At 40.2% G+C, this 72,089-nt stretch overlaps 2 protein-coding genes across 5 annotated transcripts in view; one reads left to right on the top strand and one right to left on the bottom strand.

The window, feature by feature from the left end:
* SNX20 (sorting nexin 20) overlaps nt 1-273 on the bottom strand; it is a 3,971-nt gene extending 3,698 nt beyond the window's left edge. The window contains exon 1 of the mRNA XM_070760196.1: nt 79-273. Within this exon, the coding sequence (XP_070616297.1) occupies nt 79-241 (163 nt within the window). The 5' untranslated portion in view covers nt 242-273. The remainder of the gene's footprint in view (nt 1-78) is intronic.
* Nucleotides 274-17,118: 16,845 nt separating this feature from the next.
* CYLD (CYLD lysine 63 deubiquitinase) lies at nt 17,119-46,550 on the top strand. 4 transcript variants are annotated; one of them, XM_070760190.1, is made up of 17 exons: nt 17,119-17,393; nt 22,691-23,364; nt 24,252-24,419; nt 25,603-25,708; nt 28,267-28,362; nt 31,702-31,818; nt 33,696-34,078; nt 34,928-35,093; nt 36,000-36,141; nt 37,817-37,939; nt 39,401-39,492; nt 39,888-39,954; nt 40,757-40,889; nt 42,367-42,475; nt 43,240-43,358; nt 43,698-43,914; nt 46,067-46,550. In XM_070760190.1, exons 2-17 carry the CDS (start codon nt 22,855-22,857, stop codon nt 46,249-46,251), a joined length of 2,733 nt encoding a protein of 910 aa, XP_070616291.1. In that variant the 5' UTR covers nt 17,119-17,393; nt 22,691-22,854; the 3' UTR covers nt 46,252-46,550. The 4 variants fall into 4 exon arrangements, with proteins under 4 accessions (XP_070616291.1, XP_070616292.1, XP_070616289.1 ...); XM_070760191.1 differs by having other exon boundaries at nt 17,120-17,393; nt 33,699-34,078; XM_070760188.1 differs by having other exon boundaries at nt 17,288-17,393; nt 24,252-24,554.
* Nucleotides 46,551-72,089: the final 25,539 nt, after the last annotated feature.

Below are 72,089 nucleotides of genomic sequence, written 5' to 3'. Positions count from 1 at the left end.
CCGATGGTGGGGCTGATAGGATTTGGGATGCAAAAGATCTGGAGAACAGCAGATCACCTATCCTATAAAATGGCTTACCTGGTTGGTTGGTGGTCTCTTTTGCTTCCTGGGTGGCTTGACATGAATTTATGTTTTCATAATCGTCCTCTTCACCGGAATGGAGGACTCTAGGCGATTTGGATGTCTCTGGATGGTCTTCCTGCCTTTCTTCTGCTCCTGGGTAGAACTGGTTTTCATCCATTGTACAGCTTTCAGCAAAAAATGTAATCGGTTTATATACTGCTCAAAAAAAAGAAAAAAGAAAAAAGGGAACACTTAAACAATACAATATAACTCCAAGTAAATCAAACTTCTGTGAAATCAAACTGTCCACTTAGGAAGCAACACTGATAGACCGTTAATTTTGCATGGTGTTATTGTTGTATCCTGGAATGGCTACCTTGTAACGCTGTAAATAGTTTGTTCCTCTTTTCCAGCGCTGTCTGAGCCCAAGCAGGAAGTCGCTCCTGATTGGCTCAGACGCGGCCGGCTCTAGCTTTGGCGGGAACCGCAAAAGTATAAAAGAAGCGGTTTCTCCCTGCAGAGCCAGTCGGTACTCGCTGAATTGTCACTTTACCTTGCTGAGCTGTCACTTGTTCTCTGAGCTGAATAAAAGTACCGATTGCTCAAAACCCTGTCTCTGGGTCTACTTCACTGGCGACGAACGAACGGAAGAAACTTCGCGTGCAACATGGACAAAATCCAGATCGGCCAGGCTCCAGAACTCTTCGATTCCGAGAAAATGACATGGGACGAGTACATGGCCACCTTCGAGATATTCCTCGAGGCGGCGGGAATGCAGGACGCCGGAGCCGATCGCAGACGGGCTATTTTTCTCAACTACTGCGGCGCAGAGATCCGTAGACTTGCCCAAACTCTCACCGAACCAGAACAAGCAAGAGCCACAGCGTGGGACGTCCTTCAACAGAAACTAGCGAGCCATTTCAAACCAACCAGACCAGCCATGGTTTACCGGCATCAATTTCACATGATGGCTCAGAGAGAAACCGAGTCGATAAGCCAATTCACAACGCGGCTTCGAACGGTACTTGCTCAATGCAAGTTTCAAGACCCAGAAGCTCGCCTCACCGACGCCTTGGTTTTCGGCATGAAGAGCAACACAGTGAGAAATAAACTCCTCACCGAAGAAGAGCCGACTCTACAAACCGTGATCAAATTAGCGCAAACCGCGGAAGCAGCCGACGCAGCGGCAAGAGAATTAAAAGAGCACGGAAGGCGAGAAATCATTGCCAAAATCGACGCCGAGTCTCCCAGCGCCATGGGAACAGACGACCGCAGCCAGCCAACTAGCAACGGGGACAACTGCCTCCTCCTGCAAGACCAGCCGAGACACCCTAGAGCTACTCACCCAGCCCCCTGCGCGGGCTGCCGGGGAAATCACCAGCGCCATCGATGCCCTTTCCGAGACGCTACTTGCCACCGTTGCAACCGGAGAGGCCACATCGCCATCGCATGCAGGGCAACGGCACCAGAAGAAACTTTTGCCACACAACAATACCAGCGACCTCAAAACCACCACCCCCAATCGCGAGAAAGGAGACCGTTCCGCAACTCGGGTCAAAGGAATTACCCCACCGCTAACCGAGACTACAATAGAGGTAACTCTCAATTTTCCGTGAATAACACGGCAACCAAAAAGGGGGCTAAAATCGTTATCTCATTGTTACTAAATAACCAGCCTTGCTCAATGGAGCTGGATACGGGCTCGAGATATACCATCATGCCCTGGGAAAAATTTAAGCTATATATGCCTAATGTGTCTAAGGCTGACCTAATTCAAACCTCTTTGGTGATCAGAGACTTCCAAGGGGGGGTAATCTCGGTCCTGGGAACTGCAAATGTACCTATTGCATTTAAGAATGTTAAATGTACCCTTCCCATGCTTATTGTGACGGGGGCCAAACACTCCCTGCTAGGGCTAGCGTGGATGGAACCGTTGGGGATCGAAATTTCGGGTGTGTGTAATGTAAACTGTGATATTATGCCTAACTTTGTGAAAGAGTTCCCTGAAGTGTTCAGCCCCACCTTAGGATTGTATAAGGGACCCCCTATATCTTTCTCTATTGACCCCAAGGTCCCACCGGTTAGACTGAAACCTCGCAGGGTTCCCCTTCCGCTTCTCCCCAAGCTAGACATACAGCTGGACAAACTCATTAGTCAAGGTATCTTGGTCCCTGTGGAACAGGGGCCATGGGAAACTCCCATAGTGACACCCCTGAAGCCAGATGGCTCCTTAAGAGTTTGCGCTGATTACAAATCAACCCTGAATAAGGCACTCCAACACCACCCCTACCCCATTCCGGTTGTGCAACAACTCTTACACTCCCTGGGGGAGGGGAAAAGGTTCGCAAAGATCGACCTGGCGCAGGCTTACCAGCAACTTCCGGTCGATGAACAAACAGCAAACGCTCAAACGATTGTAACACACAGGGGGGCTTTCAAATGCACGAGGTTACAGTTTGGGGTAAGCATAGCCCCAGGAATATTCCAGAGCATCATGGAACGCCTATTGTCAGGGGTAAATGGGGCAATTCCATATTTTGATGACATCTTAATTGCAGGGGAAAACCAGGAACAAGTGAACAAAAGAATAAGGGAAGTACTTAAGAGGCTACAGGACAAAGGGTTACGAATCAAGCCTGATAAATGTGTCTGGGGAACTGACAGTATTGAATTCCTTGGGTATAAGATAGATAAAGAAGGTATCCACCCCACAACAGAGAAGCTGAGAGCAATTAGAGAAGCCCCAGAGCCACGAGATAAGAGTGAGTTGCAGGCATTTTTGGGCCTCCTTAATTTTTATTCCATTTTTTTAAAGCAGAAGGCAACAGTAGCAGAGCCTCTCCATCGTTTACTCCAGAAGGAAGCCCGCTGGACATGGGGGAAAACTGAACGTGAAGCTTTTTGTCAAATAAAAAATTTATTAACGTCTAAGAGTGTAGTAGTCCAATATAGTGCTTCACTACCCATTAGGCTCACGTGCGACGCTTCGCCGTACGGCATAGGAGGAGTTTTAGCTCACGTTCTACCCAATAAGACAGAGGCCCCAATAGCATTTTTTTCAAGAACCATGACCAGCACGGAGAGGAATTATAGTCAATTAGACAAGGAGGCTCTAGCATTAGTGGCAGGGGTAAAGAAGTTTCACAATTACATTTTTGGAAGAAGCTTTGAGCTAGTCACTGACCACAAACCCCTACTAGGCCTGCTAGCCCCCAACAAGCCCACTCCACCTTTTATGTCTCCAAGACTAATCAGATGGGCCCTTTTCCTCTCAGGGTATCAGTATGAGCTCACCCACAAGGGGGGGAAGGAAATCAATCATGCAGACGGCCTCAGCAGATGCCCCATAGCAGACTTGGTAGAAGACCCTGTTCCTGCCACAGATGTGCTAATGATAGAACTCGAGGAAAACCCACTAACCACAGCAAAAGAGGTAGCTGCACACACGCAGCAAGACCAAATCCTTAAACAAGTGGTGAACTGTGTTCTAAAGGGATGGCAAAATGATATTGTTAAACCTGAATTGTGTGATTTTAAAAACAAAAGGCTTGAATTATCATATGTAAAAGGTTGTTTGCTGTGGGGGGATAGAGTGATCATCCCCAAACGCCTAAGGGAAAAGGTACTCAGAATGTTACACGTGGGCCATCCTGGGATTGTCAGGATGAAGAGCCTAGCAAGGGGGCATTTATGGTGGCCAGGGCTAGATGCTGATATTGGAAGTTGGGTTTCAAAGTGTGACCCGTGCCAAGAGTCAAGGCCCAGTCCCCCCAAAACAACTCCGGCTGAGTGGGAACAGCCTGCTGGCCCTTGGTCTAGGATCCACATTGATTTTGCTGGCCCAGTGGGGTCTCAGTACTTCCTAATAGTGGTTGATGCTTTCTCCAAATGGTTGGAAATAATAGCAATGAACAACATAACCACAAGTGCCACTATCAAGGTATTGAGCAGACTGTTTGCATCCCATGGTTGCCCTGATCTATTAGTGTCTGACAATGGGCCACAGCTAACAGCCAGGCAATTCGAATTATTCCTAGATGGCCTAGGGGTCAGGCATGCCCTCATCTCGCCTTACTCGCCCTGGGCTAACGGGTTGGCAGAACGTTACGTAAGGGTGGCAAAGGAGGCATTGCACAGGTCAGGCCCTGGGGATGTGCAACAGAACTTGGACCAATTCTTATTAACCCAGCACATTACCCCTAACTCGCACACACATGTAAGCCCTGCAGAGTTATTGATGGGGAGAAAGTTGAGGTCACCATTAGACAGGTTAAATCCAAGGTTCTGTGTGAATAATAACCAAATGTGCATGAAACCAGAAAGAGAAATGTATTTGGGTCAAAATGTATATGTAAAATGTTTTGATGGAAATGTAAACTGGATGAAGGGAATTATTGTTAAGCAAAACGCACCCAAGACTTATATTGTTAAACTGGAGGATGGTCGTTTGTGGAAACGACACATAGACCACATTCGGAAACGAACTGAAAACCAATTGCAACAACCCGCTGACTTGGACTCTCCCCCTTCAACAGACTTTAGTACATTGCCCGAACTAAGAAACACGCAAAGAGACTTATCGGGCCAGGGGGAACCATCCAGCGACGCCGAGCCATCCTCGTCCTCCGAGGCCTTCGTTGGGCCCGCCAGGCCAAGTCCGCCGCACCGGGAGAGCAGCGGCGAGCCATCCTCCACAGTCAGTGGCGAAGGAGAAATTGGACTGCGCAGGTCAGCGCGAGAGCCTCGGAGGCCTCACCGATTGGACGACTTCGTCACATGGCTTTCTTGATGGATGAGTCCAACTATGAGGGGAGGGGTGTTGTATCCTGGAATGGCTACCTTGTAACGCTGTAAATAGTTTGTTCCTCTTTTCCAGCGCTGTCTGAGCCCAAGCAGGAAGTCGCTCCTGATTGGCTCAGACGCGGCCGGCTCTAGCTTTGGCGGGAACCGCAAAAGTATAAAAGAAGCGGTTTCTCCCTGCAGAGCCAGTCGGTACTCGCTGAATTGTCACTTTACCTTGCTGAGCTGTCACTTGTTCTCTGAGCTGAATAAAAGTACCGATTGCTCAAAACCCTGTCTCTGGGTCTACTTCAGTTATGCACATTCAACTTTGTACAGAACGAAGTATTGAATGAGAATATTTCATTCATTCAGATCTAGGATGTGTTCTTTGAGTGTTCCCTTTATTTTTTTGAGCAGTGTATAACAGTAGATGAGAATGACCTTTTTTTTTAAAAAAAAAGAAGGTTTTTTTACTTTTTAACTTGAATATATCATCATCCATTAAACAGTGTGTCACCTGGGGACAAATGTCTCTCTGCTTTTACAATCAAAATTTACAGTATTGTTAGTATTTTTCTAATTTTACAGTAGTAATAATCAGCATTATAAATTAACTGCACATAAAAAAAATTAGCATCAAATGTTTTATGCAGGGCGCCTAGCACCGGTGAAGCTGGCAAAAATGTTTTAAAGATAAATCATCTCAATGTTGGAAATGCCACCTGATGCCTGGATCATATTATCATATGTGGTGGGCATGTGTAGAGGCAAAAAAACCTATTGGATAAAAATACAATTGTGGTTGGAAAAGGTGATAAAGCAGCAGACTGATTTAAAACCAGAAATATTTTTGCCTGAAACTTATAGTAAAGGGAATGCACATTTAATTATACATGTATTAACTGCAGCTAGAATTGCATTTGCACAAAATTGGGAAAGTGATGAGATCCCTCTGGATAAGAACATGATTGGGAAAGCTGTTCCACTGATTAATTGTTCTGTCAGGAAATTTATCCTTAGTTCTAAGTTGCTTCTCTCTATGTTTAGTTTCTACCCATTGCTTCTTTTTCTCTCCTCATGTGCTTTGGAAAAGAGCTTGACTCCCTCTTCTTTGTGACACTGCTATTATGTCTCCTCTGGTCCTTTTTTTCATTAAACTAGACATACCCAGTTCCTGCAACCATTCTTCACATGTTTTAGTCTCCAGTCCCCTAATTATCTTTGTTGCTCTTCTCTGCACTCTTTCTAGAGTCTCAACATACTTTTTACATCGTAGCGACCAAAACTGAATGCAGTATTCTAAGTGTAGCCTTCCAATAAGGTAGAATTAGCTCATCTGGACATGTTTCCTGTTTGCTGTACCTGAGAAAGCTTACAATATACCACAGGTAGCTTTTCAGACATATTTTGTTTTCGCCATATTTTGTTGGAAAAGGTGCAGTTCTCGCAAAATACAGAAAGGATGAAACTATCTTACAACCATCTAGCCCCCCGTTCTTTCTAACAGGACAAAACAATTAGGAGTAAACATAGTCCTAAGCAAAAATCACAACCAAGTACTGTAGTATATCCCACCCGTTTGAAACTTACCTACTCTTAATTAAGACAGACAAAATCCTGATCTGGTGGAATTCTGGAAATGATTTGATATGTTGTGAAGCTCTTGCCTCTAAAACACGGCGATAGCAACTCTTCCGGCTTCCTTTTGAAATTCAGTTTCAGTTTAGGTATCTTGGTCAACTTCTGTATTTTATTCTACGGAAGGAAGTTTAGCTGAACTTCCTCATTTTTAATCTCATCTGTGCTGTTTTAAGAAGGTGATTGCACAAAAAGTTATGAATTCTCTGAATTTTTTTTTTGGAAATATGTTACCTGGTGGTCCCTTTTATATGAGGACAGGTTCTTGGCACACTCCCCATAATAGCAACTGAGAATAGCAATCTTAAAATGTCTAAATGTAACAGCGAAGCTGGAATACACTGTATATTGGTCGTACCAATTAATTATTTTCTTCCTTTCACCCCCTAAATTGCCTCCAGAAATGTCTAGATTTATTGAGCTAATAACCAGGACTCCAGCAATTGATAAAGGGCACATGGATTTTTGAAAACTTTTAAGATTGGGGGATTGATATCGCTTTATCTCACGTTTTAGTTTCTTTGCTCTTAGGGATTGTGCCTACCAGTCTTTGAAAATAAAAAAATTGTATAAGCAGCTTCAAAACTCAGCAATAGGGTCAAATGGAAATACTTGACATTCATCATAGTTAGATGATGATGACTGTTCTGCCCGCATGTCCCAACCGCTTGTAATTACAGGGTAATTAGTCCAAAAAGACACACATCACACGATAGAAGGAAAGCAAAAAGTCTTTATTAACAGAAAAGCAGAAACAACTCCCTTTTTACATGTCAAAGGGATTTTCTGGTACACACAAGGCACAGGTTAAATGCAATCCAATTTCTCACCCAGTATCTGGGAAATTGAGTCCAATTCCAAAAGTCCAGAAAGTCCACACAAGTCTTGAGCAGCACAAAAACCATGATCTTGACGAAACAATGAATCAGATAAACTGCCATGAGGCTAAAACACCAGGCTACAGCACAGAATGCAGAGATATTGCAGAGCGATAACAGAGTGAGTGACAGAGACAGAGAGAACAAGCTATGATCTCTAGCTCCCTCTTATGGAAGTCTGCAATACTATCAGCCAATCAGACATAACTCAGTTAAAGCTATATACATTAACACAGTGATTTGCAACCTTTTTTGAGCCGCGGCACATTTTTTACATTTATGAAACCCTGGGGCACATTGAGCGGGGCGGGGGGGGAGAGGGCTAAAAAAACTTTGGACAAAAAATTCTCTCTCTTCCTCCCTTTCGCTCTATTTCTCTCTCCCTCTTTCTCTCCCTTCCTTCCTCTTTCTTTCTCTCTCTCCATTCCTCTTTCTTTCTCTTCCTTCCTTCCTCTCTCTTTTTGCTCTCTTTCTCTCTCCCTCCCTACCTCCCTCTATGTCTTTTTCTCTCTCTCCTTCCCTCCCTCTCTTTCTCTCTCTCTCTTACTTTCTTTCTCTCTCTTTCTCTCTCTTGCTTTCTTTCTCTTGTTCTCTCTCTCTCTCTTGCTTTCTTTCTCTCTCTTTTGTTCTCTTTCTCTCTCTCTCGCTCTTGTTCTCTTTCTCTCCCTTTCTCTTTCTTTCTTTCTCTCTCTTGCTTTCTTTCTCTCTTTCTCTCTTTCTCTCTCTTGTTCTCTTTCTCTCCCTTTCTCTTTCTCTCTCTCTCTTGCTTTCTTTCTCTCTCTTGCTTTCTTTCTCTTGTTCTTTCTCTCTCTCTTGCTTTCTTTTTCTCTCTTTTGTTCTCTTTCTCTCTCTCGCTCTTTCTCTCTCTTGCTTTCTTTCTCTCTCTCTCTTGCTTTCTTTCTCTTTCTTTCTCTCTCTGCTTTCTTTTTCTCTCTTTTGTTCTCTCTCTCTCTCTTGCTCTTTCTCTCTCTTGCTTTCTTTCTCTTTCTTTCTCTCTTTCTTTCTTTCTCTCTCTCTCTTTCTCTCTTGCTTTCTTTCTCTCTCTTTTGTTCTCTTTCTCTCTCTCTTGCTCTTTCTCTCTCTTGCTTTCTTTCTCTTTCTTTCTCTCTTTCTTTCTTTCTCTCTCTCTCTTGCTTTCTTTCACTCTCTCTCTCTTTCTTTCTCTTGCTTTCTTTCTCTCTCTGAGCTTTGCGGCACACCTGACCATGTCTCATGGCACACTAGTGTGCCACGGCACACTGGTTGAAAAACACTGCATTAACACACATTGTTGGTTTATATATTGCCCACCCAACCGTTAGACAGAGCCTTAATAAGACCTTTTACGTCCCTTCCAAGTTCATTATTCTTTATTTTATATTTTTCTGGATTGCCTTACATCTTTTGTTTGATCATCTGCCTCTTACTGAGGACTCAACAATGTCTGACTTCTCCTAAATCTGTCCATGGAGATGTTACCAACGAGAGATATTTCTAGGCTACAATTACCCAGATGCCTCAGGTCCCCTTGAGCTTGTTAAAGTAAATGGAAATGAAGGCAATAATCTCCATCCAGTCTCTTGCATTTTTAAAGGATTAATATTTATCATTTATTGCCTTTCAAGCAAGCCGTGGTTGAAATAAGCTTTACTGTTTTATGCGAGCAGCCAGCCTTTCTGACTATAAATATGTTCAAACTGTTTCCTGTCAAAACTAATAAAAAAAACCAGTAGCCAGGAACTTTCTGACTTATCAGACTCTAATCCAATCTATCAGTAAAAGATAACATGGCTTAAAATAGCTGCTGCCATCTGTTCTGTCGGGCTCTCTGGTAGAATCCTCCCAAAAATTCAAAGGTACAAATTTCAGACACACACACATTTGAACATTCAAAACAATGTTCTTTATAATGAAAAGTCACTTAAACTAAGCCCTCTTTTGGTATAGCAAAGAACACTCGTCTCCAAACAAACTGGTAATTTATACAAGTCCCTTATCAGTTCTGTGATACTTAGCTTGCAGCTGTGAGGCAATTCACAGTCCTTCTTTCAAAAAGTGACACACACTTTGCTCTGGTTTAGTTTCAAAGCGGGGAAAAATCAGCACACAAAAGGTCAAAGTCAGTAAAGCAGTCATGAAACACAACGATCAGATAATCCTCCACAATGGCCAAACTCACAGGCTTCTATTTATAGCAGCCTCACTAATTACCACAGCCCCACCCAACCACAGGTGGCCTCATTTTCTTTGATAATAATCTCTCAGTTGTTGCTGCCTATGCATCGCTCTCCACATGCGTGGCTGTATCATTAACTCTTGTTCTGAATCCAAGGAGGAGCTAGATAATTGATCTCCTTCTGAGCTGTCTGCCCCACTCTCCTCCTCCCTGTCACTCATGTCTTCTTGGTCAGAGGAGCCTTCATCATCAGATTCCACTGGGGGCAAAAGAGGCCTGCAGCATGTGGATGTCTCCCCCACATCCACAGTCCTTGGAGCAGGAGCTGGGCCAGAGCTAACCACAACACCATCTAATAATAGAATTGTGCTACCAGAATTATCTCCCTGTTGTTTAAATTTCGGATAATTTCTTATTCTGGCAGATAATTTCCATTCCAACACAATTTCTTTTTCAGCCGTGGTAATTTACAGGATCTTGAAATAGCTTATTTGGTGTTTGGATGAGGTATTTATTTTTGAAAGAAGAGATTTGGGGAAATAGAGGATTCGCCCCCCCCCCCAAAAAAAAATGATTGCAGGAAACGTTCTCAATTTTGAGGAATCCAGAATTATTGACACCCTTAAAAATGGAGTGAGCAGGTCATTTCTCCAAGTCACAGCGCGAAACTTTTCAAAGAAAAGGGATCTGAAATTAGTTCTTCAAACTTTCAACTAAAAGGCAAGATCTCTCTCTCCCACTCACTCACACCCACACACAACCTCAGCATCTGAGGTCACAGATTATTATCCTTTCGGTTTAGTTTGGGATTTGAATTCATAGAATAGAATAGAATAGAATAGAATGGAATGGAATGGAATAGAATAGAATTTTTTATTGGCCAAGTGCGATTGGACACACAAGGAATTTGTCTTGGTTCAGATGCTCTCAGCCTACATAAAAGAATCATGTGGTACATTTGTCAAGAATCATGTGGTACAACACTTAATGATTGTCATAGGGATCAAATAAGCAATGAAGAAACTATCAATATTAATAAAAATCTTAGGATACAAGCAACAAGTTACAGTCGTATAGTCCTAGGTGGGAGGAAAAGGATGGTAGGAATGATGAGAAAAACTAGTAGAATAGAAGTGCAGATTTAGTAAAAAGTGTGACAGTGTTGTGGGAAATATTTGTTTAGTAGAGTGATGGCATTCGGGAAAAAAAGGATGCAAGGGGTCAGTAAATATTTTCCCTGCCCTCTTTTTGACTCGTGCAGTATACAGGTCCTCAATGGAAGGCAGGTTGGCAGCCATTGTTTTTTCTGCAGTTCTGATTCTCCTCTGAAGTCTGTGTCGGTTCTGTTGGGTCACAGCACCAAACCAGACAGTTATAGAGGTGCAGATGACAGACTCAATGATTCCTCTGAAAAATACGGTAACATTTTGTAAATAATGTCTAATAACACACCCCTCCCACCCCAAACCTCAGTTGGGAAACAGATTGACATTTTAAAAGATGCTTGAATTTTTTATGTACTGCTCAAAAAAAATAATAAAGGGAACACTTAAACAATGTAGCTCCAACTAAATCAAACTTCTGTAAAATCAAACTGTCCAGTTAGGAAGCAACACTGATTGACCATCAATTTCACATGCTGTTGTACACATTCAACTTTGTACAAAACAAAGTATTCAATGAGAATATTTCATTCATTCAGATCTAGGATGTGTTCTTTGAGTGTTCCCTTTATTTTTTTTGAGCAGTATATATGCAGTGAGAGCTGAGATGAACATCCATTCAGGTTTAAAGAATACAGTTTCAAATCTTCTGATCAAATGGAAGCCCGTTGTCTGTATCAATATTTTATATGAGGACAATGGAGCATTGTATGGTCTCCTTTCTTTTGTTATGGAATTCTTTAGCATTGACTTACCTCCCTTGCATTTTTTTTTAATTTTTATTTTACAAATGTGACATACAAGAGAAAAGAAAAAACATACATAAAAACATATATATACAACATTTGGGAAATGAAAGTTTCCCCACTTTTTTTGGGGGGGGATATTTGATCAGAGAATTACACTTCTTTTACATAATATTAATTTTTGAATTCTTTTATTTGAAGTGTTGGTTTGCATAAATTTTTCTTTCTTTCTTTCTTTTAGCCAATCATAAAATTTTGCCCATGTTTTATAGTAATCTGATTCTTCTTTTGGATAGACTGTCCATCTCCGCACAGTCTAGTATTTTTCTAATTATTATATTTTCTTCCGGTAGTTTATCTATTTTCCACTGTTGGGCATATACTATTCTGGCAGCTGTTAGTATATGTATAACTAGGTATCTTACCTCTTTTTCTATTTTTTTATTAAAAATACCCAATAAATATAATTCTGGGTTTTTTTCGATTTCTTCATTTGCTATTTCTTTTAACCAATTTGTTATTTTATTCCAAAACTTTTTTGCCTGTGTGCATATCCACCCTTGCATTTTAAAGGACTAAACAGATTCGAGGGTTTTAAAAATGTTTATAAATAAAGAGAGTAGAAATGCAGTACAACACAATCATCAGTCAAACGTGGTTTTGTGAAACTGAAGAAATCCAGAATCGGCAAAGAATACGTATATTTTAAGGATGCAAAACCTGGACTCAGAGAAGCACCCGTTTCCAAAGCTGTCAACAAATCAAAGTTTAAACTTCTGAAGAGAGTGAGCCATACTAGTCTGCTTCGAAAAAAACACATGTCGTAAAGATAGGAAAGTGATTGACCTGAAACCAGATTTTGGGAGATAGAATGAGTTGAAGCAAGAATAATTCTACTAGAAAGTGGGAGAAATTTTCAGATAACAAAGGCAATACTACCTAAGTTTCAAATTGCTATGTGAAAAATAGGGAGTTGAAAACAATGGTTTGGTGGAAGTAAAACATTTATCAAGGGGGGAAAATATAGGAAAGAGACCATAGTTAATTTCATCCACTGATTAAGATCTAGCTACTACTTCTGCAGAAAAAGTCACCCATACTTGCTCTAGCTTAAAAAAAAGTATGTTAAAAATGATATGGAAAAATGCCTTGCTGGTATAATCAAATAAATAATTTGTTGGGATTTGCTCTAGGTTGAAGATCTGAAGACTTTCCCAATCTTAACCAACCGGGCTTTCGAAACCTGAAGTAACACTTGTTTATAAGCCAAGATCCCTTCTTCTCGGAATGAAAGGAGATAGCTTGCATAAGAATCTTCTTGTTAATATTCATGGCCAAATATTTCATGCAGATTTGTCCTTCGCCCCCTAATTTTTTATTCTTCTCCCGGTGGTCCAGAACAGCTTCTAGTTTCTTCTCCTAATTCTTTAGATTTTTCTTGCATAATCTGATCCATTGGGCTCACTATTGTCTCATAGGCTTCATGGTCCACAAATGTACTTTGTCCTTTCCATTCTTCCAGGTAGTCTTGGAGATCGATGGGCATGTTGCCCAAATCGGAGTCATCTTCTAGATTTAGGTCAGAAGTGCTGTTCAATAGATCACCGTCTTCTTTCATTCCATGCATCATCGCGGTAATTTCCATGCTATCGCTGTCCCTGATGTCTGGAATGCTGTCCGATAAGATGTCGTGGACTATCACTGGTTCCAGACCTGGCGTGTACCATTTGGCTCTGGAAAACTCCAGGATTTTTTCCACTGAACTGCAGGGAAAAGCAAATAATTTCATCAGGTGGAGAGCTGATCTTCAGATTGCCCAACACTAATTGGCCAAAGGACCCACAAGCCAAAGAACAGAAAGAAGAACGGGTACCTTCTCCTCGTCCTAAAACAGCAAAGGCAACATAAAATAGCCCCATGGAAGCATCTCCAGCACTTCGCTGAGCTCATTTGTTTGAGCTTTTTGAGGTGACACTAAGACCTCTTGGAAAAGTCACCTGAGAATAAGACCTTGCGGTCGAGTCAACTAGGTTCTAACACTAGACCCCCCAAAGTTCCCTCTTGGCTTGGATGGAGATACCTGGATGAATGCCCCCACCTCTATGATACTGGACTACCTGGTGTTGCCTTTGTGACATCTTCCAGCTCATGATTTCTGTGTGCATTGTTCCAAATAATTTGCATACTGGCATCACACTGGTGCAGAAGTGCCAGCAAAGTAACATCTTTCTAAAGCTGGGATTGACAATGGTGAAGCTTTGTCAAGGAAGGAGCTCTGAGAGGATGGAAACCCCTTAACCCCATGGTAGAAACATAGAAACATAGAAGACTGATGGCAGAAAAAGACCTCATAGTCCATCTAGTCTGCAACTATACTATTTCCTGTGTTTTATCTTAGGATGGAACTATGTTTATCCCAGGCATGTTTAAATTCAGTTACTGTGGATTTACCAACCACGTCAGCTGGAAGTTTGTTCCAAGGATCTACTACTCTTTCAGTAAAATAATATTTTCTCACGTTGCTTCTGATCTTTCCCCCGAACTAACCTCAGATTGTGCCCCCTTGTTCTTGTGTTCACTTTCCTATTAAAAACACTTCCCTCCTGAACCTTATTTAACCCTTTAACATATTTTACTGAAAGAGTAGTAGATCCTTGGAACAAACTTCCAGCTGACGTGGTTGGTAAATCCACAGTAACTGAATTTAAACATGCCTGGGATAAACATAGTTCCATCCTAAGATAAAATACATGAAATAGTATAATTGCAGACTAGATGGACTATGAGGTCTTTTTCTGCCATCAATCTTCTATGTTTCTATGTTTCGATCATGTTCCCCCCTTTTCCTTCTGTCCTCCAGACTATGCAGATGGAGTTCATGAAGTCTTTCCTGATAGGTTTTATGCTTAAGACCTCCCACCATTCTTGTAGCCCGTCTTTGGACCCGTTCAATTTTGTCAATATCTTTTTGAAGGTGAGGTCTCCAAACTGCACACAACATTATTCCAAATGGGGTCTCACCAGCGCTCTATACAGCGGGATCCCAATCTCCCTCTTCCTGCTTGTTATACCTCTAGCTATGCAGCCAAGCATTCTGCTTGCTTTTCCTACCACCTGACTGCACTGTTCACCCATTTTGAGACTGAACAGTGTGGTCAGGCGGTAGGAAAAGTGAGTAGAATGCTTGGCTGCCTAGCTAGAGGTATAACAAGCAGGAAGAGGAAGATTGTGATCCTGTTGTATAGAGTGCTGGTGAGACCCCATTTGGAATACTGTGGTCACCATCTTCATCATCGAATGACCCCATAATCCCACGTGAAGTGGAGTCCGAGCAACAGAATGGAGCTAATGGCCGGATGTGCTCCCTGTCATCAATGCAGTTTTATTCAGCCGATTATCTACCTCTACCTATTATCTACCTCTACCTAGGATTGAACTCACAGCCTCCTGATTGTGAGGCGAGAGCTCCACCTCTAGGCCACTGCACCACTCTCCCTTAACCACATTTTGGGTTACTCAATTTTGTAAAAGGAGGCTTGCTGTGGAGTTTTATTTGTTTATTTGAGTGATTGATTGATTTCTATGCTACCCTTCTCCTCAGATTCAAATCATTCTGCCGGAAACATTTTCCTCTGGGGATGAATACCAACATGGACTTCTACTCCCAGAGGTCCACAGGCTGTTTTATTGGGTTTATACTTTTTTTTTTAACTTGCTCTTATATTTGTATTGGGAGTATTTTAAATTTTTATCATATTGTTACAATTATAGATGCATAGATTGATAGATATGGATTGATATAGATGATAGATTAGATAGATAGATAGATAGATAGATAGATAGATAGATGGATGGATGGATGGATGGATGGATGGATGGATGGATGGATGGGGTGGGTGGGTGGGTGGGTGGGTGGGTATATAGATAGAAAGATAGATAGATAGATAGATAGATAGATAGATAGATAGATAGATAGATAGATAGATAGATAGAAAGATAGATAGATAGAAAGATAGATAGATAGATAGATAGATAGATAGAAAGATAGATAGATAGATAGAAAGATGGATAGATAGATAGATAGATAGAAAGAAAGATAGAAAGATAGATAGATAGAAAGAAAGATGGATAGATAGATAGATAGAAAGATAGATAGATAGAAAGATAAATAGAAAGATGGATAGATAGACAGATAGATAAATAAATAAATAGATAGATAGATAGATAGATAGAAAGAAAGAAAGAAAGAAAGACAGACAGACAGACAGACAGATGATAGGTAGGTAGGTAGGTAGGCAGGTAGGCAGGCAGGCAGGCAGGCAGGCAGGCAGATAGATAGATAGAGGATAGACAGATGATAGACAGACAGACAGACAGACAGACAGACATACTTCTGTCTGTCTGTACTGGTTGTGTTTTTTTGTAATTTAAATTATTAGGCACTCAGAGCCATGCGTATGAGATAGGTAGCCATCTATACCTGTCAAATAAATACACGAGCAAACCATTGGTTTTTTAAAAAATCCAATTGAAGACAGAAATGTCGGCATACAAATCCAATAAATAAATAAAATAAATAAATGAGTATATCGGAGGTGTAGATTCTTTGAGAGCTGCATGCAACAAAATATCATTTTACTGTATGCCCAATTAGTGTACAATAAAAGCGATAAGTTATTCAATGTCTAACTCTAAGACGTACATGACATCTATTTTCATCATCTCTATCCATCCATTCACACACACAATTTTATATCCATTTGATTATATTTTATAATACTGTACACTGCTCAAGAAATAAATAAAGGCAACACTTAAAGAACACACCCTAGATCTGAATGAATGAAATATTCTAATTGAATCCTTTGTTCTGTACAAAGTTGAATGTGCACAACAGCAGGTGAAATTGACTGTCGATCAGTGTTGCTTCCTAAGTGGACAGTTTGATTTCACAGAAATTTGATTTACTTGAGTTATATTGTGTTGTTTAAGTGTTCCCTTTATTTTTTTTGAGCAGTGCATATAGATATAAAATTAATTCTTTTTGTCTGTCAGCGTTTAAATATAGTGCACATATTCCTATGCAGAGATTTTATTACATTTTAAGAGAATCTGTAGGAAAACAATCCTAAAGGTCTGCATAGATTTAAAAGGAAATCACCCAGTTTAAATCGAATTTATCTCCCCTTGTGCATTCATACGCAATTGCACTCACACACTCTCAACAGGTGTTCCTCCATTTTTATTCTTTGCTTTTCAACTGCATCTTATTTTTATTATTGTTTTTGGGGAGAAACAATGGAAATCAAAGAATCACCAACAGTAAATAATTATAAACGCCGATTATGAATTAATATGTACTAGCAACAGACACATGGCTCCGCCCTCCTCTGAATGACGTCATCAAAACGGGAGGGGGCAAGAGAAGGTGGAGAAATGATTAAAAAAAAGTTTTACCTTTTAGACCCCCCGCCCACTTTTCCCCTCCGCCCTTTCGGCTTTTTATCCAATAGAAAGCAAGGTAGGCAAGTCCTGGAAAATCCTGTCCAATGAAACCCACCAATCTCGGCGCGTGCGGGAGGGCCTTTCTTCCTTTTCTAGCCACTCCTCGAACAAGGAACGAACCGGGCCAGCTACGATTCAACCTAACGTGCTGGTAAGGGAAATAAAAATAAGATGGAAATTCCCTCCGTCTGACAGAAAACGAGAGCGAAAGCGACGGAGAACTAATCACGAGGTGCGACGCCTGCTGCCGCGTGTTCTGATTGGCGGAGCGCGGCGACGAGGCGGGACGGAGCGGGCGCTGGCAAGCCAGCAGCGGATTTTAGGGTGCGCTCGGCGAAGCGGCTCGGCGAAGCTGCTGAGGGGATGGGGATGGTGTCGTTCGTCGCTGTAGCCGTCGCTCCCCTCGGACCGCCGGGAGGTGAAGAAGCGCCGTTACGGCCGCCGGCGAAGGGAGGAGAGAACGGTAATGGCGGGAATCGCAGCCGGTCGGGAGCGGGGATGCGCCGGCCGTGGCGCTGAGGGGGGGGAAACGCGTCGCGGCCAGCTCGGTCCCTTCGCCCTCTTTCCTTCGGGGGGTCTTACGTGGGTCACGTTTCCCTCCCCCCCCCCAAAAAAAAAGACCGCGGCGGCTGGCCAAGCGCTCCTTCGAGGTCGCTGCACAACAGCCCTGCGAGGTAGGCTGGCCTGGGAGGAAAAGCGGCCGGCCTAGACTCGCTCGCCTGAGGGGGGATTGAAAAGGAGCCTTTGGGGGCACTGCTGCTATTATTGTTATTTTTATTATTATTATTATTATTATTATTATTATTATTATTATTTATTATTATTAATTATTATCATTATTATTAACATCATCATTATTATTATCATTATCATTATTATTGTCTTGACACTGGTGGGAATTTAGACATTCAAGTTCTAACCAAGGACCTAAGAATGGTTAAGATTTGAGGATAGGGGCAGTTTCCAAGCAGGGTTTGGGGTGTGTGTGTTAAAATTAGTGTGTGATGAATTTATGAATGACTTTGGGTCAGTCCTCTCTCCCTCCCTCCCTCTCTCTCCCTCTCTCTCCCTCTTTCTCTCTGTGTGTATGTATGCGTCTGTCTCTCTGTCTCTCTCTTTCTGCCTCTTATCATTTATTTATCTGTCTATCTATGTCTCTCTCTCTCTCTCTCTCTCTCTCTCTCTCTCTCCCTCTATCATCCATCTGCCTGTCTGTCTGTCTCTCTCTCTCTCTCTCCCTACCTACCTCTATACATAATCATCTCTCTTCCTCTATCTATCTATCTATCTATCTATCTATCTATCTATCTATCTATCTATCTATCTATCTATCTCCTATCATTTTCCTATCTATCCATCCAACCATCCATCCAATCTTACTATCTATATCTATATAGATATCTATATCTATATAGATGTCTATATCTCACTTATCATTCAACATACTAGGAAGTCCTTTAAGTATCACTCCAAGGGCTCCAATCATAACTGATATAATGACAAATTTCTTTTCCCATAAGCATTCAACTTTGAGCTGCAGATTTTGTAAGTTTTTTTTCCCAATTGTTTTTCCTCAGTCCCACCATGACCCAGAATAGCAACATCAACAAACCAGGCTTTCTTCTTGTCACTAATATGTTCTGTTAGACATGTGATGAAGAAAGATGCTTGTCACACCTGTTGTTTCTCCAAAATCTTATTGAAGTTGGTTTTTTTACATTCAAATTCAGACTTTTAGCAAAGTTTCCAATGAATAATTCTGCAACTTGGTCCTGTTGAGGTTGTGTGAGGTGAATTTGTGAAATTTTGCTGCAGCCTCTGATTAAACAGTCAATTGTTTTATCCTTTTCACTACAAAGGCAACTGTTTGCTGTTGTTTGTTTCCTGTTGAATTTTTACCTTCTTGCAATTAGTTGGCAAAGTTACTCTTCAAATTGTTAGGATGGTGCTGGCAGCTGCTCCCCATCCTCATTGACTCTTAGCTTGGCTTCTCCATTATATAAACACACACAAACCTCTTTCTGTGCTTGAAACACAGAGGGAGCTCCTTAAAATATTTGGGATGTACGTTGTGTACAATTTCAAAGGAAGTTTTCTTCCCCCCTCCCCTTGTCTTCACTTTCTGATTTCAGTTTCTCATTTAAGGAGCTGCCTTTTTTGCTGGCCTGAAGTTTGTGTGTATGAGAGTATACTGTATCTGTATATCTGCCAGTGTGCCAATATCTATCCATATGTTTGCCATAATATGCATAAATGTATGTATGCATGTAAGACTACGGTATCATGCTCTGGATACCATGGTCTTTCAAGATTGAAGGATGCCAATGTAATGTATGTATGTATGTATGTATGTAAAACATGTATATATGTGTATATGTGTTTCTGCGTGTATCTATATATATGTATTTCTATCAGACAAACCCACATCATTTTTCATTTGATTTGCTTCCTTCAGGGTGATGAAACAAAAAAGGGGTCTTGTTTACTTCTAGCCAGGATCTTAAGATTGTTCACTAAGAAAGTTGCTAACTTTTCTATGGGTTAGTTATAGTTTAGTTTATTAGATTTGTGTGCCGCCCCTCTCCGAAGACTCAGGTGGCTCACACCGTAACAGTGATACAATACATTACAAATCCAATAGTAAAAAATTAAATCAATTAAAAAAACATTAATAACATGGTAAAATCCCTAACTATGCAATTTTATTTTATGCTTAAAAACGAACAAAGGTTCTGTGATTTCAAAATGTTTACTCTGGAGAACAGTGGGGTTTTTTTTTGTGTGTGTGCATGTGTATACCCTGTTTCCCCCAAAATAAGACATCCCCTGATAATAAGCCCAATCGGGTTTTTGAGTGAATGGCAGTAAGGCCAAGCGCTTATTTCAGGGTTCAAAAAATATAACACAGGATCTTATTTTCGGGAAAACATGGTATTATAACAATATTTCTTCTTATAGTACTTCAGTAGAGTTCTTGGGTTTGTGTTTTGCAACCGGAAAACAAACACTGAGGTCCCAATATCACATAAGAGAAAGAGATTTATAGGGGAATCACAATCATGTTTTGTAATAAAGCCTATTAGGTTCAGTCATGCTTTCTTGTGAACTAGCCTGCACAAAAGGGCAGCTGTGTTGTGGAAGAAGCCTTTGTGGACTAGAATCTGTTTCCGTAACATAAACCAGGATGGGGGTCTCGCCAGTTTGCTCAGGCTGAAACTTCAGACTGAAGTGGTTCATGTCTTAATTTAGTGATCTTAAATATGTATATGCAAGTCTTATGTTCACATGCAGTCTACTTGCATAAGTCATACTGAACCACAAAGTTAGCAGTGGGCTGTAATTTCCCCCATACTAAAGGTAAAACTTTGGTTAATAGTTCTTTGGGAAGAAACCAGAGTTTTATATCTCTTATTTTGTCTTTTCTAAATCATTGTTTATTTATTTGTTCATAGCATTTCTATACAGTCAATTTTGTACAGATTCTGGGTGGCTTGCAACTCTATAAAATCCGTAAAATATTATGAAAGTAAAATAACCACTCGAAACGAAACAAACCTTGGTGTCAGAGTGACTTCTACATCCCTCCTTATGTGGTTGGATCATTTAGATAGTTGTGCTTGAAATGGAGGGGGGAAAAATCAACTATTTTTTAACCAATCTTTTACCTCCCAGGCTCATAATTGAACCCTTTGTTTCAATTCCTATATTGATCTTTGGTTCAAACATTACACCCTAAGGTTATTTGTTTTAATGAAGTTTGGAAGCTGGCTGTTTGTTGCAGTTGTTAATTACCGGTGTTTTAAGTCTGCGCACCTCCTAGGCCAGTGATAGCAAACCTTTTTTTGGCTTGGGGGCCAAAAGAGTCCACATGCGTGCAGTAGAGTAGGCTGCACACATCCATAATGCAATGCCCTCCTCCACACACATATACACACACACTCTGCACATGCGTACAGGCCTCACCGAAGCCGTGGAGCTACCCTACTACTTACCTTCAGTGCAGCTGCCCTACTACTTACCTTTAGATAGTTGCAACTAGGCCTCTCACATCTCGGCCCATTTCTTCTGCAGTGGGGAAGGCTTTCCTGAAGGCCTCTAGCCTATAACAGAGCTCCAGATTGTTTTGGAGCTCTGTTATCAACTTCAGAGGCATTTCTTAAATATCTTTCCTGAAGGCCTCTCTAGCTGATAACAGAGCTCCAGATTGATCTGGAGCTCTGTTATCGGCTGCAGAGGCCTTCAGAAAAGCCTCTCCTGTCTGCAGAAGAAATTGGCTGAGTTGTGGGAGGCTGTCCAAAGCCAAAGAAATTCCTGAAGACCACAGACAGCAAAAAGGAAACCGAGGTTGAGCACACAAGTGAACGTGGGCCATTTTTCGCAGTCCTGTGACCTCAGGAGGCTTTCCTAAAGCCTGGGGAGAGCGAAAACAGCAGAAAAGAAGGCTGAAAATCAGCTGGTGCACTGGTGGTGACATAGGGCAATGCCTTGCGTGCCCTCAGATATGGCTCTGTGTCACATCTGTGGCACATGTGCCATAGGTTCTCCATCACTGTCCTGGGCTTTCAGAAAGCAACATAGCCTTTCCTCGAATAGTCTTCCATTCTTAATTACTCCTTCCTTCCTTCCTTCCTTCCTTCCTTCCTTCCTTCCTTCCTTCCTTCCTTCCTTCTATTCCTATTCCCAAGATTGAGGGAATTTATTTATTCATTGATTGATTGATTGATTGATTGGATTTGTATGCCGTCCCTCTCCGTAGACTGGGGCGGTTAACAACAATGATAAAAACAGCATGTAACAATCCAATTAATAAAACAACTAAAAACCCTTATTATAAAACCAAACATACACACAAACATACCATGCATAACTTGTAATGGCCTAGGGGGAAGGAATATCCTAACTCCATTTGCTTGCATACTTAAGAAAAACAATATTGCTTTCGTGAAATTCTGGTGTATAATTATGTATTATTGGTAGTTCTACTTAAATTGAAACATAAAGCAAGTGACTTGTAGAGTTTTTGTTTATGTAATGATCAAGTGTCTCGATTCCAAATGATTACAGATGTGATTCTTTTCTATCTTGACTTCTATTGGTAAATAAACTATGAATTTACATTGATGACATTCCAATTGGTTAACTGCTTTACAGATTTCTTTGTCTAATCTCATTTAGCTTGATTTTTATTTGGAAGCATATCTTCCTTAAGAGATTATTCTGATTGAATCAGGGTAAAGACATGCTGTCACTCAGATATTTCCACTAATATCCAAACCATATTTGCCAAAAAATGTGTTATTCTAAGTACTAACTAAATATGTATTTTGGTTATTTTTCTCTATAGTCGGATTGTGAGATTAGCAAATCTCTTGCCTTACCTTTATTTATTTTTTCAGAAAATTCAGAAATGTTTTGATTACTAAAAGGGAAAAAAAGCTCTTATTTGTGAGAGCAACTGCCCACTCAATTCAGGTTATTAATAAGGATTGCAAAGATAAAATCTACATGGTCAGTTTTGTGGTGGCGGTGATGGGATGATGAATCTATTAGTCAGTCAATTTTATTGTGCAGAGAAATTCTTCAGCGTGACCTTTGTAGCTATCTAAACATGTTCTCATTCTTGCCAGCTGGATGCTGTCATAGGTCTATAAAAATCAGTGGTGATGCTTGCTTTCAAAAGTGTCTTGTTTTCCTGTCCTTTATTCTTACTATGGTATCCTTTAGCCTCTAATGATGTTTTCCTTTATTTTTATGCCTCAGGTCATCCATTCTGGATTTAGCTCATTGGACACGGATGAAGAAAATTAAGTCATTATTGGAGCTGGAACTTTAAAAAAAAATAACCCTCATTTATAGTTATGCTGCCAACTTAAGTTTCTTTTGAAGATTCTTTTTAAAAAACTTTGTACAAAGTTTGAACCACAATGACTTCAGGTTTGTGGAGTCAAGAGAAAGCAAGCTCTCCATATTGGGAAGAGCGTATATTTTATTTGCTTCTCCAGGAATGTAATATTATAGACAAGCAGACTCAAAAGCTATTAAAAATACCTAAAGGTAGTATTGGTCAGTTTATTCAAGACAGGTCTTCTAGCGGGCACATCAGGAACAACCCTTCATCCAAAAGCAAGAAGCTACAAATAGGAATCAAGATTTTGGAACAGCCCCACGTGGTCCTGTACGTTGAGGAGAAAGAGGTCGTTGATATAGATGAAAAACGAGCCGAACTGCTATTGGCAATCACCAATTGTGAGGAAAGATACAGTATATATAAAAGCAGAAGAAGGCTGGGGAAGGGTATCCACATTGATGTTGGTTCCCCAGTGAAAGTGCAGCTGAGATCAGGAGAAGAGAAATACCCTGGAGTAGTTCGTTTTAGAGGACCCTTAATACAAGAGAGATCTCTGTCGGGTATATTTTTCGGGGTGGAGCTTCTGGTAAGAATTCTCTTTCTTTTTTTAATGTACATTGGTTTCTTGTATGGTTGAGTATGCCATTCTGAAAACCCACAAAGTGTGTTACGTTTAATTTGTTTATTATATTTGTATCACCTGTCTTCTTTTTAGAATTGAAGGATAGTGTGGGATGGTTCTCCATGCCACTTTATCCTTGCATCATAGCTGAAATAGGTTGCGTTGAGAGAATGTCTACATGCCAGACACAATCTGAAGTTAGTTGGGGGAAAGATCAAAAGCAACGTGAGAAAATATTATTTCACTGAAAGAGTAGTAGATCCTTGGAACAAACTTCCAGCAGACGTGGTTGGTAAATCCACAGTAACTGAATTTAAACATGCCTGGGATAAACATATATCCATTGTAAGATAAAATACAGGAAATAGTATAAGAGCAGACTAGATGGACCATGAGGTCTTTTTCTGCCGTCAGTCTTCTATGCTTCTATGTTTCTATGAGGTTGTTATTGTTGTTGTTGTTGTTGTTGTTGTTATTATTATTATTATTATTTAGATTTGTATGCTGCCCTTCTCCAAAAACTCGGGGTGGCTCACAAGATACAATATTAAAAGCAAAGCATACAGGACAAATCTAAGTACATTTAAAAACTACAGTTAAAAACCCAATATTTTAATCACTCAGCCAATTAAATACCTTTGCATAGATTTCAATTTCTCATTTGCAGTTCATTAAGCTAAAAATAAACTAATTGATGGTGGTTTAGCACATAACGTGAAACGGCCCTCCCTAATCTAAGGTCTTTCCTGTGAGTTATAACTTCTGTAAAGGTTGTGAAACTTGGGGCCTTCCTCAGCTCAACATTTGGCTGAACTTCACAATTAATTCTCCTTTTCCTTTTGTAAATACAGGAAGAAGGTCGTGGTCAGGGCTTTACTGATGGACAGTACCAAGGCAATCAGCTGTTCAGATGCGATGAGGACTGTGGAGTGTTTGTTGCACTAGACAAACTAGAACTGATGGAAGATGATGACAATGAACTGGAGAATGACTATGCAGCTCCAGTTGACTCAATGCAGGTAGACCTTCCTCCTTTGGAGCTCAACTCAAGGGTTTCTGTGAAGATAGGGAAGAATATAGAGTATGGGACAGTTATATTCTGTGATGTCATACCAGCAAACGAGAGTTTAGGATACGTTGTTGGAGTGGACATGGTAAGAAATCAAGATTTTTATGATATTTTTTTGCATGTGTGTTTAAAATAGTACATGCAATATCGCTGGTGGGTGAAATCCTTGAAAGCTATGTACGACAATTATTGCCCTGTGTAAATCACTCCAGTACATTTTTTAGCATCAGATAAAATGTATGTTAATTTTCTCTGGGGGCGATAATCGTGCTTCTTGGATTACACTATAGCACCAGAGAATCTCCTCTAGGGCATTTGAATCTTACAGTACAGTATTATTTTGTTGGGCAACAAACAATGAACAAGATTGCATATGATTTTAACAGGCTTTATTTATTATTTAAAATGACTTTTTTAAAAACTTGTCCTTGATTCTAATGAGAAGCATGTTTTATTGAACTCAGTTCGCTTCTGAGAAATGTCAATTTTGGTCTCTTGAAGGAATATAAAAAGACTCCTCGGTATGAATTTGAATTGCACCTCTTAATTTGTAATGCTCAAGAGCATTTCAATAATACTTGCTGTTCCTCACTTTTGTCCAGAAGTTTGTTTCTATAATTGGAAAAAATACAATAGCTTTCAGTAAAAATACTGAAATCAAATGTTCTACTCGGCAAAATATCTGTAGGTATTTTATATGGCAAAATGTTCTTTGCACATTGAATATAATGGGTTGTCCTTGCATAGCCTCACTTGGTTCCACTTAGAACTATGAAAGATCAAAACAGTTAACTTTCTCCTCAAACTTTCTATTTTCTCAATAACCAATGGCTATATTTATGTAACTTCTCTAATTGCTTACAAACTGGGCTTTGTACCTCAGTAATTGGCAGGGTTTTTTCTTCTTAATTCTGACATGTGATTATTAGTAGACAAATCCTTTGTGTTTCTGTCTGGGAGAGGTGGTGCATGACAAGAAGCTGCCTCTTTGGGGGTAGGGATGGTGATGGTTTCTGCCTTCAATCTTAGCTTTGCAAAGCCTTTGCAAATTTTAATAACTTCCTGGTTTTCTTGAATGCATTCAGCTGTTCTCTTGAGCTATAACGCTAAACATGTTATAAAATGCTTTTTAGGATAATCCGATTGGGAATTGGGATGGAAGATACAATGGACAACAGCTCTGTAGCTTTGCAAGTGTTGAAAGCACACTTCTTTTGCATATCAATGATGTTATCCCAGGTAATATTTTATTTTGATTTTAGAAAAGTTTACAGATTTAGCAGGTTGATTAATGTCTAGCTCTAGTTCTAGATCTGCTTAAAATTTGGCCTTTTGCAGTTCATTCTTAAAGTAGATATTTCAGTATCTACTATATTACTTATTGCTGTTTTTTAATGTCAATGGGCATTTCCTTTTAATTCTGGAAATGTCAGAATATTTTAAATGTTATGTATTTTTCCTCATAACCTTTTAAAGAGATGCTATAACAATGAATTATACCAGTGTATATCTTCAGGTGGCCAAGGTTGGGAAACAGTGAATTATATAATGTAGTCTGTGATTTGTGACCACAATTGAGCCTAAAATTTCTGTCCCTAAGTGAGACAGACATTAAGTGAGTCTTGCCCCTTTTACAACCTTTCTTGCCACAGTTATTGATTACTGCAGTGGCTAAATTAGTATCATGGTTGTTAAGTGAATCCATTGACTTTGCTTGGCAGAAGGTCACAAAAGGTGTATCACATGACTCCAGCACACTACAGCTGTCATAAGCCTGAGTCAGTTGCCAAGCCGGATGACTATTTATTTATTTATTTATTGATTGATTGATTGATTGATTGGATTTGTATGCCGCCCCTCTCCGTAGACTCGGGGCGGCTAACAACAGTAAAAAACAGCATGTAAATTCAATACTAAAACAGTAATAAAAAACAGCATGTAAATCCAATACTAAAACAACTAAAAAACCCTTATTGTAAAGCCAAACATACATACAAACAAACAAACAAACATACCATGCATAAATTGTAAAGGCCTAGGGGGAAAGAATAACTCAGTTCCCCCATGCCTGACGGCGGAGGTGGGTTTTAAGGAGCTTACAAAAGACGAGGAGGGTGGGGGCAATTCTAATCTCCGGGGCGAGTTGGTTCCAGAGGGCCGGGGCCGCCACAGAGAAGGCTCTTCCCCTGGGCCCTGCCAAACAACATTGTTTAGTTGACGGGACCCGGAGCAGGCCGACTCTGTGGTCACTGGGATTCGTGCGGCAGAAGGCGGTCCCTGAGATAATCTGGTCCGGTGTCATGAAGGGCTTTATAGGTCATAACCAACACTTTGAATTGTGACCGGAAACTGATCGGCAACCAATGCAGACTGCGGAGTGTTGGTGTTACATGGGCATTTTTGGGAAAGCCCATGACTGCTCTCGCAGCTGCATTCAGCACGATCTGAAGTTAGTTAAAAGTTAGTGAAAAACAGTCATATCATTCCCCCCCCCCCCCCATTGTAACTTTGAACCCCCTTCACTAAACGAACTGTTGTAAGCCAAATATATTTGTCTTACTGGGATACTGGCCTTCTTGACCATTTCCAGATGATAAAGCTCGAGGACTCAAAATCTCATTATCCGGCAGTGAATTTCCTCCTTGAGAAATGGTCTTTGTTTATTAGGGTAGTCACGGTAGTGTGTGGGCTAAGAAACTGGAACAGTGTTCAATGGAAATGATGCAGCTGCAGTTCACATTCCTGAATAATTATGCTAGTTAAGAACACTTAAAAACCTGTAAGAAATAATATGTAAGTTCTCTCCAGGTGATATGTGTGTGGGGTTTTTTTTGTACAGCATTTGTGTGTTAGATTATGGGATTGTTTTCTTACACTTTCTTTAAAAGGAATATGTTCAAATGATACCCACATATGCTCTGATCAAAGAATTGGTGTTTATGAGAAGGGCTCGGAACGACAGGCAATGTGTTCTTTTCTCCATATTATTAGAGTGTCAGTTTTTCTATTCACAAAAGCTTTAATAATACTGTAACCCCTCTGCCGCATGCATGAGTCAACTGCTTTGCACTGGAGGAATATAGTGACTTGAACAGGATCTACTAACATTAGCTGACTTGCTTAGTAAGAAACCATAGAATTTTATATTACTAGACAAGCCTTTCATGATTTTTCAAACCCAACAAAGTATTTACGGTTCTTGGCTGCATTGCCAAGGAAACTGAAATATGTGAGCAGTCTTTGGAACCAGCAAATCATATATTTCTAGGGAAAGGACAGCTGGATTAGGAGATTTACCTTTTAGCTTGGTCAGGACAAAGACAGAGGCTTTGTGGGTGTAAGCTGAACCTAAGGTTCCATTGGCTGAATTTGAGAGAGAGGAAATGCAGATAGGTGTAAGATTAGTGTAAAGATTTATTTAGTCTGACAAACTGTTCCAGCAATGGTCATCTGAGAAAGTCCATATTTAATTAATTAATTAATTAATTTATTTATTACATTTGTATGCCGCCCCTCTCCGAAGACTAATCATTAACCATTTTAAACAAACTTCCACATTGTTCCTGGAGAATTGTAGTTTATATTATAGTTCCGTTATGACAGGTATTATAATTGGGGTACCATATTACGGTTTGGTTTGTCTCGACATGTAAAATCTTACGTCAGGATTTTCAGCCCTCCTGAGCAATGTCTAATGTGTCTCCTATTTTTGATGAATGTTTTGAAATGAATACATTACATTGTTGTATAGTGTGCTCTTATACCTTGTGAAACATTTAAACTCTGCTCTGTTTTAGAGGCCGTGTCTCAGGACAGGAGGCCTCCCAAACTCGCTTATACTTCCAGAGGTGGTGGTGACAAAGTTTTCGGTCATAGCAAGCCAAAGTCTACAGGTACTTTGACTCAACATTTCAGTGAAACTTACAATGTTGATGCTTAAATGAGGATTGCCATGTGTAATCTCCTATTGTTGCTATTTAAAGGCAAGTGTGACTACTAAAAGTCTCTCCAATCAACATCAGTGAAGATATTAAATATAATATAATAATAACAGAGTTGGAAGGGACCTTTGAGGTCTTCTAGTCCAACCCCCTGCTTAGGCAGGAAACCTACACTACTACACATAAATGGTTATCCAACATCTTAAAAACCTCCAGTGTTGGAGCATTCACAACTTCTGGAGGCACGTTGTTCCACTGATGAATTGTTCTAACTGTAGTTGCTTCTTGTCCTTGATTAGTTTCCACCCATTGCTTCTTGTCCTGCTTTCAGGAGCCTTGGAGAATAGTTTGACTCCCTCTTCTTTGCAGCAACTCCTAAGATACTGGAAGATGGTATCATGTCTCCCCTAGTCCTTCTTTTCATTAAACTAGACATACCCAATTCCTGCAACCATTCTTCATATGTTTTAGCCTCCCCTAATCATCCTTGTTGCTCTTCTCTGCACTTTTTCCAGAGTCTCAATACATCCTTTTTGCACTGTGGCAACCAAAACTGAATGTAGTATTTCAAGCGTGGTCTTACCAGGGCATTATATCCCTCTGTTAATGCAGCCTAGAACTGTGTTGGCTTTTTTGGCAGCTGCTGCACACTTCTGGTTCATATTTAAATGGTTGTCCACTAGGACTCCAAGATCCTTCTCTCAGTTACTACATTTGCCAGTTCCTTCTGAATCTCGGTGTGTAATCCATCCAGTCCTGGCGATTTGAACTAATCTAGAGTAGACTGGTGTTCACTTACCATTTTCCTCCCTGTTTTAACTTGTGTTCCTAATATGTTTCTTTGTGGTGTTGTTTTCGATAGGTTGGACTGTTTTTTCCCTTTGTGTAAAGACAGATGCAAAAAATAAGTTAAGTAGTTCTGCTTTCTCCCTGTTGCTTGTCACCTTCTTGCAACTTTCTTCCAGCAATGGACCAATTGTTTCATTTCTTTTTTCTTGTTTTTAATGTTAGAAGAAGCTTTTTGGGGTTATTTTTTACTATTGTCACAAGCTTTTGATCATTGTGAAGCTTAGCTTTCTCCCGTTCATCTTGACAGGCTCGGGCTATTTGCTGGTATTCTGCCTTAGTTATTTGCCCCTCTTTCCACTTTTTTAAAGTGTACTTTATTGTGTTCCTTATAAAGGTTTGAACATATCAGTGTCCTCAATTGATATTGATATACAGTGTTCCCTCGATTTTCGCGGGTTCGAACTTCGTAAATAGCCTATTTATTTATTTGTATGCCGCCCCTCTCCGCAGACTCGGGGCGGCTCACAACAAAGTGAAAAACAATTTATAACAAATCTAAATTTCTACTAAAAACATTTTAAAAACCCCATTTTCCAAACACACATACATACACACATACCATTCATAAATTGTATATGCCCGGGGGAGATGTCTCAGTTCCCCCATGCCTGACGACACAGGTGGGTCTTAAGGGGCTTACGAAAGGCAAGGAGAGTAGGGGCAGTTCTAATCTCCGGGGGGAGTTGGTTCCAGAGGGTCGGGGCCGCCACAGAGAAGGCTCTTCCCCTGGGGCCCGCCAGCTGACATTGTTTAGTTGACGGGACCCGGAGAAGGCCCACTCTGTGGGACCTAATCGGTCGCTGGGATTTGTGCGGCAGCAGGCGGTCTCGGAGATATTCTGGTCCAGTGCCATGAAGGGCTTTAAAGGTCATAACCAACACTTTGAATTGTGACCGGAAGTTGATCGGCAAACAATGCAGACTGCGGAGTGTTGGTGAAACATGGGCATACCTAGGTAGGCCCATGACTGCTCTCGCAGCTGCATTCTGCACGATCTGAAGTTTCCGAACACTTTTCAAAGGTAGCCCCATGTAGAGAGCATTACAGTAGTCGAACCTCGACTATACCACTGTTTTTCAAAAAATATTAATTAAAAAATACTTTGCGGGTTTTTTTCTATACCATGGTTTTCCCCGCCCGATGACGTCATACATCATCGCCAAACTAATAATTTTTGCAAATAAATAAGAAAAAAATAATTATTGTTAATAAATAATTATGTTTATAAATATCAGGATCACTAAGTGTCTTATTCAATGGTGAGTATCAGTAATAATGGTGAGTAAGTGTTTGTTAAAAGAATGGGAAATGGTAATTTAGGGGTTTAAAGTGTTAAGGGAAGGCTTGTGATACTGTCCATAGCCAAAAATAGTGTATTTACTTCCGCATCTCTACTTCGCGGAAATTCGACTTTCGCGGGCGGTCTCGGAACGCATCCCCCACGAAAATCGAGGGAACACTGTATATGGAAAAATAAATATTGGAGTCCTCGGAGTACTGTAATACTTAAATGAGTTTCTAGGATGATTAGATGAAAGATAAATGAGAGAGATATTGACAGACAGGTAAGATAGAGAGGATAGATAGATACCAAATTGATAGATTGATAGAGGATACATAGGAATGGAAACGGACATATTAATTTTCCCTTGAACCTTCTGGATTCACTGTTTGAATTTCCTGTGCTTGATCCTTCAGGTGGAATAAAAAGAACCATATTGTTCCTCACTTGCAGAGGTGTTCTCTAAAATAGCAAAAAGAGGAGTTTACATTGGAGGGTTAGTTGTATTGCAAATTCCAGTAGGAATTATGAGAACCTTTGCCTAGCTGCATATTTCTAAGATTATCCCAAGTTATGTGAAGCAATCTGTGAAGAAAGTTTGGTTGCACCATTCTTAAACCGTGGATCTTTCTAGTCTACTGAACAAGACTGGATATAGGCAGTTTCTGCCTTGCATATTAGTATTACAATGACTACAGTTAAACAGTCTATATCTTCAAAATGTTGTTTATGATGTATGAATCAAGAGTTTTGGGGATTTGGTGACATGTAATTTTAAATAATGTACTGATGTTTATACCTTCTGAAATATTAAGTCTGAAATCAGTGATCCGTATATGGTATTAATCTTACAGACATTACTGAAAAAAAACCCAGTTTAATTAAACTTAAATGGAATTATTTAAGCTTAAGTTTGTTTAAGCTTTGTACCTTTGCTTTCTATGTCCATAGCTTGAAATGTAAGCTAAGAACAGAGCTGTTCTGTCAAAGGGTTGGGATCGCATGAAATCATGCGCCCTTGTAGTGATTGGACCAGACAACCTGCAGTTGTATTTCTTCCATAAAAGTCATACAGTTCTAAAGCATTTTTGCAGACTTTCCTAAGAACATCAAAGCTTACTTGTGTATCTCTTTCCCTTCTGACATGGCCTGTTTTTCAGGTGTGCTCTCTGATCCTGGAAACAGAAACAGAACAGAATTTTTCTACGCTTTAAATGGCTCCTCAGCAGATTCTCAAGCACAGCCAAAATCAAAAAATACATGGTATATTGATGAAGGTAACAAACCGGATTTTGATCACGGGTGTAGCAACAAAATATGACTGTAATGATGCAGAGAATTCTGACAACTGTGTTGACCTATATTTTTGGATGCACTTTGATGCATCCTTAACACCCCCCACCAACCCCCAACCCCCGCATCTTTCCTTGTATTGCTGCTTTGAGTCAAAATAAGTATGGTCCATCATCCATACTTACTTCCACAACCTCAGAGGAATTATTTTACACTCTCATTTTTATCCAGCAACTTATCACAAACAGCTTTTGAAAGTTGCCCTTGACTATATATATATTTTTAGCAATTTCTTGTAGTAGCAGTCTCATGGCTTTAAGAAGGTGGAGAAAACCTAAATCTCTTTTGGTTAACTCCCAGTTCCTTAGTTCATGGGTGTAGTTTGTCAGATAAATGAAGACCCAGGTTTTATGGTAATTTCTCAGTCGTGGTAGAAAATACCCAACACTGCATGACAGCTTGATCTTATACTCTTTATTAAACCAGTTGGGTTGCAGGCAGAGCGTGCAAAAGGCTTATAAATAGTAATGTGCTATTATACCAGCTTGTGACCTCATGCACTGAGCTTTGACTCATGATTTATTTATGTGTCTTCAGGAGACAAGTTGGTGAATGTGTCCTTTACTTATTGTACGAATTCACGAAAGGTGTGGATTTCATTTTTATTTCCCGGTAAATCTTGGCTTCCTGATTACCAAGGCCTAGAGCACCGTTTCTCAGCATGCTATGCGATGCGTAGATTTCAACTCCCAGAATTCCGTAGCCTGCAGAGTGTAGAATAGCAGTGTTAAGCAAATAGCTAAAAGTTGACCACTTTAAAATAGCTGACACAAAATATACAATAACTCTGGAATATTAAATAGTCCTCAAATGTGTTGAATAAGATGGAATTGTGACTTCAAAGATTTTTATGTTCAAGGGTTTTGTTGTTGTTGTCACATCAGCCTTTCGGCTATGCCCAGCTGCCATAGAGTGTGGGAGTCTGAGAAAAGTTGAGGGACAATACCCAATTTATTTGGAGCATGTACCAAGCTCACATGATATTCTGTATGAAATTGGAATGAGTCCAGGATCCTGCTTTCTTCCACCCAAGTTTGGAATTGCTGTGAACTATCTGTCACCTGCTGTAATCTATCACTCAGAAAGTTTGTAATAATTATTTATGAAATTGTATTCAGTTTGCTGATTGGGATGGCAAAAGCCCAGATTCTTGGCTATAGTGCTTGATTATGATAAAGTGGTACCTCTACTTATGAATTCGTTCTGTGACCAGGTTCTTAAGTAGAAAAGGAGAAGCAATTTTTCCCATAGGAATCAATGTAAAAGCAAATAATGCGTGCGATTGGGAAAAACCACAGGGAGGGTGGAGGCCCTGTTTCCTCCCAGGAGATTCCTAGGGAGGCCCCACAGAGGCTTCTCTCCACCTTTTCCGGCCCTGTTTCCTTCCAGGAGATTTCTAGAGGCCCCACGGAGGCTTCTCCCTGCCTTTTCCGGTTACAGTTTCGGAGGCTCGGGTTTGTAAGTGGAAAATGGTTCTTGAGAAGAGGCAAAAAAATCTTGAACACCCGGTTCTTATTTAGAAAAGTTTGTAAGTAGAGGCGTTCTTAGGTAGAGGTACCACTGTATTAGTAAAGTCTCCCTGTTATCTCATTGCGCTTAGCAAATGCCAATAAACTGCAATGTATTCCTACATAATAGAAGAGAGAGGGAGGGTGGGAGGGATTGAGATTGAGAGATTGGGATTCCATGCACGTTTTACTCATTTTATATGAAAGATGCATAACATCAGTTCAAGTGCTTTAATAAAAGTTGTAATCCCTCTTCTCTGTGTCTATTCCTTTGCTTGCCTCCCATTCAACAGTAGCTGAAGATTCTGCAAAATCGCTCAACGACTCCTCTCCTGGGTTTGGAAATTCTTCCCCGCCGCTGCAGCCTGTCCCGGCAAATAGTTTATCTTCCGAAAACAGATTCCATTCCTTGCCTTTCAGCCTAACCAAGATGACCAGCACCGCCAACAATTCTATATCCCACAGCCCACTTTCCTTATCTGTTCAGTCGGTTATTGGAGAAGGGACTTCGGGGCCAATCCAGGAGAGCCCCCCAGCCACCGTGGCCCCCATCAACATGCACGGCCTCGAAGCTGGCTCTTTAGCCGAAGTGAAAGAGAACCCTCCCTTCTACGGGGTCATCCGTTGGATCGGGCAGCCCCCAGGGGTCAATGAAGTGTTAGCCGGCCTTGAACTGGTAATTACTGAGGGCAGTTCTTGCCCATCTCCCCTCCTGCAGGATCTTTTCATTATCACCTTTCTCTTAAATTTCCTGGCTGCAGCTTGACTCTGACATCAGGCCAGATGTAAACATATTGCTAGGCCGAAGCTAGCTCAGAATTCTGATATACGGATAGTCTTCGAGTTACAGCCATAATTGAGTCTGCAATTATAGTTGTAAGTCATTGTGGTCATAATGTAGGTCTTCATGTGATCAGACCTGATTTTAATGATTTTTTTCTGGTTGTTTTTTTTTTGCAGCGGTGGTTAAGTGAACCTGTCATTTGCTATGGGGTAATTTTTGCTGGAAACCGGAAATAACCATTGGTTTCCAGCAAAAGTGTCTGAAATTGTGATCATGTGACCACAGGCAAAGAGCCATAAATGCAAGCTAGTTGCCAAGGGCCAAGAATGTCATTGGTGTGGGTGTGTGTGGGGGCTTTGGAACTTCAAAACTGAGTCAGAAGTCCCATTTGGGTCCATTGTAATTCTGAACAGTCACCGAATGAGTGTTTGTAAGTCAAGGACTAGCAATTTTGTGACTCATTGTGCTAAGTGGGGAGGGATTGATGTAATTTGGGATGCTACATCCAAGGAGACTGATTTCATTAGGAGCTACATTTACGTTTTGTAGTTTCACCAGAAATCAGGTGGATGATATGAGTGTGTGCTGTTCAAGGGCTGGGTCAGGAAGCGTAAGCATTGTGACCGCCATTTAGCCAAGTTACACGGAGGGGGTGTCTCATAGCGCTACAATTTCTATAGGCGTGAACATTGTGAGCATTAACTGAAAAGTGCAAATTTCTCATTTGTTTTTTTTTTCCAGGAAGACGAATGTGCAGGTTGCACCGATGGGACTTTTAAAGGGACTCGTTACTTCACCTGCGCACCAAAGAAAGCTCTTTTTGTCAAACTGAAGAGTTGTCGACCCGATTCCAGATTTGCTTCGCTGCAGCCGGTGTCCAATCAGATCGAACGTTGCAATTCCTTAGGTGTGGCCTACCTTTCTTTCTCTTTAATTCTGAATTCGGGGAAAAACATTAAGGAAGTTGTGTGTGTGTGTTTCTGCCTGTGAGCATGTATATATGTGTATGTTTGTGGGAAATAAGTGCTTCCGTCAAAACATATGTTGGTCACGAAAATGGAGAAGTGGGTGGGCCTGTGACTTTTCCGGGACTTTGTATTGGGCTTTTGATATTTCCATTGTACTTTTTTTTTAAAAAAAAATAATTTTTTAAATTAAATTTTATTACAACAAACAAACAAAAATACTTAAAAGAAAACCTGCCCAACACCAATAAAAACCCCACCACCATTTAGGGGGTTAAATTATTTGCAATAAGTTTCAATTTCTTCCTTAGCTCCGGTTTACATTTCTTTACATACAAAAAGTGATTGGAATTTATTTTTCACATTGTCGTCATAAATTCTACTTAAGATATAATTTTTCACCTTATTCCATCGTGCCATCAGCTTCTCCAATTTATTTTCATCAAAGTTATTTAATCTTATTTCCATAATTTTGAAGTGGATGTGGTCCACCATGTACCAGTACCAATTCTGGATTGTCCATTTATTGCTATCCTTCCACCCTAATACCACTACTGCTTGAGCGCTTTCCAAAGCTGCTGTTTCGATTTCTTTAAATTCTCGTATTTCCCCATATTTAACTAGTGTTGCTAATTCTTTTGTAATTATCCAATTAATGTTTAGCATATTATTTATTTCATTCTGTACTTCCTTCCAAAATTTTTGAACTTCAACACATTCCTAGAGCATATGCATAAAAACTTTTATTTGGCAACCATGCCAGCAATTGATGTTTCCATTGTACTTGAGCTAATGTGGGATTATGAAAGAGAACAGATTAAGTTTTGATTTTCTGACTTGTTTTTCAGCTTTTGGAGGCTATCTCAGTGAAGTGGTTGAAGAAAACACTCCTCCAAAAATGGAAAAAGAAGGTTTGGAAACAATGATCGGAAAGAAAAAGGGGATCCAGGGTCATTATAACTCCTGCTACTTAGATTCCACCTTATTCTGGTAAATAAAGAGGAAAAAACCCTGCATTTGAAGCCTGAGATGAAGAAAACACAATGATATCCATTTTTTAAAATGCACTGAATATTTATTTATTTATTAGAATAGAATAGAATAGAATTTTTATTGGCCAAGTGTGATTGGACACACAAGGAATTTGTCTTGGTGCAGATGCTCTCAGCATCCATAAAATAAGATATACATTTGTCAAGAATCATATGGTACAACACTTAATGATTGTCATAGGGGTCAAATAAGCAATGAAGATGCAATATTAATAAAAATCTTAGGATATAAGCAACAAGTTACAGTCATAACTTGGGAGGAAATGGGTGATAGGAATGATGAGAAAAACTAGTAGAATAGAAGTGCAGATTTAGTAGAAAGTCTGACAGTGTTGAGGGAATTATTTGTTTAGTAGAGTGATGGCGTTAGGAAAAAAACTGTTCTTGTGTCTAGTTGTCTTGGTGTGCAGTGCTCTGTAGCGACGTTTTGAGGGTAGGAGTTGAAACAATTTGTGTCCAGGATGTGAGGGGTCCAAGTCCTCACTGATTTAATTATTGGTTTTGTGGCTTTAAATCTTTGTTTGTAAGCAGGTACAAGGTGAATCACGCAATGATCAGAGTGGCCCACAGCTGCTCTTGGTAAAGCCCTGTAAGCATTTTTTACAGTTGTGTAACAATGGTCTAAGATATTATTGCCTCTGGTGGGACAATTTACATGTTGAAAGTATTTTGGTAGCTCATCTCTTAAGTTTGCTTTGTTAAAATCTCCCAAAATAATGGCCAGTGAATCAGGGTATTTGGCTTCAGCCTCCATAATCTGATCAGCTAGGGTTTTTAGTGCCTTTTTTAGAGATGCTTGGGGAGGGATGTAAATTGTAGAAATTAAGAAGGAATGAATCTCATGATGAGAATAAAAGGGTTTGCAATTAATAATTAAAGACTCCAAGTTTTCATCACAGAATTTTTGTATAACGGTGATGTCTTGAGACCAGCTGTTGTTAGAATTTGTCAAACAAAAACGAGAACAAGAATAAAAGAATAAAAGTACAGTGGTAGGGAGAATAGTCACATTAATGCATTTATGCACACCCCCTCTACTAACCACTTAAGTTATATGAATCTAATAGCATTCGCATTCTATTTTTGTGACGTCCCCAATACATGATCACTTAACTATGGGGATACTATGATGGTCATGCATGTGAGGACTACAAATTTTCTCAGTGCCTTTCTAACTTTGAATGGTTATTAAACAGGGATAGTCACTGTGTATATTAATATTAGGGATTTCTATTAACCTTGTAACTCTGCCCATAACTGAGTTTATAGTCTGGGAAAAGCATTATGTTTAAGACACAGAATCAAAATTTACTACTACTACTATAGGACTTTTTTTCCTGTTCAAGTGTTCCTGCCTCTTTCTTTCTCTGCTGATTGATATGGCTGACATTTTCTTTTCTAAGGCAAAATTATCTCAAATTCGACTGAAACATGGCGAATTTAGCTGTTGGCAAGGTTCATATTACACTCTTCCAAAATGTAAATGCTTTTTCCTGGAAACAGATATTTGTTAGAATATCATAGACTCCGTTAAAATAATCTCTTTCTGCAATAGTTTTTGGGTCAGTTCTTAACCTAAAACTGGTTTCTTCCCTCCCCCTCCCCTCTTTTAGCCTGTTTGCATTCAGTTCTGTTTTGGATACAGTCTTGCTTCGGCCCAAAGAGAAGAACGATGTAGAATATTACAGCGAAACTCAAGAACTGCTACGGACAGAGATAGTAAATCCTCTTCGAATGTAAGTACAAATGAGCTATCTGTAAAATGTGGCAGCTTCGGTGGGTAATATCGAAAGCTTCTTCTACAAGCAGGAAAATGTTTGGAATTATTTCTGGAAGGTAGAACAAGAAGCTTGAAAATCCCTGCTTTGGTTGACTTCTTTTGGCCCCTCTACAATTTTTAACTGATTTTTACCTCTTTTTACTTGCTCCTTTTGGTTTGGGGGCGGCAGATCAAGTGGTTGTAAATAACATTGTAGACCAGGATTCTCCAACCTTGGCAACGTTAAGACTTGTGGCTGGCTGAGGAATTCTGGGAGTTGAAGTCCACAAGTCTTAAAGTTGCCAGGGTTGGAGATCCCTGGTCTGGACCATGCTGCCTCTTCAGATTCTGCATCTTGAATCATTTTGCATCTTGAATCATTTTGCCGATGACGTGAAACTTTTCAACACCACTGACAACACACTCACTCTCCAAAAAGACCTTGACTTTGTTTCAGATTGGTCTAACACCTGGCAACTTCAAATATCAACCAACAAATGCTCTACCCTCCACATCGGCCAAAAGAATCCAAACCTCATATATGAACTGAATAAACAAATCCTCACAGCCAACCCACATTCAGTAAAAGACCTTGGAATACTAATATCAAATGACCTAAGTGCTAAAGCCCACTGCAACTATATCGCCAAAAAGGCTTCCAGAGTTGTTAACCTGATCCTACACAGCTTCTGCTCTGGCAATCTCACACTACTGACTAGAGCCTACAAAACTTATGTCAGACCCATCCTCGAATACAGTTCATCTGTCTGGAACCCACACCACATTTCAGACATCAACACTGTCGAAAACGTCCAAAGATATTTCACCAGAAGAGCCCTTCACTCCTCCACTCGAAACAGAATACCTTACGAAAACAGACTAACTATCCTAGGTCTTGAAAGCTTAGAATTGCGGCACCTAAAACACGATTTAAGTATTGCCCACAAGATCATATGCTGCAATGTCCTTCCGGTCAACGACTACTTCACCTTCAACCGCAACAACACAAGAGCACACAACAGATCCAAACTTAATATTAACCGCTCCAAACTTGACTGTAAAAAATATGACTTTAACAATCGAGTCGTCGACGCGTGGAACTCATTACCGGACTCTATAGTGTCTACTCCCAACCCCCAACATTTCTCCCTTAGACTCTCCACGATTGACCTCTCCAGGTTCCTAAGAGGCCAGTAAGGGGCGTACATAAGTGCACTGGTATGCCTAACGTCCTCTGTCCAATTACCTTTCCTTTTCTCATATATCCTATATATTCTCTCCCTCTCATCCACTCCTCTTCTTTTTTACTTACTATCCCTATATATACTACTTAATGTTTATTTCATTCCATATGTATTATATATTGGACAAAGAATAAATTAAATTAAAAATTAAATTGAAGGCTCAGTTTTCAGACTTTTCATCTTTTATCTTCTAGATATGGATATGTGTGTGCCACAAAAATAATGAAGTTGAGAAAGATCCTGGAAAAAGTTGAAGCAGCATCAGGTTTCACATCAGAAGAAAAAGGTAAATTCATTCTGTAATATTGTTAATAAGGAAGAACTGAAAGGGTGCTTCATGTTACGAAACGCAAGTCTGGATAAGACCTTCACCACCACCATAATAAACCTTTTTATGTTTATTTGGTAGCCTGTCGTTTTAAAGACTATGCTTAAAATAGCAGATTAATGAAGTCCTATATCTGCAGAGTCTTAAAATTATTAAAAACAAGTTTCAGACCATCCCCAAATAATCTAGAAAATATTGTTACCTTGCTAAGAGTTCACAATTTTTAATTGCTATTAACAGTTTTGAGACTTGGTTTCTGGCAGTGTTTTGTAATTTTGTATTTTTGCTATTATTATTATTTTAGTTTTCTGTGCTTTGATACCCTGATGAAACTCTCTCTCTTTTTTTTTCAGATCCAGAAGAATTTTTGAATATTTTGTTTCATCATATTTTAAGAGTAGAACCGCTCTTAAAAATAAGGTAAACATAGTCATTGGCTCACACAAGATTAATTTTAAAGTCACAAGAGTGATTTTATTATGTATAATTTATAATTTTGAGGATAATTTCTGACAAGAGAACACCCTGAAAGCATCTCCATTACTTTTATTTGTGTTTAGTTTTGTAAACTGCGAACATTTAGCTATGCCTTTATCTTGAGATATTTCAAAAGCTCTTTTTGCTGCCTCATCTTGCTTACTTAACTTCACTGATAAATGTCAGTTATGTCTCAACTTTGTATCTGCTATAATAGCATCAGGTGTGGAGAATCTGTGGTCAGCTCAATATTGCTAAATAACAACTTGCAGTGCTTATCAATAAACTCAAGTGTATATATACGGTATAAATATACGTTTGGTAGTTCATAGACTGGTACACATCAACTATTTAACTTTTGAAATAATCTTCATCAGTTTAGGGAATAATTTATTCCAGGATCAAATCTAGATCAATCATCAGGACCAGAAATTTAGTCTTCTGGGCTTTTAGATTCGTGTTGGAGCCCATTTTCAGGGAACTTTTCTCTAGCAGAGTGTGCAATTTATTATACATAAATAATAAATAATGATTAATAAATAATAATTTATTATATTTGTAACTAAAGGTTTGGAAAGGATCTTAAAATCCAAGTCACCTGACTTCTTTCCAGATACAGAAATCTATTGCTACGGGATTCTGCTGTAACTCTGATGACAAATATGGTTGCAGCAGTAGTAGACTACTTTTTAAAATCAATATGAAATATCCCCATTGCCAAATACATTTGTGTCTCTCTTCTTAGATCGGCAGGGCAAAAAGTCCAAGACTGCTATTTCTATCAGATTTTTATGGACAAGAACGAGAAAGTTGGAGTGCCTACCATACAGCAGTTACTAGAATGGTCTTTCATCAACAGCAATTTGAAATTTGCAGAGGTTTGGAGAAAGAGTCCTCTTTTTATAGTTTTACCAATAACTCCACATTTTGCTGGCTTGGGTTGATCAGCTTTTGAGAAGCTGAAACATGCAAGTGTCTCTCCAGTAGTTCAATAAATTCTTAACTGATTAGGAGGTGATTCTTTATTATTTTGAATGAGATATTTGTTTCTTTAGCAGATACCCCAAGAACTTCCTTGACACTTTGTTTGAGCTATTTGGGTAAAAGATTTATTAATTAAAGCATATGCAAGGAACTCAACGAATCCAGATATTGCTCAGCTTAAATTTACTGCTGCCTTGTATGAATGATCAATGGAAAGGGATTCTGGGACTTCTAGTTAAGCATCACTTGGAGGCCCATTGGTTTCCTTCTTACTTTATGTTCTGTCGGGCTCTCTGGTAGAATCCTCCCAAAAATTCACAGGTACAAATTTCAGACACACACATGTTTGAAAATTCAAAACAATGTTCTTTATAATGAAAATTCACTTAAACCAAGCCCTCTTTTGGTATAGCCAAGAGCACTCGTCTCCAAACAGACTGGTAAATTGTACAAGTCACTTATCAGTTCTGTGATACTTATCTTGCAGCTGTGAGGCAATTCACAGTCCTTCTTTCACAAAGTGAAATACACTTTGCTCTGGTTTAGTTTCAAAGCGGGGAAAAATCAGCACACAAAAAGTCAAAGTCAGTAAAGCAGTCACGAAACACAACAATCAGATAATCCTCCACAATGGCCAAACCCACAGGCTGCTCTTTATAGCAGCCTCACTAATGACCACAGCCCCACCCAACCACAGGTGGCCTCATTTTCTTTGATAATAATCTCTCAGTTGTTGTTGCCTATGCATCGCTCTCCGCATGCGTGGCTGTATCATTAACGCTTGTTCTGAATCCAAGGAGGAGCTAGATAATTGATCTCCTTCTGAGCTGTCTGCAACACTCTCCTCCTCCCTGTCACTCATGTCTCCTTGGTCACAGGAGCCTTCATCAGCAGATTCCACCAGGGGCAAAACAGGCCTGCAGCATGTGGATGTCTCCCCCACATCCACAGTCCTTGGGGCAGGAGCTGGGGCAGAGCTAAACACAACACTTTAGATCAATGTGTCAAACCATGTCAACTTTAAGACCAGTGGACGTCAACGCCCAGAGGCTGGGGTATTCTGAGAGTTGAAGTCCAGAAATCTTAAAGTGGCCTAGTTAGACACCCTTGCTTTAGATTGTTAGTTTAAAGATAGGACTAATTTGTATGACTGATTTTATATTTATATCTGTCTGTGTGTGTATCATATTTTTTCTGAATATATGTATACTATACACAAACACACACACTTTAAGATCTCTTTGGTTCCTTGCCTTTCAGAAAGCTATTTTCTTAACTTTACCTTAAGGGCATCAGGTTTTAATAAATTGAAACACAGAGAATTAAGTCTCTTGGCTAAAACATATATCCTTTTTCTGTTGGTTTTACTAGGCCCCATCATGTCTGATAATTCAGATGCCTCGGTTTGGCAAGGACTTCAAAATGTTCAACAAAATTTTTCCATCTCTGGAATTGAATATTACAGACCTGCTGGAAGACAGTGAGTTTAAATATGCTTCATGATATGCAATAAGACTGGATTTTCATTCCAGATTAATTCTGTGACGTTTGATGAACCTGGATACCTTCAATAAAATGAGTCTCATTCAAAATAAATGCAGAATGGAGTTGCTGTGAACCATAAAAACCAAACAAATGCAGATACACAGATAGAATCAGGGTCTGAAATCTTCATTGCAGACTTCAGCAGAACCCTACCAATGGTTGACTTCCAGACTGCTCCAGTTTTGTTCCTAATACTTTTTCTCAACTTCCTAAATGAATGAGTTCTAACTACCATTAGGAAATAAAGAATACAGACATCCTAACTCTCCAGGAAATAATTTTTACTAGCCTGTCTGCTGGCTAATTTATTCTGTTAGAATTTTGATGGAATGTTTTTAAGTTTGCACAGCCACTGTTTCAATGCAGAATGAACAAAACATATTTCTTTTCAACAACACCTGGAGAAATTGTGAGGTTTCCCCACTCACCCATCCCCCATTCAGTTCTTTTTTTCACCCATCCTATCTGCCACACCTGTTCAATTCTCAATTAAAAATCTAGAAGAACTCTAAACTTCCTAATATGGCAGGGCACATTCTTTACGTTGGTAATATCTGTGCAGGTATGGAGTGAGTTAATTTTCTTCTACACTAAACTTTGATTTTCTATTTTTTTTAAAATTGTAGATGTAGTTTTTGTTTATTCAGAATGGTAGCATCCAGCACAATGAATGACTGCTTTTCCTCTTGTAAAATGCAGCTCCAAGGCAGTGTCGTATCTGTGGAGGACTTGCAATGTACGAATGTCGGGAATGTTACGAAGATTCTGACATTTCCTCCGGTAAAATCAAGCAGTTTTGCAAAACTTGCAATACACAGGTAAGTCTCTTTCTTTCTTTCTTTCTTTCTTTCTTTCTTTCTTTCTTTCTTTCTTTCTTTCTTTCTTTCTTTCTCTTTCCTTCCTTCCTTCTTTCCATCCTTCCTTCCATCCTTCCTTCTTTCTTTCTTTCTTTCCATCCTTCTTTCCATCCTTCTTTCCTTCCTTCCTTCCTTCCTTTCTTTCTTTCTTTCTTTCTTTCTTTCTTTCTTTCTTTCCCAAACATCCTAGAAATTCATTTTTGATATTGCTGTCTTGTGTGAGATCTGAGTTCCTTCAAAAAGGGGCCATAGAATATAATTCCCTTTGCTAAAAGTTTCTTCCCTCCATATCCATTATAGGTTCATCTTCACCCCAAAAGGCAGAGTCATAAATTCAACCCAGTGTCACTTCCGAAAGATTTGCCAGACTGGGATTGGAGGCACAGCTGCATTCCTTGTCAGAAGATGGAGCTCTTTGCCGTTCTTTGTATAGAGACAAGCCACTATGTGGCTTTTGTTAAATATGGCAAGGAAGATTCCTCTTGGCTCTTTTTTGACAGCATGGCCGATCGGGATGGTATGTATTCTCTTTTGTGAAGTTTCAACTAGTAGCCTGGTCCTTATATTAATGAACTTCTTAGCACTTAACATCTGTTGTGAGACATGTCATGGTTGAAGCAACATCCCCCAGTCTTTCAATCATGGCCGTCCACATTTGAAGCCCTGTCAATATTCCCCAGATTGCAGGGCACTTTGTTGAGAAAGGCTAGCTTAACGCTGTACACTAGGGGTTCTGAAACTTTTCAAAAAATATATTTTTATTAATATACACATAATTTATTAATATACACATGACATAAAACAGTGCATGGTGAAAAATGCCCACCACCCCGACACACACACATATCCCACCACCATATCGGGGGTGTTTCTTATATAACCCACTTTAAGCCAAGAGCAAATTATCTATTTACATATTCAATTCAATTTTCAATTTATTAGATTTGTATGCCGCACCTTTCTGAAGACTCAGGGTGGCTCACAACAATAATAAAAACAATGTTCCAGCGAAAACAAATCTAACATTATAGAGTGGTTCCAATTTATTTCTTGTAGCTTGGTCTCGGATTCTACTCGTCATATATCTTCTTACTGGGGTTCTGAAACCTGACAACTTAAAGACTTGTGGACTTCAACTCCCAGAATTCTGGGAATTGAAGTCTACAAGTCTTGAAATTGCCAAGTTTGAAGACTTCTGCTGTAGACCAAAACCAGTGAATTCCCAAAATTCCATCTAAAATGAAATTGGACGGTGGCAGGAAATGGAAAGTTGAAGGAGACAATATAATAAAATAATAGAATTGGAAAGGACCTTGGAGGTCTTTTAGTCCAACCCCGTGCTCTGTTTCAGACAAATGGTTATAGAAACATAGAAACATAGAAGTCTGACGGCAGAAAAAGACCTCATGGTCCATCTAGTCTGCCCTTATACTATTTTCTGTATTTTATCTTAGGATGGATATATGTTTATCCCAGGCATGTTTAAATTCAGTTACTGTGGATTTATCTACCACGTCTGCTGGAAGTTTGTTCCAAGGATCTACTACTATTTCAGTAAAATAATATTTTCTCATGTTGCTTTTTATCTTTCCCCCAACTAACTTCAGATTGTGTCCCCTTGTTCTTGTGTTCACTTTCCTATTAAAAACACTTCCCTCCTGAACCTTATTTAACCCTTTAATATATTTAAATGTTTCGATCATGTCCCCCCTTTTCCTTCTGTCCTCCAGACTATACAGATTGAGTTCATGAAGTCTTTCCTGATACGTTTTATGCTTAAGACCTTCCACCATTCTTGTAGCCCGTCTTTGGACCCGTTCAATTTTGTCAATATCTTTTTGTAGGTGAGGTCTCCAGAACTGAACACAGTATTCCAAATGTGGTCTCACCAGCATTCTATATAGCGGGATCATAATCTCCCTCTTCCTGCTTCAGAGACCTTATCAGGTCTCTGAAGAAGCTGAAGAAGCTTCTTGGACAAGAAGAGAAACATCTTCAAAGAAAAAATCATAAAGTCCAGTTGCCTCTTGAAAGCACCTTTGGGACAGCCATGACTTTTATGACCTTTAAAGCCCTTCATGGCATCGGACCAGAATATCTCCGAGACCGCCTTCAGCCGCACAAATCCCAGCGACCGATTAGGTCCCACAGAGTGGGCCTTCTCCGGGTCCCGTCAACTAAACAATGTCGGTTGGCGGGCCCCAGGGGAAGAGCCTTCTCTGTGGCAACCCTGACCCTCTGGAACCAGCTCCCCCCAGAGATTAGAACTGCACCTACCCTCCTTGCCTTTCGCAAACTCCTTAAAACCCACCTTTGTCGTCAGGCATGGGGGAACTGAGATATCTCCCCCGGGCCTATACAATTTATGTATGGTATGCTTGTGTGTATATCTGTTTAATAATGTGGTTTTAAAATATTTTATATTGTAAATTATTAGATTTGTTATAAACTGTTTTTATTGTGTTGTGAGCCGCCCCGAGTCTACGGAAAGGGGCGGCATACAAATCTAATAAATAGATAGATAGATAGATAGATAGATAGATAGATAGATAGATAGATAGATAGATAGATAAGATAGATAGACAGACATACGGTCATCTCAGAACATCATAGTTGTTGTCCTGCTGGGGACAATAATCCCGTGTCCTGCCTTTTTTTTTTCTCCCAAGGAGGTCAAAATGGTTTTAACATCCCTCAAGTGACTCCGTGCCCAGAAGTTGGCGAGTATCTGAAAATGTCGCTGGACGAATTGCACTCTCTGGACTCGAGGAGGATTCAAGGCTGTGCGCGGAGGCTCCTTTGCGACGCTTACATGTGCATGTATCAGAGCCCTACGATGAGTTTGTACAAGTAAGAGGTGGGGGACTCTCGCGAGGAAGGAGCCTCTTCCCAGTGGCTGGACGGTGGCCCAAGGAAACTCAACGGAGCTTCTCAGCTTGCGCGTCTGTTGCTGGCAACAGATGCTTCGATAGGAACGGAAGTCAAAGAAGTAGAAAGAGGAAGAAGCTATTTTAACGGAAAGGGAGAATGGAACCATTCTACAGTGTGGTGTGTGTTGTGTTGCTGAAACACTCGAATGTTTTCACTCTTGGACGTACGTGTGTGTGTCTGTGTGTGTGTGTTTGTTTTTTAAATAAAAAAAGTCCAAATGAAGCGATTGTAAAATTTAGGTTGTGTTTCAGAGAAACTGTTTACATAGACCGAAGATAGCGCCCCCTCTGGGGTCTTCTGCTTATTCTTCTGATCCTGCACAGCCTAAAGGAAGGGGACTATATTTTTTTTTGGGGGGGGGGTTGTTTGTTTCCCAGCGTCGTACCCATTGTGTCTGTAAGACCAGCCTTACGCCCTTGGCATCAAGGTCTTTTTTGCTTCTTATTTTGACCTGGAATAAGTGAAATCACAAAACCCAGAACATCTCTACTGCCACCTTGCAGCGGTACTCCGAATGAGCTCCAGAAGTGGCCTCTTTTGGCAAGATTGGCCTCCCTTGCACAACTTCCTGGGTCCTGTTCCATGCGCTTGATGCCGTTTGTGAGATCACTTCTGGGAATGTGTGGATGAACCAGTATGGTGTCTTTCCATGGACATGCCCATCTTCAAAGCTAATCCTGAAAGGCATTCCATTTCCTGCTGTCTTCAAGTTTGATTTCTGCAATGGAAGAATCCCGAAAACCTGTTCCCCCCCAAAAATGAGTTTTGGAAACTTTTTCAGCATGTGTTCTGCACGCCTTAGGGAAGAATCTTGGTCAATTTTTCAATTCCTAGGAAGAAAGGAGCGTATTCTCCTTTCCTTTAGTGACAAGGAAAAGACCCTCTGACAGCTTGCAGTTCAGCATCGTAAATTGGATGAGATCAATTCATATCAGTTTAAGAGCTGTCGTAGAGATCTTTCAAAAACCACTCCATTAAATTATCTTTCTGTGTGCTGTTAGGTAATAGCTTATGTGTTCGCATGTTTCTGCATCTAGAGGGCAAATTTGGATTACGCAAGAAATCCAGTCTTCTAATACATTTCTTCCACAGTTCTGACCGAGGGAATGCAAGTCAATTTTAATCCTATCAAGGTATTCTTTGCTGTTTTGCTATCAGCATAGGCTGCCTTTATGGTTGTAGTTCGTTCACCCAATGGGACTTTTCGGTACTGTATGTTGATTGGGTGGGTTTGACTGTCTTTGGGTCAAGAAAAACTCGCCATGGGACAATAGTTATACTAATATTGAAGGAGTAGTGGAATAAAATCATTAAAGAAAGAATGCCAAAGGACAGACAAAATGAAATGTGAATGACAACAATTAAAATATTTCTAAAAATTATTTTAATTAATTGAATTGTTGAAATTGTCCCATGGCGCGTTGACCGTGGCAAGTTGGCTGCCTCGAGTTGTCTCATTCCAGTGTCTACAAAATAGGATTGTGAGGACAATAATCACCACATCGTACATTTGGGATAAATGTACCCCATAGACGCCATATGTAATAGTAGCATGTTTAAGACCTCAGTTGCTAGTTATTATTGTGCACTTATTTTTTGGTCTCAGGGAATGCCATGGAAATGAAATCTGTTGTCTATTAAATGGAAGGCAAGCATTGGATTTTTTTTCATTCAGTTTTGTGCTTTAGAACCGTGCTCGCACATTTATCATCTCAAAGGATTATATTGAGCCAGCGTGTAGTTAAATCATTTGACTTGCTGTTCAGTACATGGCAAAACATTACCAGCTTGTTTGAAGTATTCAATGTCGTATTGAGTATTTTTATGAACTGTAGATGTAATAGTTTTTCGACAGTGTGTGGAGGAAAACCTGCTATCGTTGCCTTAGGTACATTTTGAAAACAGTAGCTGAAAACATGTGAGGTGAGCGTGGGGGGGAAAGACCCCATGAATGATATAGAGACTTATGAAATAGATCTCTTGTTTTTAATAATAATAATAATAATAATAATAATAATAATAATAATAATAATAATAATAAACCTTCAGAATGGGTGGTGGGTGCTGAATGTCTCTTAAGATCAGCTTGCTGTGATGGAGAGAGTAATTAGGCACCTAAAGCATTTTTCAATGGATTTCTAATTGCACAGCAGGGCTGCCAACTCATTGCATTAATTCTCATTTGTGTAACTCGTGATTGGATGCCCTTCTTGTCCCTACCTATCCTGCTTTTCCTTTGAACATTCGTGGGAACTCAGAAGAGAGTTGTGTAATTGTGGTTTGAGAACACGTTGGGCTCCAGTTGGCTTGGGCTGAGTGGAAAACGGCAAATCCTGATGGAGCAGCAGGATGAAAGAATGTGGGCAGAGGTAATGAGCCGTAATCAAAAGAACTCTGTGGAAAGAGATACTGGTCAGAAAACAAGCTCCATCTTTTTGTCAGGTTGCAGGGGTGTGGAGAATTAAGGACAGGAACACATCCATCCATCACCCAGAGTCATTCTCAGGTCAGCTGAGGATGCGGCTCCAATCCTTGGACAGAAGTTTACGTGGAGGTGAGATCTGAATAAAACGGCACGATCTAGAAAGCTGGTGGCTAACTGAATCTTGGAACCCCCAATAATCACATTGGGAGTGGTATAGGAGACATGGAACTCCCAATAATCACATTGGGGGTGGTATAGGAGACATGGAGCCCCCAATAATCACATTGGGAGTGGTATAGGAGACATGGAACTCCCAATAATCACATTGGGAGTGGTATAGGAGACATGGAGCCCCCAATAATCACATTGGGAGTGGTATAGGAGACATGGAACTCCCAATAATCACATTGGGAGTGGTATAAGAGATATGGAACCCCCAATAATCACATTGGAGTGGTATAGGATACATGGAACCCCCAATATTCACATTGGGGGTGGTATAGGAGACATGGTTTTGATATATAAGGATCCTTTCCAGCTTTTTTTCTGATAGTGCAGTGGGAGGGGAAGTCTTCGCTGGTGATAGACTGTCCCTGTTGAATGTATTGTGCAATAAAACACACGTGGCAAATGCTTTCCTTTCCCTTTCTATTTCCTCTTCTGTTTCACCCATCGTGATTGGGGCGTTTTTATATACCCTGCTCTAAAAGGTCTCCAGCGGTACTGTGAAAAGTGACCTTTAAGCCATTGCCCTGCAGAAGGAATTCGACAGAAGTGGAATCATTTCAATTTGAGATCGCGGTTTCTATGACTTTGGCGTGTAAGCAAGACATTATAAAAGTGTCATCTTTTGGTTTCCCCGGGGGCTGAGATTGCCACGAAGAATAGCCCTTGAATCAATACGAAAGCTGAATTGGATTTTTACCTTGACCCGAACTGCCTCTTTCGAGGTTTGGGTTTTTATTTATTCCGCCATTGTAACAAACTTTATGTTCTGCATTGGCTTGCACAATTTTTAGAAGAACAAAAATAAAAGATTTTGTGGTTGGAGTGCAGTTGTCTCCTCAATTGAGTGTCTCAACCGAGAGCTTAGGACATTTGTCAGATGGCGTGTGTGAAGCCTTAATTCCTTCAGATCGGGAAAAAGAAATGATACCCTATATTATTTCTGTACTAGTATTTAATAAACTCATCATTTTTGTGGCTGTGTCGTTTATTTAGAATGCCTGAAAGGTTTCCAAGGTTTGAGGGGAAAGGATGACCCCATTAAAAATTTTGTGCTTTACTTTACTAGCTTTGGGGGTGGAAGAACTTTTATACATAGTGTAAGAGAAAAGAGTGATAGTATAATTGAAGAAGCTTGAGACTTAAGCCTGCAAACCTGACAGTTGCAGCCTAAAAGTTTATTTATGCTGAATGCTGTCACGTACATGTGCATTGGGCTTGGCATTTGGAAAAAATGCAAAGAAAATGACCAATATATCAATCAATATCAACTTTATTTGATTAGTCAATTGACCATATCAAAGCGAGAAAAAGGACCACATCGGTCATCATAAAACTGTGACTGGTTAAAATACAATAAAATTGGCTAAAATAGAGGGAATTTGAATAAATAATAAGTTAAAATGCAGTATAATATGCTAAAATTGAGTAGTAAAACATGAGAATGTAACTCATGCAAAGGATTATATTAAACAAATCTAAGATACTGATATAAAATATTCTTAAGTGAGTTCAGCTCCTTTGCATGCCACCCCAATATGTTCTATAAAACGTATTCTCATCTGAACAGTCCTGACTATAAACTTAGTGGTTCTAGAAACTACATATATATTTGTACCCTGAAGAAAATATGATAATTGTTTATTACAGTCCCAGTGTATGATTTTGTCAAGTAGGGGCTGTAAATACTGAGGTCTTACTGAGGAGTATAGTTTACAATTGAGTAGCACATGTGCAATGTCTTCTATTTCTGGTGCACCACAAGTGCATGTTCTCTCAAAATATGGTACTTGGTGGAATCGTCCATATTTGACCATAGAATCTAACTGCTCAAATCTTGCTCTAGTGAGTGCTGTTCTATGGTATTGGGTCAGACCCATTGTCAGGTATTTTTCTAGTTGAAAGGCTGTTTTGTTCTTGGCTAACCATTTCAGTGACCTGCACTTAGAAAGTGCCTCAATATCAGTTTGTGCATTAACATCTAAAATTATTTGTTTAAATATTTCCTTGACCTGATGTCCGGCTGAAAGCAGGTGTTGCATTGAGAAACCGAAATATAGGGTGGTTTGAGAAAGTTAAGAAAATGACCAGAATCCCTTGATGTGTTTCCAGAAGAAGTCCTCCAAAATGAGGAACTTTACAGAGAATGTAAGAAAACAGTTTTTGTTCCAAATGATGAAAAGTTGTTCTTTAGAACAGAATAACCCTAGTGCAATATTGCATTTATAGTTGCAATTAACAGCTTTGGTGCCTTTCATAAGTGAGTGTCATCAACATGTCCCATCTGGTAGAGAGCGAAAGATGGGCATGTAATCTTGTTTAAGATGGACCCATTGGCTAGATAGCCCAAAATCTGACAGCCAAGGCATTTCTCTATGATCTTAACGCCTGTTAACAGGCTTCTGGCTATCAAAGCTGCCATGGACCAGGGGTCCCCAAACTTTAAAAGTTGTGGTCTTCAACTCCAAGAATTCTCCAGCCAGCTGCTTGAGAATTCAGGGAGTTGAAGTCCACAAGTCTTAAAGTTGCTAAGATTGAAGACCTCTGGCATAGATACATAAAAGTGCATGTCTTTTCATTGCGCGACAAGCTATAATGCACTCATTACACATTCTCAACACCAATTTCAACTGTGGGTATCTGAACATAGGTTCCTTTGCAGCAAACCTACTTTTAAACTCCTTTAATATATTTTGATGTTGGAAAGACAACCTTGTATTCATTTTTGTTTGTGGCTACACAAACCTTGTATTCATTTTTGTTTGTGGCTACACAAACCTTGTATTCATTTTTGTTTGTGGCTACACTAGGTTAAAAAAATATGCTCCAGATGCCACCTTGTGGAATTGATACACAATTGCTGGTTGATCATCATCACACACAGAGACTAAAAATGTTGTGTGTGTGTAACACTGGAATGCTTTGTAGTAGCATTTGAAATGCAATTGCACCCCCATTAATTTTTCTAAGTGTCAATAAATTTTTTCGTATACACCCAGATAGAAACATAGAAGATTGACGGCAGAAAAAGACCTCATGGTCCATCTACTCAGCCCTTACACTATTTCCTGTATTTTATCTTAGGACGGATATACAGTGTTCCCTTGATTTTTGCGGGTTCAAATTTCACGAATAGCCTATACCACGGTTTTTAAAAAAATATTAATTAAAAAATACTTCGCGGGTTTTTTCTATACCACGGTTTTTCCTGCCTGATGACATCATACGTCATTGCCAAACTAATAATTTTTGCAAATAAATAACAAAAAAAATATTATTGTTAATAAATAATTATGTTTACAAATATCAGGATCACTAAGTGTCTTATTCAGTGGTGAGTACCAGTAATAATGGTGAGTAAATGGTTGTTAAGGGAATGGGAAATGGTAATTTAGGGGTTTAAAGTGTTAAGGGATGGCTTGTGATACTGTTCATAGCCAAAAATGGTGTATTTACTTCCGCATCTCTACTTCGCGGAAATTCAACTTTCGCGGGCGGTCTCAGAACGCATCCCCCGCGAAAATTGAGGGAACACTGTATATTAAAAATATGTATATATTGAGGTGGTAGTGTAAATACTGAATTTAATTTTTTCTTTAAAAATGTATCCACAGGTTTTGGTGTGTGAGAGAATTGCTTTTGTATTTCATGCACTTTCAGTAAGGGTTAGCCAAAGGAAATAAGATTAGCTGAGAAAAAAATATTTTGCATCCTGGCTGTACTTTTGAAATAATGAGCTGCAGTGTCTGATGAAGTGAATATCCTACCAGCTCAACGCTTTCTGTACAGTGTTGTACAAGTGAAATACTTGAGATTAGAACTGATTTTTCTAAATTGTAGTTCCACTTCAGGGGCTGGAAGAAATTTGAGACTTTTTAAAAGGCCAGCTTTATGAATTCATAGTAAACAGAAAAATGCACATTTTTGTGATTGTGACTTGACTTGAAATTTGTACTTCACTATGGGCCAGTTCATTGAACATATTATCAGATCACTTCTATGGAGATATTCAAAAATTATATACACATAACCATATACAGGTGGTAGACTTGACTTGAAACAGTTTTTTAGCGACTGTTCAAAGTTACGACGGCACTGGGAAAAAAAGTGGCTTATGATCATGTTTCACACTTACAAACTTTGCAGCATCCTTGGCAAGTAACTCATACAACCGTCATGGTGTCCTGAGGTCACGTGATCACGTGATAAACACATATCCATCCTAAGATAAAATACAGAAAATAGTATAAGGGCAGACTAGATGGACCAGGAGGTCTTTTTCTGCCGTCAGACTTCTATGTTTCTATGTTTCTATGATCTCCTTTTGTGACCACCTGACCAGCAAAGTCAGTTGGGAAGTCACAAACATTTTTTTTCTTTTTTCTATCTTAACAACTGTGGCAAGAAAGCTCGTAACATTGTGCAAAACTCACCTGTCTCACTTACCAAAAAAAAAAAAAAAAATTGGCTCTGGATTAGAGGAGGGGAAAAATGGACTTTTAATAAAGCCACTTACTTGGCCATCCAAACGTCTGGCAGGCAGAAGCATCCAGAGCAAGGCCAATTGGCCGAAGTCCCTCCTGGAAAAAAAAGAATTGAACCTAATTAATCAAAGGGTTGGGATTTGAAGGACCAGCCTTGGAAAAGACCCACCAGCTGAGTCCAATCCACTGTCGATAGATCCTGAGCTTCATCTTTCGCCCCGAGACACAATTTTTAATCTTAACACTGCTTATTCATGACAAACATCTATATAACACTGACTTGTATGTTATTTATTTATTTATTTGTTTGTTTGTTTGTTTGTTTGTTTGTTTGCTTGTTTGTTTGACTTTTGTTCCACCCCTCTCCGAGGACTCGGGGTAGCTCACAAATATAATAAAACAATACATAACATTTTGGGTCCAATTAATTAAATATATCATCTAAAACTAAAAGCCCTATCCATTTCCATCCAATCGGTTTCTCTCAGTCCATTCATCGGCCAGCGGGCAAGAATCTAATGGACCCAGGCCTGGCGACATAAGTGAGTCTTGAGACTCTTGCAGAAGACAAGGAGGTTGGGGGCAATACGGATCTCCGGGGGGAGCTGATTCCAGGGGGCCGGCCCCCCCACAGAGAAGGCTCTGCCGCTAGGCCCCGCCAACCAGCATTGTCTAGTTGATGGGACCTGGAGAAGGCCAACTCTGTGGGACAACCGGTCACTGGGATTCATGTGGCAGGAGGCGGTCCCATAGGTTATTGTTTTTTTAATTATTTATATGTTTATTAATGCTTTTTTATTTTTCCATACAACATATATTCATCTTTACTGGTGAATCTGCATCATGTATATACATTCTTGTCGAATATACCTTTGATTACCTTTGTACATATAAATATCTTATTCCTACTCTTGTTGGGGATTCCTCTTTTTAGTTCATGAATACCATTTCGTCCAGATTGAGTAATAATCCGAATCAATTTGATTATTTAGTTCCATAGTCAGCCTGTCCATCTCGGCACATTCATATATTTTCTTGATTATCTCTTTGTCTTCCACTATTAGTGGATTTTTGTGCAAATAATATCCTTGCCGCTATCATGTGCAAAATTAAATATCTTACATTTTTAGGATAAGACCCTTTCATCATTCCTAATAAAAAGAATTCAGGTGTATACTCGATTGTTAAACCTGTTATTTGTTGTAACCAGTTACTCACTTTTTTCCAATATTTTTTCGTCTCTGTACAAGCCCACCATAAACAAAAGTAAGTGCCCTGCGTTTTCTTACATTTCCAGCATGTCCACCAAATACCCCAAAATAACAATTCGACCGTAGCTTATTGTTATACCTGCTACTGCTAACAACATCAGCTGCATTTTTGGGTGAAGTGCCTTCTTTGTTTATATAGGTGGTCAGTTGGTCTTGCGACTGGTTGAACCTTGTGATTTCAGATTCCCAGATTCCGCCAATAACCTCTCTTCTCAAACTTCTCTTAGGAGGGGAAAAAAACCGTGCGAGAGATGTTACAGGAATTCCGTTGCACGGGTGCCCCCAATTGTGACGGCATTTGCAGGTGAAGTGGAGGAGAGAGAACCAGAAGGCCCAAGCCAGCTGCTGAGATCTTCCCTGGGCTGGGGGCCAAATTTGCTTTCTGATAAACAGACCTATGTGAATATACACTGCTCAAAAAAAATAAAGGGAACACTTAAAAAAAAACCAGAATATAACTTCAAGTAAATCAAACTCCTGTGAAATCATAAGAACATAAGAAGAGCCATGCTGAATCAGTGCCAAAGCCCATCGAGTCCAGCATTCTGTGTCATATAGTGACCCACCAATTGTCCAAGGGGATCTTGAGCTGAAAGAGAAGGCAAGACCCTCCTTTTCCCTTGACCCCCAACAAATGGTACTCAAGGGAATCCTGCCTGCCTCAACCAACATAGAGGCAGCACTTGGACATCCATTTCAATAACCATCTATATGCTTGGCATCCATGAATCTGTCTAATCCTGCCTTGAAGCTATCAAGGCTGACAGCTGTCATGACCTCTTCTGGAAGTGAATTCCATGAACCAATGACCCTCTGGGTGAAGAAATATTTCCCTTGATTTGTCCTCACAAATCAAGGGAAATATTATGACACAAATCAAACTGTCCACTTAGGAAGCAACACTGATCGACAGTCAATTTCACATGCTGTTGTGCAAATGGAATATTCAATGAGAATATTCATAGAAACATAGAAGACTGACGGCAGAAAAAGAACTCATGGTCCATCTAGTCTGCCCTTGTACTATTTCCTGTATTTTATCTTACAATGGATGTATGTTTATCCCAGGCATGTTTAAATTCAGTTACTGTGGATTTACCAACCACGTCTGCTGGAAGTTTGTTCCAAGGATCTACTACTCTTTCAGTGAAATAATATTTTCTCACGTTGCTTTTGATCTTTCCCCCAACTAACTTCAAATTGTGTCCCCTTGTTCTTGTGTTCACTTTCCTATTAAAAACACTTCCCTCCTAGACCTTATTTAACCCTTTAACATATTTAAATGTTTCGATCATGTCCCCCCTTTTCCTTCTGTCCTCCAGACTATACAGATTGAGTTCATGAAGTCTTTCCTGATACGTTTTATACTTAAGACCTTCCACCATTCTTGTAGCCCGTCTTTGGACCCATTCAATTTTGTCAATATCTTTTTGTAGGTGAGGTCTCCAGAACTGAACATTTCCATTCATTCAGATCCAGGATGTGTTATTTGGGTGTCCCCTTTATTTTTTTTGAGCAGTATATTTCCTCCAGCCTCTTTCCTTCCTTCAACAGTCAGTGGTTCCCAAACTTAAAGACTTGTGGACTCCAACTCCCAGAATTCTCCAGCCAGCATAGCATAGCTATACATAGCATAGCATAGCATAGTTGGCTGGAGAATTCTGGGAGTTGAAATCCACAAGTCTTAAAGTTGCCAAGTTTGGGAACCACTGGGTCAACTCTCGGAGCGGAGCGGGATGCTGTTTTTATGAGGTCCTCTTCCCACCCCAGGGTCATTTTCTACCAAGGTGCCATATATCACCTCTCGGAGGTGACGGTGTTGCTTGTTGTTGAACACAGATGAGCCTGTAATGGCCCATCTGCTTTGATTTTATTTAGGGTTCCCTCAAGGACGGAGGGCAGGGGGAGGCGGAGGGAGAATAATAATGTTTCATCCCATCTGCTTTTCCTACCGTCAGCCCCTGTTTGAATTATCACAGGTTCTGAGTGGCTGGCATATGCTGTCACATCAAGCGACACGGAAGAAGTGTTGCTCTCCAGCTGTTGTGTTATTAACTTCCAGGAACCAGGAAGGGAAAGGTGTAGCTGACATGAAAGTGGGGGGTTATTTCTGAGAATTGTCAAAGAAATGCAATTTTTTCGCCCCAACCTCGCCTGTTGTTTATGCTAGATTCCCAAATCTGGAATTGACAGTGTCACCTAATCAGGTAGGACAGGGCATAATAGAAATTATACAGGGGGGTCTCCCAGGGATGGGTTCCAGGCAGTGAAGGGTACTTTCGGGACTGTCTTCTGCCGCACGAATCCCAGCGGCCGATAAGGTCCCACAGAGTTGGCCTTCTCCGGGTCCCGTCGACTAAACAATGTTGTTTGGCGGGACCCAGGGGAAGAGCCTTCTCTGTGGTGGCCCCGGCCCTCTGGAACCAACTCCCCCCAGATATCAGAACTGCCCTCACCCTCCTCGCCTTTCGTAAGTTGTTGAAAACTCAACTTTGCCACCAGGCATGGGGAAATTGACGTCTCGCCTAACTACTTTGGTTTATGTATGGTCTGCGTTGTGTGATTATTTTATTATAAGGGTTTTTAAATTGTGTTTTTAAATATTGGGTTTGTACCTTGTTTATTATTGTTGTGAGCCACCCTGAGTTTTCAGAGAAGGGCACCATACAAATCTAATAAATAATAATAATAATAATAATAATAATTATTATTATTATTATTATTATTATTATTATTATTATGCATTATTGGCAGGTTAAAAAGGCAGGTTACTTTTGCCAAAGTTTTGAATTCTTCAATATAGAAACATAGAAGATTGACGGCAGAAAAAGACCTTCTGGTTCATCTAGTCTGCCCTTATACTATTTCCTGTATTTTATCTTAGGATAGATATATGTTTTTCCCAGGCATGTTTAAATTCAGTCGCTGTGGGTTTACCAACCACGTCTGCTGGAAGTTTGTTCCAAGCATCTACTACTCTTTCAGTCAAATAATATTTTCTCACGTTGCTTCTGATCTTTCCCCCAGCTAACCTCAGATTGTGCCCCCTTGTTCTTGTGTTCACTTTCCTATTAAAAACACTTCCGTCCTGAACCTTATTTAACCCTTTAACATATTTAAATGTTTCGATCATGTCCCTGCTTTCCCTTCTGTCATCCAGACTATACAAATTGAGTTCATGAAGTCTTTCCTGATAGGTTTTATGCTTAAGACCTTCCACCATTCTTGTAACCCATCTTTGGACCCATTCAATTTTATCAATATCTTTTTGTAGGTGAGGTCTCCAGAACTGAGCACAGTATTCCAAATGTGGTCTCACTAGCGCTCTATACAGCAGGATCACAATCTCCCTCTTCCTGCTTGTTATACCTCTAACCTCTAGATCAGCGTTTCCCAACCTTGGCAACTTGAAGATATCTGGACTTCAACTCCCAGAATTCCCCAGCCAGCGAGAGTTGAAGTCCAAATATCTTCACATTGCCAAGGTTGGGAAACACTGCTCTAGATATACCTAATCCCTGAAACCATTCTTCATGTGTTTTAGCCTTCAGTTCCTTAATCTTCTTTGTTGGTCTTCTCTGTTCTCCTTCTAGAGCTGTGATGGCAAACGTTTTCGCTTCTGTCCTCCAGACTATACAGATTGAGTTCATGAAGTCTTTCCTGATAGGTTTTATGCTTAACACCTTCCACCGTTTTTGTAGCCCGTCTTTGGACCCGTTCAATTTGATCCATATCTTTTTGTAGGCGAGGTCTCCAGAACTGAACACAGTATTCCAAATGGGGTCTCACCAGCCCTTTATACAGCAGGATCACGAGTCCACGGAGAGGGGCGGCATACAAATCTAATAAATAATAATAATAATAATAATAATAATAATAATAATAATCATCATCATCATCATCATCATCTCCCTCTAATATGACTTAGCAATGACTGCTTTGCAATATGACAGCACCAAGTTCATGCTAATACGTTGCAACGCGAGTGTGAGTGTGGGTTTTTTTGTTTTTTTGTTTTTGCAATCATTATTTTATTACCTCCTAAAAGTTATGAGTTCCAGCTGTAGTCCTTGCTTTCAAGTGTTCTGAACTCCTGACTGCCATATGAATTGCTGATTAGATTCCCTTTGATTCAGTTGCTTGCCGTGAATAATAGGACAAGGAATGCTATCAGCATTTTGACTTTAACTATAACTGTTACAATTAATTATAGGTTTAATTAGCATACATGCCTGGCAGCAGAGAATATAACATTTCATAGTTAACAGATGACCCTGAAGCTTTAGCAGGAAGTATGACACCAAAGCTCTATGATGGAGAATTATTAATAAATGGCTTCCATTGTTTGATGTCCTTATTTATACAAATTAGCAAGCGCTACATAATCAACTTAAACTGTATAATTTATAATAATTGATTTCATTTTGACTGACCACCGGTCAGTCCCTGGAAGAAAAATGGCCCTATTAGGATAACTTTAATCCTAAACATAGCTAATGAATCGTATTACTTTAAGGTCATATTTGAAGCTTTTGTTAATTGTCAGAACCATTTTAAATTGATTAGAGCTAAATTAAATCAATGTAATGTTTGGAGAAAACAATATTTCTAATGGATGAGGCTGGGCTGACCTCGAATAAACATATTTATCAACCGATTTCAGTGAATGAGATGGCTACCAGCCGGCCTCATAATTCATGATTGTCTATAATATGTGAAATGTCACTTTCTCGGCAATTAATTATGTCAGGTTATAAATCTGTTGTTTACCGTTCACCGTTTGCCAGTCGGAAGACTGACAATTTAGAAAGCAAATGGACTGGGTAAGGTCCTAACATATTTTTAATATATGGAAGTTTTAAAATAAAAGGAGTGGGGAAGAGTAGAAGTCAAACTTTTGCTTTGGGTTAAAAAAAATATTTTTCCTAAATAGTAAGCAAGAAAAAGTATCTCAAGATACATTCCCATTACCTTTCTAGATAGTGAGATGGGCAATATATAAAGATAATAAATGAATGGATGGATGGATGGATGGGGGGGATGGGTGGGTGGGTGGGTGGATGAATGAATGAATGAATGAAAGAATGAAAGAATAAATAAAGCATGCAAACTTGTAATAACTTGGTCACTGCCTTCAGACTGCATTTTCCACAACCCTGGGATGTGGAAAAGGCGTTGAAGGAAGAGAGCATAGAATAATGAGGGCTGGAAAGGACCTTGGAGGTCTTATAGCCCAACCCCGAGAGATAAAAGGCAGTGCCATCAAGTAAACAGGTTGAGATGCCAGCCTCAGGACCCCAAGCTCTCCAACTGGAGGAGAATCCCAAAGCTACAATACAGGTAGTCCTTAATTTATGACCACAATCAATCTTATAATTTCTACCATAAAGCAAGACAGCTGTTGAATGAATTCCTACCTCCTTGCCTTTTATGATCTTTCTTGCCACCAGTGTTGCAAATTTGCCTATACAGTGGTTTCTCTACTTACGAACTTAATTCATTCCGTGACCAGGTTCTTAAATAGAAACGTTTGTGAGTAGAAGCAATATTTTTTGCCGCAGAGCGTAGGGTTTATTTGCACTGAGCAATAGCACACAGCACAGAGCAGGAGACATAAAGTGCAGATAACAAACCCTTAAGAGACAGCATGGAAAAATGTTTCACAGGGAGGAAAAGAAAGGAGGAGAGAGACGGAGATCATGAGACAAACGTAAGTCTCCCGAAAGTTAAGGAGAAGAAATATGACCAAGTCTATGTGGCGCTTGGCTTCACTATGACTATGGTGGGCGACGAGGAAAGACCGCTATGTTTACTGTGTCTAAAAATGTTGGTAGTGGACAGCTTGAAGCCAAATAAATTAAGGTGTCACTTAAAGACATTACACCCCAATTACGCTGATAAGCCGCTTGAGTTTTTTAAGCGAAAACGTGCTGAATATTGCAAACAATATTGGGGGGGGGGGGGACACACAAAATGTTTACTTCTTCCAGGGGGGGTAACAGAAAATAATTGAGAAACACTACCCTAGACAAACTATTGGTAATTAAGGAGTAATCTCAAGCAGGAAGAGGGAGATTGTGATGCCGCTGTATACAGCGCTGGTGAGACCCCATTTGGAATACTGTGTTTAGTTCTGGAGACCTCACCTACAAAAAGATATGGATAAAATTGAACGGGTCCAAAGACGGGCTACAAGAATGGTGGAAGATATTAAGCATAAAATCTATCAGGAAAGACTTCATAAACTCAATCTGTATAGTCGGGAGGACAGAAGGGAAAGGGGGGACATGATCGAAACATTAAAAATGTTAAATAAGGTTCAGGAGGGAAGTGTTTTTAATAGGAAAGTGAACACAAGAACAAGGGGGCACAATCTGGGGTTAGTTGGGGGAAAGATCAGAAGCAACGTGAGAAAATATTATTTGACTGAAAGAGTAGTAGATGATTGGAACAAACCTATTCATTCATTCATTCATTCATTCATTCATTCATTCATTCATTTATTAGATTTGTATGCCACCCCTCTCCGCAGACTCGGGGCGGCTAACAACAGTAAAAAGACAATATGAACAAATCTAATATTAAAAGTAATGTAAAAAACCCCAATTTAAGAAACCAATCAGACATACAGACATACCATGCATAAATTTTATAAGCCTAGGGGGAAGGGAATATCTCAATTCCCCCATGCCTGACGACAGAGGTGGGTTTTAAGGAGCTTACGAAAGGCAAGGAGGGTGGGGGCAATTCTAATCTCTGTGGGAAGTTGGTTCCAGAGGGCCGGGGCCGCCACAGAGAAGGCTCTTCCCCTGGGTGCCGCCAAACGACAAACTTCCAGCAGAAGTGGTTGGTAAAGCCACAGGAACTGAATTTAAAGATGCCTGGGATAAACATCTATCCATCCTAAGATAACATACAAGAAATAGTATAAGGGCAGACTAGATGGACCATGAGGTCTTTTTCTGCCGTCAATCTTCTATGTTTCTATCTGGATTCTTTGCATTCTTTTCTGCCTTATTTAGCTATTCATGAGGAATTTTATTTGGCTGGGGACAGGTAAGCGAGGACCGGGTTTACCTGTGAAAGGCCTCCTTTTGGCTGCTTTTCAAAACTTAATATCTTTACCAGCATCGACTCAGCCCCCCCGTTTGGCCTCTGAATTATTACTGTGGGATGAAACATTTCTTTAACCAAACCAGTCCTTTAATATCTCCCCCATCTCTGTTATTAGGTGAACAAATGAATTTTCGCTTTGAACATAACACGCGCCATTGTCTGAAAATTGCCAGTATGAACCGAAGTTGGCAGGTGCTTTCGGCCTCTCCTCGCCGGTGATTGTCATTTATTATATGTTGCACCTTTATGTGTCAAACGTCGCTCGGCACGATATTGATTTGTGTCTGCTTGCACTCAAAGGTCACTTTGATCAACATACTACAAAACCAGAAAAAGTAGGCTCCTGACATTTCATTACCTGGGTGGGGTGGAAGGAAAAACCAGGGGCCTAAAATAAATAAGAATATGTTTGAGAATCGAGCGGAGTGGCAGAGTGACTATAATTAAGGAAAAGGCTGCTCTTGGAGGTTAAAGGGGGAGGAGGAGGAGGAAGAAGAAGAAGAAGGAAGAAGAAGAAGAAGAAGAAGAGGAAGAAGAAGAGGAGGAGGAGGAGGAGGAAGAGAAGGAGGAAGAGGAAGAAGAAGAAGAAGAAGAGGAGGAAGAAGAAGAAGAAGAGGAGGAGGAAGAGGAAGAAGGAGGAGGAGGAGGAAGAAGAAGAAGAAGAAGAAGAAGAAGAAGAAGAAGGTGGTGGTGGTGGTGGTGGTGGTGGTAGTGTTTTTAGTAGGAAAGTGAACACAAGAACAAGGGGACACAATCTGGGGTTGGGGGAAAGATCAAAAGCAACGTGAGAAAATATTATTTTACTGAAAGATTAGTAGATGCTTGGAACAAACTTCCAGCAGACGTGGTTGGTAAATCCACAGTAAATGAATTTAATCATGCCTGGGATAAACATATATCCGTCCTAAGGTAAAATACAGGAAATAGTGTAAGGGCAGACTAGATGGACCATGAAGTTGTTTTCTGCTGTCAATCTTCTATGTTTATATGGAAGAAGGAGGAGGAGGAGGAGGAGGAAGAAGATGATGAAGAAGAAGAAGATGATGAAGAAGAAGATGAAGAAGAAGAAGAAGAAGAAAAATGAGGAGGAGGAGGAGGGGAGGGAAGGAGGAAGGATTTATTTATTTTATTTATTTTTATTTATTCATTTGTCCAATACACAAATACATAGGAAGAAAGATAGACATGTGATAATATAAAAGAGGGTGAAAGTGAACTTAGAGGAGAGGATATATGAAAGGAAGAGAATATATAAGATAGGTGAAAGAAAGGAAAGACAATTGGAACAGGGGACGAAAGGCACACTAGTGCACTTATGTAGGGAAGGAAGGGAAGAAGGAGGGAAGGAGGAGATGGATTGGGGGCTCCTTGGCGCTCTCTCAATTTTCTTGCAGACATTTCATGACCAAACTAGGTAACGTCGACAGTGCTACCGGTAGAAGGGAGTGGGGAGTGTGGAAAGAAGGAGGAAGTGGCTCTTCAGCTTAGAAACATAGATCAGCACCACCCCCTAGAGCCAGAAATGACGAGCACGCATGTGCGAGGGAACCTTTGCCTTTAATAGCAGTATTCCAATTTTGGAGGGGCTACCACAAAGAAGAAGGGAGTCAACCTATTTTCCAAAACACCAGAAATCAAGACAAGAGCGAACTTCCTCCGGAGATACGTCCTGCCCCCCACCCCTGGTCTTTTGTAAAGCTCTGAAGACCCACCACTGCCGGCGGGCATGGGGGCCCGTGAGTGATGAGATTGTCTCCGGCCAATATTATGAATGATTGAATCTGATGAGTGTGCATGTCTGTATATGGGGTTTTAACACTTTCAGTAATCTACATCAGTATTTTAAAGTAAATTAGGTTTCTTTTATGTATTGTTGTCACTGTACGCCGCCCAGAGTCGCTGTGATGTGGGGGGTGGAAAAGCGATTATTTTTTCCTTATGACAGTTTGCAGGATTTGTTGGATTGGGAGGACGGGGAAAGAAAGAGAGAAAGAGAAGAGAAGGTAAAGAAGAGAGACGGAGGGAGAGAAGGAGAGAAAGAGAAAAGAGAGAAGGAAGGGAGGCAGGAAAAGAAAAGGAAGAATGGGACAGAGAGAAAGAGAAGCGGAGAGGAAGGAAGGAAGGAGAAGAAGAGGAGGGAGGGAGGAAAGAAAGAATGAAAGAAAGAAAAAGAGAGAGAAAAGAGAAGGAAAAGAAAAGGAAGAAAGAGAGGAAGAGGAGTGAAGAGAAAGGGAGGGAGGGAAGGAGGGATGAAGAAAACAAGAAAGAAAGGAAAGAAAGGAAGGAAGAAAGAAAGAGAGAGAGAAAAGAGAAGGAAAAGAAAAGGAAGGAAGAAAGAGAGGAAGAGGAGAGAAGAGAAAGGGAGGGAGGGAAGGATGGAGGAAGAAAACAAGAAAGAAAGGAAAGAAAGAAATGAAGGAAGAAAGAAAGAAAGAAAAAGAGAGAGAGAAAAGAGAAGGAAAAGAAAAGGAAGAAAGTGAGGAAGAGGAGTGAAGAGAAATGGAGGGAGGGAAGGAGGGATGAAGAAAACAAGAAAGAAAGGAAAGAAAGGAAGGAAGAAAGAAAGAAAGATAAAGAGAGAAAATAGAAGGAAAAGAAAAGGAAGAAAGAAAGAAAGAAAGAGAGGAAGAGGAGAGAAGAGAAAGGGAGTGAGGGAAGGAGGGAGGAAGAAAACAAGAAAGAAAGAAGGAAATAAAGGAAGGAAGGAAGGAACGAACGAACGAACGATTGAAACTGACCAAGGAGAGAACAACCTGGAATTGAGCAGACACTTCCTAACAGTGAGGACAATCAACCACTGGAACTGAAGTTGCCTTCAGAATTTGTGGATGCGCCGACACTGGATGCTTTCAAGAAGACACTGGTCAGCCATTTCTGCATGAAACTGTATAAAGTCTTCTGCTTGAGCAGAGGGTTGGACTAGAAGACCTCCAAGATCCCTTCCAATCGAGATCATGTTCTATGTTCTCAATGCTTTTTCTTTGGAATCTGTGTTTGCATAAGAAGCCGGCCGACCGCTGGGGAGAGAATTGCAGACCAACGGCAAGCGAGACATTCACCTACATTTCTCGGGCCCTTGAAACCGAATCATCACGGTATTTGCAGCACTTCAGATCCCTCTCATCCTCAATTGAACAGAGCAGAGACCATTTCATCGCCTCGCACTCCAAACTGATGATTATCTGGGCTGTCAGCTGAACATGCCCAGCCTACAGCTACGTTTTATAACATCAAATAGCAAAGTTTGACCAGCCAGTTCTCTTTGATTGCTATCATAGGTTGCACTCGGTCTATTTGTTTTGGGGTTCCTGTTTCAGATTTTGGGGATGGGTTAAGCTAGGTTTGTGACAATTAATAATCACTATTTATTGTATTTGTTTGTTCATTTGTCAAAAACATGGACAAGATAGCAGTTGTCGGTATAAACATAAACATAATGTATTGTGTTAGCAAAAACTTCAGAAGAGAAGGATTTAGGGGTAATGATTTCTGGGTGAACAGTGCAGTCAGGTGGTAGGGAAAGCAAGTAGGATGCTTGGCTGCATAGCTAGAGGTATAACAAGCAGGAAGAGGGAGATTATGATCCCACTGTGCTGGGGAGACCACATTTGGAATACTGTGTTCAGTTCTGGAGAACTGAACACAGTAAAAGATATTGACAAAATTGAACGGGTCCAAAGACGGGCATTCGATAGCTGGGGAATTCTGGGAGTTGAAGTCCAGATATCTTCAAGTTGCCAAGGTTGGGAAACACTGATCTAGAGGTTAGAGGTATAACAAGCAGGAAGAGGGAGATTGTGATCTTGCTGTATAGAGCGCTGGTGAGACCACATTTGGAAGACTGTGCTCAGTTCTGGAGACCTCACTTACAATAAGATATTGATAAAATTGAACGGGTCCAAAGACGGGCTACAAAAATGGTGGAAGGTTTTAAGCATAAAACGTATCAGGAAAGACTTAATGGACTCAATCTGTATAGTCTGGAGGACAGAAGGAAAAGGGGGGACATGATCGAAACATTTAAATATGTCAAAGGGTTAAATAAGGTCCAGGAGGGAAGTGTTTTTAATAGGGAAGTGAACACAAGAACAAGGGGACACAATCTGAAGTTAGTTGGGGGAAAGATCAAAAGCAACATGAGAAAATATTATTTTACTGAAAGAGGAGTAGATCCTTGGAACAAACTTCCAGCAGACGTGGTTGATAAATCCACAGTAACTGAATTTATACATGCCTGGGATAAACATAGATCCATCCTAAGATAAAATACAGAAAATAGTATAAGGGCAGACTAGATGGACCATGAGGTCTTTTTCTGCTGTCAAACTTCTATATCTAGTTTAATAAAAAGAAATAGCAATAGCATTTAGACTTATATACCGCTTCACAGTGCTTTACAGCCCTCTCTAAGTGGTTCACAGAGAGTAACATTTTAAGGTTTTGTACTGAACTCACAGGGTTCAGTAGGATAACAGATTAGGCAAGTAGCTCAATTTTCTTTAATTGCTCTAAAAGTTCAGTTCTAGATAATGATTCATATGATTAAAGCGTTTATGGGTAAAAACATTTAATTTCCTATTTTAAAAGTAATTAAGGATCATACTAAGGTACTACAGAAGGAAGGACAATTTTAAAAAATTATTAAGTGTTCAATAAATAGTGCATAAACTGTGTCCCCCACACATAGAGGCAGCAGCCCATTACTACCTTTAGGAAGCGATCAAGAAACTTTCACGAATTCTTAGAATACCCTACGAGACTAGACTTTCAATCCTGGGCCTAGAAAGCCTAGAACTAAGACGCCTTAAACAAGATCTAAGTATTGCCCACAAGATCATATGCTGCAACGTCCTGCCTGTCGGTGACTACTTCAGCTTCAATCACAACAACACAAGAGCACACAACAGATTTATACTTAATATTAACCGCTCCAAACTTGACTGTAAAAAATATGACTTCAGTAACCGAGTTGTCGAAGCGTGGAACTCATTACTGGACTCCGTAGTGTCATCCCCAAACCCCCAACACTTTACCCTTAGATTATCTACGGTTGACCTTTCCAGATTCCTAAGAGGTCAGTAAGGGGCGAGTACAAGTGCACTAGAGTGCCTTCCGTCCCCTGTCCTATTGCTCTCCTATATCTCCTATACCTTTCTTCTATTCCTATATCTCTTCTTCTATTCTTTCATTGATAAGTTCTATTACTATATCTTCTTTTCTATTCTTTCATAGATATATTTTACTATGAGTATCTCCTCTATAACCTTCATCATGTATTTTACTATGTGTATATCCACTAAAACCTCATTGTGTATTGGACAAAATCAATCAATCAATAAATAATAAAGTAAATATAGTTTATATAAGTGAGTACAAGTGCACTCGAGTGCCTTACGTCCCCTGTCCTATTGCTCTCCTATATCTCCTATACCTTTCTTCTATTCCTATATCTCTTCTTCTATTCTTTCATTGATACGTTCTATTACTATATCTTCTTTTCTATTCTTTCATAGATATATTTTACTACGGGTATCTCCTCTATAACCTTCATCATGTATTTTACTATGTGTATATAGTTATATACCCACTAAAACCCGCATTGTGTATTGGACGAAATAAATAAATAAAAATAACTAAATAAATAAATAATCATTCAGATTTTTGTTTTTGCTTTTGCACCTTGGAACGTTGGGCTTTTTAGAATTTTAAATTGCTATTTCCCAGCGTGGGATTTGCAGAACGCGTTGCTACGTTAACAGAGCAAAACCTGAGCAAATTCCCACGGAGTTTGGCAGAGGGCGAGACATTTCCTTGTCACACAAACCGCTGGTGGCAGTTCTCCACTTGCTTGCTTGCTTCATTAGCCCAAAGCTGAAGTTTCCAGGTCTTTCAAAAGGGGCCGTTAATTCTCCCCCCTCCTTCCCTCCCTCCCCAGTTTTTGCATATGACATTAATGCAGCTGGAGCCGGTGTCAATCATATCGTATTGACTCTCCAGCTTGTAAACAAAGACACGAGACAATTACAGGTTCAATAAGAATCACTGCCTTTGCCAAGACCTGCCAATTTGCTCTTTATGGCTCAGGAGACAAAGACTTGCCAAAAAAACAAAACACAACGGGAACCCCCCCTCCCCCCCCCTCCAAAAAAAAAAAAAATTAAACCAGCTCTATTTTGCAAAAAGAAGGAATCTGGAGTTTTGTGGTTGCTTCAGAGAAAAACCGACAAGAAGAACAACGTTGAAAGTTCCCTTCGGGCTTAAAAAGTTATTTTTGAGCAATAACTATTTTTGAGAGAGAGAGGTTGCTAACAATTTGGAATGCAGGTTAGCTTAAAAAATGCCTTCTTTAAACCACTGACTGTGATTTCTTTGGGGCAATGTATGTATGTATGTATGTATGTATGTATGTATGTATGTATGTATGTATGTATGTATATCATCTATCTATCTATCTATCTATCTATCTATCTATCTATCTATCTATCTATCTATCTATCTATTCCAATACACAATACACATTGAAGAGAATAGATATGTAATAATATAAATAAAGAAAAGAAGAAAAGATATAAAAGTATAGGTGAACATATTTGAAAGGAAGAAAAGATAAATGAGATAAGGAGAGACAACTGGACAGGGGACGGAAGGCACACTGGTGCACTTATGCACGCCCCTTACTGACCTCTAAGGAACCTGGAGAGGTCAACCGTGGATAGTCTAAGGGAAAAATGTTTGGGGTTAAGGGTTGACACTACTGAGTCCGGTAATGAGTTCCACGCTTCGACAACTCGGTTGCTGAAGTCATATTTTTTACAGTCAAGTTTGGAGCGGTTAATATTAAGTTTGAATCTGTTGCGTGCTCTTGTGTTGTTGCGGTTGAAGCTGAAGTAGTCATTGACAGGTAGAACGTTGCAGCATATGATCTTGTGGGCAATACTTAGATCATGTTTTAGGCGACGCAGTTATAAGCTTTCTAGACCTAGGATTGTAAGTCTGTTTTCATAGGGTATTCTGTTTCGAGTGGAGGAGTGAAGGGCTCTTCTGGTGAAGTATCTTTGGACATTTTCAAGGGTGTTGATATCCGAGATGTGGTATGGGTCCCAGACAGATGAACTGTATTCAAGCATGGGTCTGGCAAAAAGTTTTGTTGGCCCAAAGTCACCCAACCGGATTTCATTTTAAAGCAGGACTCGAATTCCAAGTCTCCAGAGTCATTAGCCCAAAGTCACCCAGCTGGCTTTGATCGCTAAGGCAGACCAGAACTCACAACCTCCTGGTTTCTAACCTGGTGCCTTACCCACTTGACCAAACTGTCACTGGTCGGATATTTTAACTACGGATTTAAACTCTTCCTAAAAGTGGCCAATTCCTAATTGAAGTCGTCCTGAAACTGCTCTCAATCGAAGGCCCCGATTTCAACACGGCAGCCAAAAAACGTACAAAATCTGCAACGTATAGATATGGGGTTTTTTTTTAAGTCCCCCCCCACCCCTTCTACATATCATGTGATCTCATGCGCCGTCCCTCCCATTCCCCCCCCCCCCAGGCATATATTAAAACAAATTGCACAGCTGAATAGCTTTTCTTAAAAACTGGACATTCACCAAAAAGAAGTTTGGCAGGAAAGACAATTCAGCAGTTCTTCTTTTAACAATGGACTGACTGACTGGCACATTTGAAATGCAAGGGGATTTTTTTCTCCCCCCAAACACCCCCCCCCCCTTTTTCGTCTTTGTTCCTCTTTTTCGCCCTTTGAGCTGATAAAGGAGAACAATGGGAAACAGCTGGGACAGGAAAACATTTGAGGTTTGGATTCCCAACGCCAGCAAGAAGTACACGTGCCAATTTTTTGGGGGGGGAGTAGTTGGCAACTGAGTTGGGGGTTTTTTTTTAGGGTGGGGAAAGTTGGGAGCCTGGGAAGGGGGGGGGGGAGAGAGAAATACAATCCATATTTTTAAATCAAACATTACATATTTATTAACGTGCAGCTGTCCTTTTGTTGTACGTGATTGCTACACCCTCCACGCCTGTTGGATGTAACACACTCCGTCCATTGTGGGGGGAGAGAAATGGTTCTTCTGGAGTTGGGACGAGTTTCCAAGCATGGAGGAACTTGGGGGAAGGAGGGTTTTTTCGGGGCGCAAAACATGGGAGGAGACTTGGGCCTCGCGGTGGATTTGATTAAAACTACACCTCCTCTTTATCCTGCCGGCGATCCAGTTTTTCAAAGGCATCCGGTGCTGCAGGAGTCAATGTCTACCTCCCCCTCCCTTCAGTCCTGCTCATCAATTGAATCTGTCTTTTCATTCAGATAAATATTCAGGCGTAGGGGCTGCTTTATTAGCCAGGATTCAGCTGTCTTCCAAGAGGTCCTGGCTTGTCAATTTTCCAGTCCCCTTTTTCTATTCCAGATGGACGCAGATGGAGATACGGCCCACCCTTTATGGGAGAGAGGGAGAGGGGAATAGAAAAGGGAGGGAGGATAGGAGAAAGGAAAGAAGGAAGAAGGGGGGGGAGGAAGGAAAAATAAAGGGAGAACGAGGAAGGAAGGAAGGAAAAAGGGGAGGAAGAATAAGAGAAAAGAAGAGAGAGGCAGAATGGAAGGAAGGAAGAAAGGAAAGAAAAAGGAAGAAAAGGGATAAGAGAAAGGAAAGAAAGAGAAAGAAAAAAAGGAAGGGAGAGGAGGAAGGGAGGAAGGGAAGAAGAAGAGAGGAAGGGAGGATAGGGAGGGAGGGAAGGAGGAAGGAAGGAAAGGAAAGAAAGAAAGAAAGAAAAGAGCAAGAAGGATAGGAGAAAGGAAAGAAAAAGAAAGAAGGAAGGAAGGAGAGAAGAAGGAAGGGAGGAAGAGTAGAGTAGAGAGGGAGGAAGGAATGGAGGCTATGGATGGAGAAGGGGAAGGAAGGAAGGAAAGGAAGGGAGGGGAGGAAGGAGGAAGGAAGGGAAGGGAGGGAAGGGAAGGGAAGGGAGGAAGGAGGAAGGAAGGAAAGAAGGAAGGAAGGAAAGAAATTCAACTCCAACAGTTGCGTGAACTGAATCTGAACCATTTTGCTTTCCTGACGAGGTTTCTTTCTCCCCTAAGTTTTCTCATACAAACGGGTGCACAGCTGTTACATACGTTCCGCTTAATACAGTACAGAAGAGAAGAAAAGGGCAGATGTGAAGGAAGCCAAGGCCAACAACTCGCAGGATTCCTTAAACTCCGTCTTGATCTTCTCCTTCAGAGGAAAGTTCGCACAGCCCAACTCGGCTGGCATTGTAAGCCAAGATTCCAGCCGGTTCGTTTCTTCCAGGGTTTGGCATTGTAAATTTCCATTGACTGCCGGCTAAAAGGCTCACTTTATCATCATTTGTCTGGTGCAGAGACGGTTCTTTGATGCTGCCTTGATTCCTCCTGGGCTGGAGCTGTCATAACTTCATTGGCTTTATAGGGGCAAATCCCGCTTCCCCGTCCCCTCGGTAATTGCCTAATAGACTCTGTTTGCTTTTAATATTTGTTATGCCATGCAGGGTGGGGGGGGGGAATAGCTGTTGACACGACAAGGAAAGGATGGATAGGAGCTCTGGGCATCTTAAGGTGGGGGGGGGGGGGGCTGCCAAATATGCCTACAGGGGCAAAGAGGCTTTGCAGAAGAGACTGTGGATGGGGTCAGGTGGGGGCAGAAGTCAGATGCTTTACTTTTTATCTACCTCCTGCTTTCCACTCATGGGTTAATAGTTCTTCCCATAGTACTTTCCACTATCCATCTATCATCTATCCATCTATCCATCTATCCATCTATCCATCTATCATCTATCCATCTATCCATCTATCCATCTATCCATCTATCCATCTATCCATCTATCCATCTATCCATCTATCCATCTATCCATCTATCATCTATCCATCTATCCATCTATCCATCTATCCATCTATCCATCTATCATCTATCCATCTATCATCTATCCATCTATCCATGTATCCATCCATCCATCCATCCCATCCCAAGCCACCCACCCACCCATCTATCCTATCTATCTATCTATCTATCTATCTATCTATCTATCTATCTATCTATCTATCTATCTATCTATCTATCTATCTATCTATTGAGAGATGAGCGCTGAGCACAGTAGTTAGAGTGCAGCACTGCAGGCTACTTTATCTAACTCCTACCTGTAGTTCAGTAGTTCAAATCTCACCACCGGCTCAAGGTTGACTCAGCCTTCCTTCCTTCTGAGCTGGGTAAAATGAGGTCCCAGA

This window comes from Erythrolamprus reginae, chromosome 9 (assembly GCF_031021105.1).
Source record: "Erythrolamprus reginae isolate rEryReg1 chromosome 9, rEryReg1.hap1, whole genome shotgun sequence".
Lineage (NCBI taxonomy): Eukaryota > Metazoa > Chordata > Lepidosauria > Squamata > Dipsadidae > Erythrolamprus > Erythrolamprus reginae.
This window is presented reverse-complemented; position numbering and strand designations above follow the sequence as displayed.

Excerpts from the sequence above, each read along its gene's own strand:
- CYLD (XM_070760188.1), top strand. The coding sequence starts at position 22,855 with ATGACTTCAGGTTTGTGGAGTCAAGAGAAAGCAAGCTCTCCATATTGG. Across the intron at positions 35,094-35,999 it reads CGAACGTTGCAATTCCTTAG|CTTTTGGAGGCTATCTCAGT; the intron begins GTGTGGCCTACC and ends CTTGTTTTTCAG. Across the intron at positions 42,476-43,239 it reads TACAGACCTGCTGGAAGACA|CTCCAAGGCAGTGTCGTATC; the intron begins GTGAGTTTAAAT and ends TGTAAAATGCAG.